At 29.4% G+C, this 72089-nt stretch overlaps 3 protein-coding genes across 3 annotated transcripts; 2 read left to right on the forward strand and 1 right to left on the reverse strand.

Annotated features, from left to right (window-relative positions):
* Positions 1–19801: 19801 nt before the first annotated feature.
* LOC124943665 (uncharacterized mitochondrial protein AtMg00810-like) lies at positions 19802–21374 on the reverse strand. The gene is made up of 4 exons (XM_047484142.1): positions 21301–21374; positions 20782–21157; positions 20599–20709; positions 19802–19867 (listed from the first exon to the last, which is right to left on the reverse strand). The coding sequence occupies exons 1-4, from the start codon at positions 21372–21374 to the stop codon at positions 19802–19804; spliced, it is 627 nt and encodes a 208-aa protein (XP_047340098.1).
* Positions 21375–41671: 20297 nt separating this feature from the next.
* LOC124943666 (transcription factor SRM1-like) lies at positions 41672–42283 on the forward strand. Its single transcript, XM_047484143.1, has 2 exons — positions 41672–41972; positions 42090–42283. The coding sequence occupies exons 1-2, from the start codon at positions 41672–41674 to the stop codon at positions 42281–42283; spliced, it is 495 nt and encodes a 164-aa protein (XP_047340099.1).
* Positions 42284–57819: 15536 nt separating this feature from the next.
* LOC124943667 (transcription factor SRM1-like) lies at positions 57820–58431 on the forward strand. Its single transcript, XM_047484144.1, has 2 exons — positions 57820–58120; positions 58238–58431. Exons 1-2 carry the CDS (start codon positions 57820–57822, stop codon positions 58429–58431), a joined length of 495 nt encoding a protein of 164 aa, XP_047340100.1.
* The last annotated feature ends 13658 nt before the right edge of the window (positions 58432–72089 follow it).

Genomic DNA, 72089 nt, shown 5'->3' on the forward strand with positions numbered 1-72089 from the left:
TGTAATTGCGGAAACGTACCTGGATCGTAAATGAAGGACGATTCATTAAGTCGTTCTACGTTGTTCTTCAGATCTTCTCTTAATCTTGAATCTTCTTGTTCTTGATCTAGACCTGGACCGGAAGGTGTGAGTTGGGTTTAAGTCTTCCTACCCTATATATATCAATATTCTTCTTTAATGTTCTTGAGAGAGAGATGAACATAAACATTTTTTTTGTTTAATGAGAGAAACAAATACACATGATATTTATATGGATTGAAAACTTAGCCCTAATATACTCATTTATTATTCGGTCCATCAACGTGATAATAAATAATATTTCTATTTATACACAAATAATCTCCATATTTATTATAGATGTCTAAATAAGCTCCATAGTCTTTATAATTTAATATATCACTTTAATTAATAACAACTAATATACAATTATAAATAATACATGTATCTAAATATTGGAAATAATTCACTTATAACTCCTCTCCATCCGCTTCATGTATTTTATTATATTATTAATTGTTTCTTGTTTTATGATTATTGAGTACTTATATATGTTAAGTGTTTTTACTCATAGGATAACCACATATCATTGTATATAGAGACGCATATACAGATAAGAAATCTTATATTGAAGTTAGATCCTCATTTTCTAATAGTACATTTCGAGCATTAGTTGGCGGAAGGAAGAACGAGATATTAGAGCTTGTCGGTAACAACTATATTAAATCTTTTTTTCAGTGATAAATTACAGCTCCGTTATCGGCTACCTACAATAGCTAAGCTTCTCGGCCCTCATGTAATTTGTTTTGTTAAACTAAAAAAACAAAGTTTGTATTTTTTTAAACTAAAAATAAATATGCCACATAAATAACATTTGTGAAGGAGCCAAATCAAATGTATATTGAGATATTTTAAACTTTTTCAGTTTCTAACCACCAATATACTTATAAAACCTAAAAACGAATATGTATGTATAACAAGTATTATGTTTATTTATTTATTTTAAAAAATAATTATAAAATATGAGAAAATTAATTTAACTCACTAAGATAGCTCATGGCAAGAATGGTTTCTAATTAGAGATAAATATGTTTGATTCTCATTTAAAACGTCTTAGATTGAAATGGATATTATGATTTTTGGGGTATGCTACCTCCTTTCTTTAAAAAAAAATTCACAGTTAATTTTAATCTTGTTTTATTATAAAAGAATAAATGGTAAACATTAAAATAATTTAAAGGCCAAATTTATTTTTATGTTAATATAGAAGTAGAAGTAGCAGTAGCGCTGTAAGAATTACTAACTTTTTCACTATACAATATCTAATTCTAAAATTCCTAATTATGCTTCTCTTAAGCCATTTGATATAGAATGAGAATTCATGATAATTAGAAGATATAGAAAAATAAATTGATAATGAATCTTTGATAACTTTGTCGGTTGCTTTAGCAAGTTCTTCGAGTGAAGAAAGTGTTCTACGCAACAAAACAATGATTGGAAAATAACGGTACGAAAACGATCTTTTTACTATTCGAAACTCAGATAATCTATGAGTATCATATGCACGACAATATTCAACGGAACAAAGTATATCGGTTGGAGTATGTGTAATCCTTTAGCCCCTAGAAGCAGAGTCAATATTAAAGTTCATAGATGGATCATGTATTGACCCAACCGAAGCGACTGAGTTTGATCTATGAAAAAGATGGTCTGCTTAGTTCGGTCATGGATCCTTGTGAGTTTCAATTAATATTAGGACAATGTGAGACAACAAATCCTTCATATGAATTTTGAGCCAATTTTTAATATAGTGTCTGATATGTTACTTAGTATTTAAAGACTATTAAATACTACACTATCATCAGCTTTAAAAAAATTAAGAATCAGGTCAATCATTCATCTCTCAAAACACTCTTAAGTATCTTTAAAAGACTTGAATTTTGTGTACCTGTAATTCAATTGTTCAATATTAAATGTTATTTATTGTAACTTTTAATTTACTATATTTTTTACTATAAATTCAATATAAACTCTTACATGATTTACATATATGAGTTTTGGATTCTATGTTGGATCGTGTTCATGTACAAATGAATAAAATGGTGTTATCGAATTTAAGATTCATCACCTAATAAAGATGTGTCTCATTCTTCTTTTTACATTTCTTCATTCCTTTATCTTATTGAGATGAATCTCATTCTTTTTTCTCATGTCTTCATTCTTGTATCTTTTAGAATTTCATATCTCATCAACATTTTTCTTTTAAATGTCTCAACCACAAAGGTTAGTGTTGCTTACATATTGTTACTTATCATTATTATATATATTGTCACATCAACTTTGTAACATTTGTTTTCCTTTTAAAATCATAAAATCTCTCTATCAATATTCTCTACACTTATATTTTCTCTCCTCCACCACCGTTATTACTGACTATAAAAGTTAATTCCAACTATACAAGTTGAGAAAATCATTACCTACTGTAGAAGTTGATGTCGATTTTAAAAAGTCGAGAAAATTATTACCGACGGTAAAAGTTGATGTCGACAGTAAATTAAAATCATGAGCCTAGGGTGAAAGTCGAGAAAATCATTACCGACTTGTAAAAATCAATGTTGACTGTTAAAGTTAATGTCGATTATAAAGTTGAGAATATCGTTACCGACTTGTAAAAGTCAACAAAATTATTACCGACTGTAAAAGTCAATGCCGCTCTAAAAATTGAGAAAAACATTATCAACTAAAAAGTCAATGTCGACCATTGGCTCTTGATGTCTCACACCATCACGCAATTTGTCTGGAATTTATCCACATCAAATACATATCAACTGATTATCAACTAGATGACATCATCACCAAATACTTGTCTCAAACCATATTGTATTATTACTTAAACAAACTGATCACTGTGACTTCAATATCATCGACCATAAAAAATCAAGAATTAAGGACAATCACTCCTCTCTCAAAATCATCTCCCAAAAGACTAAATATCTTCAAGAGACTCTTGAATTTCATGTACAGAGTTCAATATATTAAATGTTATTCATTATTTCCTATACTTGACTGATCAATTCACCTTAATTCAAATTCACCATTATCAAATAAAATCATAAAAAATAGATCACCAATCTTGGGCTAGAGCCCAAGGGTGACGGTCCAAGGATATCTAATAACAGTTTAAAATTGATTAAGAATAATTTTAACAGCTGTAACCAAGTCTCATGGTGTCCTGAAACATAAGAGAATTTTCACAAAATTAGATTTTTCGAAAAACAGCAATGGGATTTAATTGAATGGTGCGTTTAGGTTCATTTAGATGAGTTCTAAATGATACTAAGAACATTTAAGGTCATAATCCACTAATTCGATTTTCCGGCCTAATCTTGACTCTTCCAGCGTCGCTCCAATCATGGTTCTCCATGATGAATGATGACTTAGGATTAAGATGGGTAAGATCTAAATCATATGAGGAGTCCGCCCAATGATTAGTTTTCGAAATAGAGCCCTGTATCTAGATTTAGTTTTTGGCCACTTCTTGGTAAACGACTAATGGTGTGTGTTATGAAGTTATAAAATGGTTTCAAATATTTTTCTGGACATTCCTGCAAGTTATTTTAATTTTAGTACTCAATTGAAATCTTTTCTCGCCAAACTTCAGGAGGATAACTTAAGTTTTATAACTTAAAAAAAAGTATGAAAAAAATCTCAAATTCTCAAATAATATCTAATTATTATTTTTGGAATAAAGAAGAAATAGTATAACCCCACCGTCATCACCCCGCTTAAACTAAATAATATCTAATTATTATGTGCACTAATTTCAATATTTGACATAAATTTTACATTTTAGTTTTCTTTGACTTCTTGCAATCAAGTATATTAATAAACGAACTTCTAGCTCATTTTCCTATCATGTACCAAGAAATTTAGACATATGATTAGGAACATAATATGACATGATCCTTAAAATTAAGCTAGAATTAAGAATACATTCTAAAATAAACTTTCTTACACAAAAATGTGGTATATAGTCATGTTTTAGATCGGTAGCTTTGTAGTAAAGACCGTTCATTTGGACGGACATATTGCAAAATATAAAGTCAAAAAGACAAGATTCTTATCACTTAATGAAAATAAAATTATTTTCTAATTTCTTAAAAAGCAAATTAGGTGGCGGTTCGAAAGCAAAAATTAATCAGTTTAAGAGGAGAGACAAGATATGTACATGTTGGACCGATTCCTGTGTGTACAAGGTCATGTTTCTAATGTTGCACTAAATTAAAAAGAGTGTAGTTTTAAAACTTTTTAATGTTTTGAATTGATTCACATGGATGTTTAGGTCCTTGATTATTGATTGTCCTTATATTCTAACCATGCTGATTATAGTAGATTTACTTGGACATTTATTATTCAAACTAAAAATGATGTTACTCAAACTTTTATTTATTTAACCTGTCATGATTAAAACTCAATTCAAACTTATCATTAAAATTATTATAATATTAATAATGGAAATAAGTTTGTTAATCATGAGTGTCAACAAATTTTAAAACAAAATGGGATTGTACAACAAAAAACGTGTTTATACATTTCAACAAAATGGGTAGTTGAACGCAAACACGAACACCTTTTATAAGTGGCTCGGTCAATTCTTTTTTTTAGAATTAAATGAGAACTAGCATGACACCCCACGACCATGGCTCCCAACTTAAACTCAAAGCGTTTCCAGATGGAATCGAACCCGTGACAGTTTGGTCTCTTAAGTCGGTCTTCTCGGTTCTCAAGAAGATCAAATTTCAGTTTTTGCAAATTTGATGGAGGATTGTATTCTTTGAGCCAAGGGCATGAGTAAATTCATAAAGTTCCCATGAACATTTAGAACATCATCCTAATGTATCAATCGATCTAGGTGATGATCAATTCGTTCAATATAATTTATGGCCAAAAATCGGGTTTTTGGTTTTAAAGTTTTTTTAAAGTGTAAGGAGCTTGCCAATAACTTCTTTAAACTTATTAAACTTTATTGGTACTATAATTTGAACAATGACTATTCATTTGGAATAATTCAAAAACTCAAAAATTTCAATTATTATAAAAAAATTGATTTTGATCAAACATGATCAAGATAGATCAAACATGTTTAAAATAGTTTCCCAAAATCATTAGAAACATGTTGGGCAAATTTTTAAGCATCTGTTCTAGGTATGTATGGTAGCTTCTCATGTTAGTCATTATATGTGATGGTCATCTTTTTAATGATCCTAATCATGTTTTTATTTGCCGCTTCAACTGCACCATTGTTTTAGGGTCTATATGGCCATGATTTTGTGATGTTCGATATTGAACTTGTCGAGTAATTGCAATATTTTTCCTTGAAAGTGTTGACCGTTGTCTAAATTAGGGCATAAGAAACTCCATATCTAGCGATGATGCTAGTTCGGACGAACTTTTCCACTTGAGATGATTTAAAGACTTTGTAGGAGGTTGCGTCAACCCATTTGCTGATGTAGTATATGGAGAAAAGTATGAATTCATGTCCATTTGAAGCATGTGGATATATTTTCCCAATTACATCGATGTACCAAGTAGAAAAGGGCCAAGGGATGTCAAAATGTAAAGGAGCGAGGCTGATGCATGCTATATGTTTGCATATATTTGGAACTAATGACAACTCCTTGTATATCTCACACATTCTTTTTTGAGGTTTTGCCAATAATATCCTAGAAGGAATAATTTCTTTGCTAACCCATTCCATTCATGTACGGGCTACATGTCCCTACATGCACTACTTCCATGATCGTCTTTAATTTAGGATTATCGATACAAAGCATGTTTTGATCATCGAAAGATCGAAGGTAAAGTCTATTGAAAATCTAAGCATAGTTGATGAAATACTGCTCCCGTTTAAAAAAAGTGAAGTTACTTCTCCCGTTTCAAAAGAAGGTCGTTTCTTTTATTGTATTTTTAATGGTTTAACTTTAATTCTATCGGGGATTTGAGTCATGTCTGTGAAAGTAACCAGGGCGTCTGTGAAGAAATTTTATCTTTTTGGAGCGTGAATAAATGATACTTGATCAAATTTATTCATGAGTTTTGTCAGGTGGGCATGGTACGGTTTCAAGTTTTCTCCTTTTACTTGCCATGTTCCATTGACTTGAGATATAACCAAGTTAGAGTCACCGATTACTTTTATCTTAGTTGCCCCTTTTTTATATGCCAATTTTAGATCCGAGAGGTATGCCTCGTATTCGACCTCGTTATTGGTGACGGGATATTTCAGTTTTATCGATATTGGGTTATACGTACCTTTCGAGTCAACTAACAAAATCTCAATTCCGTATACTTTCTGAAAGCTCCATCAAGTAGATAGGTGACTCCCACGTTCTTAAGACCAAAATACATAATACGATAAGATCAGATTCCTACTTCTGTTATGAATGTAGTCTTTTATTTATCTTACGGAATCATCAAGATCTGGTTGTATCCTGAAAATCCGTCCATGAATGATAACAGTCATGACCGAAAACATGATCAACAAATGTGTGGTAGTTGGAAATGATCTTTAGGATTGGGATTATTCAGATCCCAATAATCTTCTCACACACATATCTTCCCGTCTTTCTTCAGAATGGGAACTATGTTAGCTATCCAGGTAGGACATTCCACTACCTCGAGAATCCAGCGTCAAGTTGCTTTTAGACTTCCTCTCGTATTTTGGTCACGACTTCCTCTTTCATCCCTTTGAGCTTTTGCTTCACTAGTTTAATGTTTGGATATAGAAGAATGTGATGTTGTGTGATCATTGGATTAATTCCTAGCATATTCTTATATGACTAGGATAAGACGTCTTTATTGTCTTTTAATATCTCAACTAACTCCATACGTTCTTGTGGGTTTAAACTTTGGCCAATCAACACGACCCGATGATCATCATTCGTGTTTAAATTGATTTCGATTATCTTTTCCATTGTGGAGACAATCTCGTCCTTAGTTTTTAAGAAGTTTTTGGTTTCGAAGTTTAAATTAGAGTAAAAGGAAAGATCATTTCTACTCGTACATTCGAAGTGAATATCTGATGATACATCGAGGGGTTTATTACATTTTAAAATACATGTTCTAACGAGATCATTATTCTTACAATTCTTACAATGTACAATATTTGACATCTCTGTACACATGAGAGGAGAAAGTGTTCTATTTTCGTCGATCAAAGTATCGACGAATGAAAGGAAATTGGTTTCTTGGAGAATGGAAGAGCTGGCTTCCTGAGCTGAATCAGGTGTCTTGAGAATCCGAGACAAGTCTTCCAAGGAATCGAGCCAATAGTCCGTTCTTTTCCTAATCACGAAAATAGAAGGGTTATGATTATGAGGATAATCTGAAATGATTTCGATACCTAAAAATCTCTCTATAAATCTAGGTTGGTAAAAGGTTTGGGGAAGTTAAAGCATAAAGTGCTTTGACCCTCACGGATAAATTTTCTATTCAAGGTTGGTGAAATAACTATTCATCATTTGGATATCATTTCCTTGTAGATTTCTTTGAATCCTATAGGGATGTTGTTAGGATCAGGATCGCCTATAGGGGATCGGGGTTCGGCTAAAGGAGACTGTTTTACAACAAAAAATACACACTGATTGGCGTTAATTCAGTTAAGAATTAATACCGGTCTTAACACCACACAAACTGTCACAAACTCTTGAACCTGGTTCAAGTGCGGAAGTAGTTTGTTTCAGCCTGAAGCAACTACACACGATTCGGTTAAGGGAAGGTAGAATGGAGAAATTAGTTGGGATGATGGGAAAACCGGTTCGGTAGGTTTAAGGGAAAACCGGCTCGGTTGGATGATGGGAAAACTAGTTCGGTTGGTTTAAGGAAAAACCGGTTCGGTTGGAATAGTGGAAAGACGGTTCGGTTAGTTTAGTGAACAAAAATAAATGAAGAACACAAGACATATTTTATGGATGTTCGGAGAAAACTCTCCTACGTCACCCTTCTTCTCAAACAATGAGAAGAATATTCACTAAGGAATATTCAACCACACAATACAACATACAATCGAGTCTTATTTGCTGCTCTTGTACACATTACAATCAGTACGACAACCAGTTGCAACCAATTGATTAAGGCCACGTAAGCAAATATTCTTCCCACTACTTGTTTTTACAGGAATATCCCAGAAGAATATTTGGCGTATTACCAGATTGGTACGACCACGATCCAGGTGCTCAGAGTCTGTTGTGTACTATGGAGGCGTTCCAATGGAAGCTCACCACGTGTCATTATGGAAGATTTGACCGTTGGTACTTGTTCCTTATTTAAAGATCTTCAAGGACAACGGAAGAACTTCTGGACACAATTGCTGAATATTGAGAAATATACATACGAGAGATCTACTGAATTTACAATCTAAAGAACTTATTTCTTGCTTTATTGTGTGTTTATCAAGAGAGAGTTAGAATAAAATCATTGTTTTAGCTGAGTGATATTCTTTATCATATTGTAAGTTGAACAGAGTCTGTTCTGTTCAACAGTGAGATAATCGTGCGACTGTATTTGATTCTAAGAAAGTTATAGTGAATCCATCCGGTAGTTGAAATAATGAGTGACATAGGAGAGTTTGCTCTGAACATCCATAAACAAACTGTTGTGTCTTCTTCATTCTGTCATCTTATCATTCTTAGTTATTACCTTCAAACCTAAGAAAACGTTTCCGCACTTGAATCGATCAAGAGTTTGCAAGGGTTTGTGCAGAATAGAAAGTGATTTAAATCCTTAACAGGATTTCTATCAAACCATTTTTCTTAAGCCGACATCAATAGTCAGACCCCCATCTCTATTGGTGTTGTCGATCCTATCATAACGTATGGACCTATTGACAAATAGGATTTAGTCACAAAGTTGTGTAAGAACGACGTCTCGACCTATTGACATATAAGATTTAGTCATGGAGTCGTGTACGAACGACGTCTTGACCTATTGACACATAGAATTTATTGGTGGAATTGTGTACAAATGATTGGCGCACCTATCGATAAATAAGATTTAGTCATGGATTCATGTATAAACAACGTTTAGACATGTTGACAAATAGGATTTACAAACAAAATAGTGTACGAACGATTAACGCACTTATCAACATATAGGACTTAGTTATGGAATCGTGTATGAGCGACGTCTCGACCTATTGAAAATAGAATTTAGTCACGGAGTCATGTACGAATAATGTCTCAACCTATTGAAACATATAATTTAGTCATGAAGTTGTGTACGAATGACATCTCAACCTATTGACACATATGATTTACAGACGAAATCGTGTACTTACAATTAACCCACCTATCAACATATAGAATTTCTTGAGGAATTATATACAAATGATGTTTCGACCTATCGACATATAAGGTTTGTAGAAGAAATCGTGTACAAACAATTAATGCACCTATCAATATATATGGTTTCTAGAAGAATCATATACAAATGATGTCTCGACCTATCGACAAATAGAGTTTACAACTGGATCATGTACATATGATCTTAGGTCCTTGTCGACAAACAAGATTGTTAACGGATTATCCTATAAATGATCTTTATGCTTGCCAATAAACAAGGCTTACAACGAAATCGTGTACGAACGATTTCTCGTACCTATTAACACACAGGGTTTAAATACCTAACTATAATTAGGGTTTTCTAAAACGGGTTTGTGTACGAATAATCTCACGTACCTATCAACATGAGGTTCTCAAATACCTAACTACAATTAGGGTTTTTAAACGGGGTTGTGTACAAACAATCTCACGTACCTATCAACAAATAGGGTTTCAAATACCTAATTATAATTAGGGTTTTTTGTAGAATCGTATTTAAACGATCTATTGCACCTATCAACAATTAAGATTTTTGATATCTAACAACAATTAGGGTTTTTAGTGGAATTGTATTTAAAAATGATTTGTAGCACATATCAATCGATAGAGTTTTGGATACCTAACTACAATAAGGGTTTATAGCGGAATCATATAAAATCGATTTATCTCACCTATTAATAGATAGGATTTTGGATACTTAACTATAATTAGGGTTTACACGGGATTGTGTACGAACAATCTCACGTACCTACCAACATATAGGGTTTTGAAAGACTCAATTTTTCTTATTTTTCTTTGGTAGTACCGGTCGCGTCTCGATGCCTTTTAAGGGAGTATTACAACATAATTCTTGTTTCCCATTTGTTTCAAAGTGTCCTTCACAGCTAGTTGAAATCCGTTAGTCGACGATTTTGAGCTTTACTTATGAACAAGTGACCTATGATTTTGGATAAATAAACATCTTTTTGTTTCCCCAATTCCTATCCTTTTCTTTTTCGAGATTGGAATGAACCTTAATCTGAATCATGATGTTTTTGGATTCGAAACGTATTTGGGGCTAGGTTTTGAACAACTTTTTCGTCCTTTGTGATTATTTTTCCTTTATCAAGGAATAAGATTTATTTTTTCCTAACTTTCGAGAAATCGACTATAAATTCGATCTCGTGTATAAACAATTATCTATGATGATAATCCTCAAGAAAGGCGGTCAATATCTTGACCTTTTGATAAAAGAGTGCAAGTTATTTTTGGTTGCTTGGCCCTGAACAACATTTCTTGAAAGTTCGACTCATCGCATAAACATTTCGGAGAGGCTTTAAACTTTATACTTTGGGTGTTCATTTTCCATTATTCTCTTTTTTCTTTTGTTGGCTCGCAAATATATTTGGTAGAATCGGTACATCCATGCCTTTGCTATAATATGTGATCAAGATTCAGATCTTGGGTAGGTAACAGATAGTGATTTCAATACCTAAAACACTTGAGCGGTTTTCATTTTTCGTTTTCGGAATGTATTTGATAGAATCGGTACATTCTAATTTTGTCATAGCAATAAAGGCTAGAGTTTAAGTGAGCACGGATGGTGATTTCAATACTCAACCAACACAAGAACAATTTTTTTTTGTTTTTTTTAGAGATTTTTGAAGTTTATTCTGCTTCTCTTTTTGGCATTTTCATTTTTTTGGTTTTTATCTTTTCAAAGCATGAGTTTCAAACCTCTCATCCTTTAACAAAAGTAACGATAACGTGTCCTTTCTCAATTTGGGGCTATAGGCCTCACTTTTTATGGAGTTTATTCGGGTTCTTTTTCTTCAAAACATTCGATGTAGGGTTACTCTCACGATAATCGTCTACAAACGAAAAAAGAGCTTATGACCGATATCTCTTGAATCAGGTTTAATATGAAATCATCGGTTTTGTTTCTTAGAATATCACTCGAAAGGAAGTGATACTTTTAGCTTTGCCCCTATTTGTTTCCTAAAATCCGAAATATTAACTTTAGGATGAGATCAAGATTTTCTTCCTTTCTCAAAAAAAATTCTTTCTCTTGAGGAAGGGACTAGGGGTTTTATTTATGTTAGTAAGACCAGGACCGCAAATATGCAGGTTTCCTACGTATCTTTTCTCCTTTATTTTTTTTGTACTAAAAGAATCAGGTCTTCTTAGTTCGTACATGAGTCCTTTATCCATGTTGCAAGTTATACAAAACATGAGATTAGATTTTGTTGAGATAATCATCTTTCAATGTTGAACTTTAAACCGTTCTAAGATAATTGATATTATACAAAATATATATTTAAGCGCATCGAGATTGCTTGGTGCAATGAACTCTTTGCCTTCTACTTTATATAGGCGGACTTCTCCTCCAAAGAGGATTTTCTTAAGTATGAAGGGTCCTTCCCATTGGGGTCAAAACTTTTCCCTAGGGTCTAGGAGCTCCCGAGTCCGTTTGAGGAGTACATCACCTTCTTTGATGTTTTAGGTTTGACCTTCCTATTGAAGGTATTTGACATGAGTTTTTAGTAGGCTTGGGTTTTACACAAAGTGTTTAACTCCCTATCCTCCATTAATATTAGTATGTCATATCGAGATTTGTGCTAGTCTTCATCTATCACATGACTCTCTATGAGTATTTTTAGAGTTGGAATCTCAATTTCAATGGGTTGTAAAATGTCCATACCGTAAACCAAAGAGTTGGGAGTCTCGTTTGCCAATGTTCGAGCGGTGGTACGATATCCCCAAAAGGCATATGTCAACTTTTTGTGCTAGTCCTTATATGTGCTAGTCGTCTTTTTGATGATCCTAATCATGTTTTTGTTTGTTGCTTTCACCGCACCATTGGTTTAAGGTTTATAGGATGATGATTTGTGATGCTCGATTTTGAACTCGTTAAGTAATTATAACACTTTCCCTTGGAAATGTCGACCATGGTATGAAATCAAGGCATGAGGAACTTCATATCTAGCGATGATGCTAGTTTGGATGAACTTTGTCACTTTAAATGATTTCAAGACATTTTAGGAGGCTATTTCAACCCATGGTGAAATAGTTTATAGCGATAAGTATGAACTCGTGTCTATTTGACGCGTGGGGATATATTTTACTAATTACGTGGATGCCCCATGTAGAAAAGGGTCATGAGAATGTCATGTTGTAGAGGAGCGAGGTCATTGAATGTTTTAGGTTATCATATATTTTCCATTGATGACAACTCTTTACATAACTCACAAATTCTTTTTCAAGGTTTTACCAATATTATCATAGATAGAGTTTTTATTTGGAAAATTCATTTCATTCATGTGTGGGCACATGTCCCTGCACGCACTTCTTCCATGATTCTCTTGGATTTAGGATCATCTATGTAGAACATGTTTTGACAATCAAAATATCGACGTTAAAGCCTATTGGAAATCCAAGCATAGTTGGTGGATTATTGGCGCAACGCCCGTCATTCCTTAACTTACAAATGGGAAGGGTGTTCTCCATACTCAATGTACTTCTGAAGAGTATCATATCAAGGTTTAGCAGCATTCTCACAAGAAGTGACTACTCTTCTTTCAAAAGAATGTCGTTGCTTTTTTCGAATTTTTAGAGGTTTGACTTTTATTCCGTCAGGAATTTGAGTCATGGTTTCCTAAGTAGCCAGAGTATCCACAAAGCAGTTTTTGCTTCTTGGAGCGTGAACAAATGATACTTGATCGAATTTGGTCATGAGTTTTGTCAAGTGGGTATGGCATGGGTTTCACGTTTTCCCCTTTAACTTGCCATGTGACATTGACTTATGATACAACCAAGTTAGAGTCGCCAATGACTTCTAGATTAGTTACCCCTATTTCATATACCAATTTGAGACCTGAGAGGCATGCCTCGTATTTGACCTTATTATTTGTGACAGGATATTTGAATTTTATGTATATTGGGTTGTACGTCCCTTTAAGGTTAACTAACAAAATCATAATTCTGTAACCCTACTTTCTAGAAGCTCCGTCAAAATATTAGTTTCCATGTGTCTAATGTTATACTCATAATTCCTTTGTCGGGTAATTCAAGTTCATCTTTTGACTCAACAATGATGGGTTGGTCATCAAGGAAGTCTGCAAAAATGCTTTCTTTGATGGATTTTTGTACCATATAGGCTATATAGTATTTGAAAAACAACATCATCCATTTGGCTAGCCTTGGTGATAGAAGAGTTAATTGGAACAAGAAATAGATCGGGTTTAGTCTTTATACATACTTGATGAGTTGGGCTTGCATGTAGTGTCCCAACATTTTAGTGACCCATGCGAAGGCCCAAAAGATTTTATCATCTAGAGTTTAATTAAGTTCACACCCAATCATCTTTTTATTGATATAGTACATAGTCGTTTCAAGTTTATTCTCGTTTCTTGAGCCAACAAGATTCTCATAACTGTGTTTTTTATAGTAAGGTGTATGATAAGAGGAATGTCAGCTCTGGGCGACGAGTATGGGAGATGATTTTAAATAATCCTTGATTCTGTCTAACGCTTATTGATAGTCTTCATCCAATACAAACTTTTGGTCTTTTTCAATAGCTTAAACAGCGGATCGCATGTCATGATAAGTTGGCTTATGAATCGACTAATGTATTGGTAATTACCCAAAAATCCTTAGAACTCTCTTTCGTTTTGAAGAACTGGCATAGCTGTGATTGCTACAATCTTAGAGATATCGACTTTGATGCCCCTTTGTGTGATTAAGAATCCTAGAATTTTACTAGTTTTGACTCCGAATGTGCATTGCTTTGGGTTGGGTCATAGTTAATATTTCCTGATTCGTTGCAGGAATTTTTCGAGATTTAGGACATGTCCTTCTCGATCCTTTGATTTGTCAATCATGTCGTCTACATATATACTTCTACTTTCATGTGGATTATATCATGAAGGATCATAGTAGCTACCCTTTGATATTATGCTCCCGCATTCTTAAGATTGAAATTCATGACCATATAACAATATGTTTCAACCTCTATTATAAACGTGGTCTTTTCCTAGTCTTGCGAGGCCATTTGGATTTGATTGTATCTTAAAAGTCCGTCCATGAATGATAACAATTCATTATGATAACAATATGTTTCAACTTGTAGCTTTCACTAATTTTCCCTCTTTTCCTTCCTTCTCGATGGCGAGGTTAATGCAAGGTTTTATTAATTTCATCAAAATTTGGAAAGTTTTGGCAGTGAGTCCAACAGAATATAGTTCGTTAACGTTTTCCAAAATCATATCAATTTCTCTTTTTTGAACTCCTTCGATATTCAACATTTTCGGCTATTTAAAGCCCAGAATGATCACCTTATAATGCTGATCATTTCTCCCTATCAAAATTAGGGATTATTCATCCCTATTTCACGACTTAAGCCAAGAACAACCAAAAGCCATTAATGACTTTTGGCCGATTCAAGCCACTGGAAGCCTCCACCGACTTAGGGAAGCTATAAATAGACGACCTTAATCGTTCCCAAAGGAGAGAGTCTAATCTATACTCTCAAATCACAATTTACCAAAAATCCACCATTAAAGCTCAAAGCTTTGGGATTTTACGAAAATTCGTTTGAATCCTTAAAGCTTGGATATGAGCATCTTAAAAGCTTCACTAAGGATCAAGGAGTTCTCTCCAATCATTGGTAAGGTTCCAATATACCTCTAATTCATATTATAGTTTGAATTTGAAATTTTTATATTTAAAATTACATAAGCTTGTATGTTTTTTTGTTTATATGGTGTTTTATGGATGGAAACTGATCATATGATCATTTAAAAACTATCTTCATAGGATTGAACTGATTGATCGATCTAAATAACAAAAACCCAAATTTGAATTTTAAAAAAAAAAACGGGTTTGTTGTTCTTGGGTTATTTATATTGAATCACAGTCCAAAAGTTTTCCCAATATTATTGTAATGATGTTGGACGACTATTTGGATCATGTTTGATCCATACCGATAATATTTGATCAAAATCAAAAATTTTAAAATAGATTTAAAATTTTGAGTTCTTAAATTGATCAAAACGAACAACCATTTTTCATTTTTTGCTAAAAATCAATTAAATATAGTAGTATAATAAAGCTATTGGATAACTCCTTACACTTCAAAACAACTTCAAAATAAAAAACCCGATTTTTAATCACAAACGGTTTTGAACCAATTGATTATCATCCATGTTGATTGATACCTTGAGATGATGATTAACATGTTCATATGAGGTTTGTGACGCTACCCAAGCTCTTAGATCAAAGAATCAGAGATACAAATTTAAAAACATGCACTTTTGTGTTCTTGGGGACCGAGGATTGTTAGCCTAGGACCGAGAATACTTGGGTCCATACTGAAACCAAGGACCGAGAAATTTGAACCTAGAACTGAGACCTAGGACCAATGTTCTTGAGTTAGGAACGAGAAATCCGACCGAGGATTTTCACCCATGATCGAGAGGTCTGACCTTAGGACTGAGAATCAAAAACACCAGGATCGAGAGGTTTGGCCTTGGGACCGAGAATCCCAAACCCTAGGACCGAGAGTTCCAACTTTGAGACCGAGAATCCCAAACCCCAGGACCGAGAGGTTCGACCTTGGGACCGAGAATCATAAATTCAAAATTATTTTTATAATTTTTGGACTCCAAATCATTTTTTTAAAATCCTGAAAAATAGAAAATACATTTAAAATATTTTTTTGATATTTCCACAAAATATTTCGACAAAGGCTTGTTTGATGTTTACTTCTAAACCGTAATGTCTTTAAAAATGACCGATATTCTTCAGACATTTCCTCCCTAGCTATCATCCGCAATATGTACCAGCATTTAAATATTGTTGTTTCAATATTTTAAATAACATTAAAACCTAAAAACATGACTAGGACCGGAATAATAATCAGTTAAAACTCAAACGTTATACAACCGATTTTCAAAAGACAACTTTATAAGTAGAGACCATTTTAAAATGGGTAAGGAGGATGAAGTGCAAAATCTCTTTCCCGAATATCACCAAACTACGAATTGAAAGAAAACTATAGTCAATATGTTTGTATACGCATGCCAACTTTTATTGATTTTCAAAAATCAATTGGCGACTTTGTTTCAAAATAAATAATATTTTAAACTAAAGGATTCTAAAAAATTTAATTGTGATTTTTTTATAGTAAATTCTAGATTATTTAAAATTGAACCCCGAAATTAATTATTTTTAATTAATTTCAAATAGCGGTCAATAATCAATGACATCTTTTAAAAGAAAATTTATAATACTCAAACTGATGTTAAAGTTTTCGATCCTCGAGCTTACTCTACAAACTAACGCAAAGAATTTTTTTGGGAGTTATAAGGGTGTTTGTTCCCTTTTTAAATGAGTCTCATGTAAATCAATTAGATAAGTATGGAACAATTTTTAAAAAGATTTTTAAATAGCCAAAAATTTGTTTTGAGCTAAACTTCAAATGTCCCCAACAGAGTCGCCAAAGAACTTGTAATACCATGAAATCGCTTCTCTCTATTTTTATTATTTTAAGAATTCTAAGACTTTTTAATTCCTAAATATATTTTAGAAAATATTTTAAATGAGTCGGGAATTAACTTTTGAATTATAGAGCGCTACATAATGTTTCCAAGATTCGGAAAATATTTTGCGTAAATAAATTCTTTTTAAATATTTTATTTCGTTACGGGGCTTAGTTACACTTAGGAAAGGGCTATCGCGCTTACTCATCAGTACAGTCTCTACATTAAATTTTTGACCAATTTTAAAATTGTATTGTTTTACACTTTTAATTTGTAGATGATTTAAATAATAATCATTGAAAATATTGAAATTTCAAAATTTAAATCATACTTGGAGATAGGATTTTGATTGATTCAGCAACGGGTCAGTTTTGTTCGCGGGATGGGTGTGGGTTAACATAGGTCAACTGCTATATGTTGTCTAGGCGATTAGGGAAGTTGTCGACCAGAAGCAAGTAGGGGCGCTAGTCATTTGGTCGTTCGTCAAACAACGTTTCTAGAGATAATCTTAACCGCGAAATACGATATGAACAAGAAAGATTTTTTAGAAACCAACAACCAACTCAACTAACCTATCTAAATATTTACTAACCAAAAGACATGTATTTAAATAAAAAATTTAACTAGTGACCAAAGAGACACTTTCCAGCCACTGCTTCACTTTTTTTTTAAAATAATAATATTTGAAATTTAAACAACGAGATTCAGTTAAAAAATTGCTAATATAAGACGATTTTAGCTTATATAAGACAACAAGGACATATCAAATGTTTTAAATTCTTTATTCAAATAAAAGAAGAAAGATTTCACAAATCTACTTTACAGTAAAATAAATAAATCCACCTAAATTTTATATTACCAAATTTAAATAAATAAAAATAAATTAATAATAATTATAGGCTATTTTTTTAGAATTATAAATATAAATAAATAAATAAGGCATAAGCCTTTTGACCTAAACCAAATAAGGGCCTAGGCCAAATTCTTTATCCAGCTAAGTTTGAATTACTAAATCCTATTTTTTGTTCCTCATCTCATGTTTGGACGAGACAACTCTCGAAAGACTAGTCTTCTATCTAATTTTACGGGTTTTGAAAGGAAAGTAGGCTAATGAATTTTTAGCAAATCAAATCAGCAAAATAATTTTTTCAAAATACTACGAACTAAAAGAGTTGAGTTTACCGTTTTGGTTCCTTGTCCCGTGCATTTCAAGCGATTCGAGAAGAAAGTAAAGTATGGAGTTGTTTATTTATTAAAAAAATGAACTAATGTAATTGATTTTGTAATTATAACTTCTTTTAGTAATATTTTTTATTATTGATTTTTAAGTTAATTTTATATTTAATTATATTATTTTGTAAAAGTAAACTTTCGTTTTAAGAATTTAAAAATGTACCATGCTTTAGGTAAACTCTCTATTTTGATTATCCCTTGTGATTTTAAATTCAATTTATAATTTGTTAATCTATATATAAACACTCAATTTTTACTCCCAAATTTATAACCTAATAACCAGAGCCAATATAAATTTTTCAAAAATTTGTATATGTGTTTATTGCGCGGGATTTAAAATAAATAATTTATTTAGAGGTATAACATCGTAGTCGAAATTAATTAAAATCCAAATATTTTATATAGAACCAAATGGCTTGAATAAATTACTAAATCATGCTCTCCGAATGACATTTTAAATACAACAAAAAATCGGTAGAAAATATCAAATCGCTCTCCAGAAAGAGCTACTTGCTTCGAAGTTAAAGGGGAGCATCATGGTATCTTTAGAAGACTGATTAACGACCAAACAAATCCGGAATTCAAAAGGAGGGAAAAGAAAATTTTAATTCAAAATTCAAATTTGAAGCTCCTAAACTATAAATTAGAACCTAGGATCTATTGGATCGGGGATAGCAGGGTTCAGAGAGGGATTGAGGAAAGAAATTAGAGTATATAACACCTTTGAAAATTTTCTTCCATTAAAGAAGGAGTTTCAAGCTTGGATTTTCTAGAATTTTCAGAGAAGGGTTTGAAGCTTGATTCTAGTTCAAAAGGAAGCTCCTCGATTGTAAGTTCTCATTTGTAGTTCTAATATAAATTCTCGATTCATTTTTATTTTTAAATATTCAAGCTCTACCTAATTGTTATTCGTTTTTATTTACGATGTAGTTGCATATGTAAGTTCTAATAGATTTAGGCAATATTTTAATAGTTAGAATTGGACAGATCAATCAAATATAATTTACCTGATTTTTAATTTTAATTCAAAATTTGGGGATCAACATTCTCAAGCTCTCACCCGAGAATAATGTTCCAAGAACGTTCTAACGATGGTTTGTGATCGATTTAAGTAGTTTCTCATTTATTGTAATCACCCTAAATATTGTTGAAAATTTAAAATAACTTCATTAATTAAATGGAAATGAGAATTTGGATAAATAAATTAAATGTAGTTTAATCCAAATAAATATGAATTCATACTAAATTCAAATGTGAATTTTGGAGAAATTTAATGACAATGGATAAGATTGAATGACAATGGATAAGATTGAATTCCAAGAGTCAAATGGCAGTCGTTGTATGAATTATCAGCAGTCATTGTATGAATTATCAGCCGTTGGATTGATAAATGAATTTATTGTGACGATTTACTTTCCAGTTATAAATATCCCCTTCATGTTGGAAGTCTGAAAATATCTGATATCTCTTTTTCACTCATTTCATAATCTCTCTAGAATTTGAAAGGTTTTTTTCTTTGTTTTCTTGAGTGTTCTTCGAGTTCTTCACTCATCCAAGTGTTCTTTCACTCAATCGAGTGTTCTTTGAGTTTTTAACTCGTCATATTTTCGTTGAAACACGATGAATGATTTAAGTACTTTATCAAGTTCGCTGTGTAGTTATTCCGGTGCTGCATCATTACTACATTTGTTGTACCCTGGGAGACAGCCATCTGCGATAATCTACAGCACAAGGGAGACGGTGAAACTGTTTTAAGGGAAATGTGTTAATCACATGCCTCGAAGCAATATTGTATTCTGGTGATATCGTTCTTTGTAATGTTGTATTTAATTAATTTATTTCTAGAATCATTTATATATATATATTGTAAGAATATAGAGAAAAATATAGTATTGAATGATTGATAATACATAGTTATAATATATATATTATATATATATATATATATATATATATATATATACAAAATTTATCTTAATGCCCAAGTTAGGGCAACTTGTAGATGGCTGAAACCTTTAGATGGGTTGGGCCACATAATATATTCTAACACCCCTCCTCAAGATCAAGGTGATAGAGTAAATATCAACTTGAATTTGCTCAATAACATGTAAAATCGACCCAATAAGAGAGACTTTGTGAAGACATCTGTAGTTAGGTGTTCGGTAGACACGTACCGTATTTGTATAGTACCAGAACTAACATGTTTCCGTACAAAGTGGCAACAGATCTCGATTTGTTTAATGCGCTCATGAAACACATCATTCTGAGAAATGTGAATAGCACTCTAACTATCACAATGAAGATCGGTGGCTGGCGGTAAGAAACGTCAAGATCTGAGAGAAGTCAACGAATCCGAAGAAGCTCAGAAGTAGAATCAGCAAGCGTACGATACTTTAACTCAACGCTGGAACAGGAAATAACCGTCTGATTCTTGCTTCACTAGGAAACAAGAGAATCACCGAAAAAAAAACAATAACCAGTGATATGGAGGATCGGTTAGTGGGATCGCCTGCCCAATCAGCATCTGAGTAACCAGTGAGTACCAATGATGAATTAGCAAAGAAGTGAAAACCATGTAAGAGAGTGCCCTTAATATAGAGGAGAATACATAACACAGCAGAGTGATGAGCTGTATGAGGACTAGTAATTAATTAACTAACTATGTGAACTGCATGAGCTATGTAAAGGTGAGTAACAGTTAGATATATCAAGGAGTCCACTAATTGACGATAGAGCGTGGGGAATTTAAGAAGGGTTCCATCGAGAGGAGTAAGACGACAATATGCCTCAATTGGAGTCGAGGCAGTTTTGCTATCAGTCAAACTAGCACGGGTGATAAGGTCAGAAGCATACTTCACCTGAGACAAGTAGATACCATTTATTGTGTCAGAAATCTTAAGACATAGAAAATAACGCAGCTTACCAAGACTCTTCATATCAAAATGTTGATGAAGATATGTCTGTAAATCAGATATATTAGAGGCATCATCGCTAGTGATCACCATATCATCAACATATAATAATAGAATAATAATCCTAGATGAAGAGCGAAGAATGAATAAAGCAGAGTCATAAGGAGAGGCAATAAATCCATACTAAATAAGTGTTGAGTTGAACTTAAAAAAATAAGCTCGTGGTGCTTGTTTCAGACCATAAAGAGCATGACGTAGCTTACCTACCTTCCCTGAAATGTCTGAACCAAGTGGTGGACTGATATAAACCTCCTCAAAAAGATCTCCATGAAGAAAACCATTTTTTACATCCAACTAGTGAAGAGACCATCAACGAGAAGCAGCAATAGCCAAAAGACAACGACAGAAGTCAAACGGGCAACAAGAGCAAAAGTCTCTTCATAGTCAATGCCATACTCCTATAAGAAACCCCTGGCCACAAGACGAGCTTTATAGCGATCAACAGATCCATCAGAATTTGTTTTCATCTTGTAAATCCATTTGCAAGAAATAGATTTCTTGCCAGGTGGTAGATCAACGATATCCCAACTCCCAGTCTTTTCAAGAACCTGTAGTTCCTTTGACATAGCCTCACACCACAATGGATTACAATTTGCCTCAAGAAAGGTCTTAGGCTCATGGTTAGCTAGAATGACAGAAAAGCAGTGGTAATCTTGGAGATTATGAGGAAGACAACATACCCGGGTAGAATGTCGACAAGTGGCAGCAGGGACTTGAGGTATTTGATCAGGTATTTGTTCAGGAGATGCAAGTGGGTCAGATACTTGTTCAGGAGATGCAGGTGGGTCAGTTGGGGGTGATGGGGGAGAAACGACAATATCAATAGAATTTTGTGTGATCTCAGGACTTGTAAAAGAAGGGGACGGATCTAAAACAAAAAATGGGGAATCAATTTAAAAATGAGTGGCAAACTTGGACTTATAAGAGAACATCTTATGTTCCCAAAAGGTGACATGACGAGAAACACGAATCTGATTTGACACAGGATCCTAACAACGATAGCCCTTATGCTCTACCCCATATCCCAAAAAACAACACAAATGATTTTGAGGCTCCAATTTGTTTCGTTCATGCGGGGGGAGGTGGACAAAACTGACACAACTAAATGATCGAAGAATAGAGTAATTTGGTGGCTGAACAAAGAGTTTTTAGTAAGGAGTGACATCCTGAAGTATAGAAGATGGCATTCGGTTGATTGTATAGAAAAAAGTAAGTGCAACTTCCCCCCAAAACCTATTTGGACATGAAGCAGAAAGTAGCATGGAACGAATAGTATATAGAATGTGTCTATGTTTACGTTCAACCCAACCAATTTGTTGTGAGGTGTAAGGACATGAGCGTTGAATAACAGTACCCTAGGTATAAAGAAAACTGAGAAAGGTAGAATCATTGTATTTTAGAGCATTAACGGTACAAAGTGTTTTAATAGGGCATGAGAATTGTGTTTGAATCATTTATGCAAAAATTGAATAAGTAGAGGCAAGTTCAGAATGATTTTTCAAAAAATAAATCCAAGTAGAATGTGAATAATCATCAACAAATATCACAAAATATCGATAACCATGAAATGTACCAATAGGAGAGGGCCCCCAAATATCTGAGTGAACTAGCGAAAAAGGTTTATCAACAATAGAATGATTATTTAAAAAATAAAGTGCTTGTTGTTTTCCAAGCTTACAATGCACACAATCAAATGACTCAAATATAATAGGACCCAAAAAACATTTAACAACAAGAGACCGAAGTTTATTTAATGAAGCATGTCCAAGTTTAAGATGCCACTGACAAATAAAGAAAGGAGAAACGACAACAGAAATTGAAGGAAAAGGTTGAAAGGAAGAAAGCTCAAACAGGCGACCCGTCTTGCATCCCGTCCAAGAATCTGACCTGTCTATGAATCTTGAACCTGTATACTAGAAGATGTAAAAGTAACAGTAAGTCCCTGCTCAACCAACTAACCAACAGAAATAAGGTTTAATGTTAAATGGAGAATGTAGTAGATATCTTGAAGAGATGGTGAAGTGGCATGACCAGTATGTGTGATGTGCATAGTTGCACCATTTGTTATGTGAATGAGAGGTGAGGTGGTGAGAGGTTTTATAGAATGCAACAGATTAATGTTAGATGTCATATGGTTACAACAAGAAGAGTCTATCAACCATGGCTGATTACCTGATGTGGTGGCTAATGAAGGATTGATAGATAAAACCTGAGTGAGTAGTTTATGAATATCCATAAGAGTGGGAGTAATGGACTGAGGCGACTGTAAAATCATTTGTGACGGAAGCTATGAAGGAGGAAGATCTAGCTGAAGAAGTTGAATGACCTAGTTTTGGGCATTTCTAAAATACATGACCATTTTGATGACAATAACGACATTCAATGTTGGGGCAATGAGTGTATACGTGATCAGTATTCGAACAACGAAGAAATCTAGCAGACTAATCTGATCGAGCATCTTTCTATGCATTTTTACGAGGAACCACGGGTAGAGAAGATGAAAAAACCATAACATAATTAGTAGTAGGAGATCGAAGTATGTCAAGACAAATAGCCTCAAAAGAGATCTCCTTCATAGTTATGTCTAATGAAGGTAATGGATGACAATGGAGAAATGATCCACAAACAGACTCGTACTCAGGGCCAAGCTTCATTAGTAGTTGAATGACCCTTAAATGTTTCTCATTAATGTCGGCCTCGTCAATGCGATCCCAGAGTGACTGGATAGTAGAGAAGATATCGTCTATGGATTATCTTAGCTCATGTTTCAGTGCATGTAACGAACTCAACAGTTGATAGTGGTGCATTCCTCTGGTAGCTTGGAATCGATCTTTCACATAATCCCAAGCCATCTTGGAGGTATCCATTCGTCGAAGCTGGATTTGGATATTCCTAGATGATGTAAGAATAGTATGATTCTTACTGTCCCTGTCATCAATAGCCACACAATAATTTTACAGTTTCATATGTAGGTAGAGTAAAGGAGAATCTGACAGGTTTTATTTATATAGTGAAATCTCCAAAGACATATCGCCACAACTTCTTACCAATCAAAAAACTCTTCAATATTCGGACCACAAATCATAATTGTCTCCTGACAATATAACAGTAATACCAGAGGCCTATATACGATCCATATTAAGAGACATAAAGGAAAAATCCAAAGCATGAAATATACCAATACCCAACAAAATATATCAAAATGTTCAATAAAGAACTCAGACTACTCAACGAATGAGAAAGCAGTTGATAATTCAGAAAACCAAATTAGATATGAAAATAAAAGAATATTCAAAATCAAAATCTGACGGCACTGTTGCGTCGATGATCAAAGCTAAACTGGATTGCGGCAGATGAAATCAAAATCTGACGGTAGCGGCTCTGATACCATGTAAGAATATAGAGAAAAAGATTGTATTCAATGATGGATAATACATAGTTATAATATATATATATATATATATATATATATATATATATATATATATATATATATATATATATATATATATATATATATATATATATATATATATATAAAAGATTTATCTTAGCGTCCAAGTTATGGCAACTTGTAGATGGGCTGAAACCTTTAGATAGGTTGGGCCATATAATATATTCTAACAAAAAGTTCTCGCAAATAAGAATGAAGACACAAATTTAAATTATAAAAACCAAGGTGTTTGAATGTGTTATAAATCGATCAAGAACGTTTTAGTTGAGTTCTTTAGGTATTTAAAAAACATCGAGCAGTTCTAGGATATGATTTGGTACTTGAAATCAAGAATTTGATTTTTACGGCGTGTTCTTGAATTTTTCGATGATGCTCCGGTCTTGGATTTAGAGATTGAGTGACGTGTTGAGAGTGTTACGGGTAAGTCCCTAATGGCGTTTATAGTTGAAATACACATTTGGTTTGTGTCTAAGATCATATGTCAAAATCAATGTTTTTCCTAGAAGACTTATTAGAAGATGAATGATTGTGTTTTGATTGCAAGCATTCGACCGTGGATTGATGTTTAGTAAAGAGGGTGATCGAGAAAAAGAGGGATCGTAAAATCTACAATAGGCACGTCATGGATGAAAGGAAATTAAATGGGTGTCTAGGGATTTGAACCCCATACCCCAATACATGTTAGACTTGTCCCACTTTGCTTCCCCAATTAGGCCTGCGCCTCCTTCATCTGCAGATGGCTCCTGAACCAGCCCTAGAACTCCCGAAGAGACGATCAATCCTTAAACCAAGGTCAAGCCTAATTCTTTAAAGCCTATTTACCTTCTATTTCCTTATTTTAATCCATTTTATATTAAAATTCCTTAAACGATTTTCTAAAACTAAAAAAAATAGAAAATAGATTAGAATATTTCTATCAACTTTTTGAGCTTATAACTTGAGTTTCCAAAACTCAAAAAATAGGAAAAATATTCTTGGATGATTCTTATATTTTTCCCGACTTTTGTGTGAATTAACTTCGAATTTGACACAATTTCTTATTTGACACTTTATTCTCTTTCATAAAACATGTATGTCGTGTTGGTTTTATTATTTTTTAGATACCTATGTTTAACATTGGTACCTTAGACACATGTTTAGGAACATAATGAGTATGACCTTTAGACATAGACTGGAATTAGGTTTAGTAACTTGCATATTTAAAATTTAATTTAAAATTGTATTGTAATTTGTCGTATTTTAAAAAAAGTCAACAATTTAGCTCTTTGGATGAGCGTGTGGGATATGACGCTGAGTTCCTTTTTCACACGTAACAAAGCACCGAACTTAATTGAGCTTTTTCCCTAGTTTCTTAATGAGTAAATAGGTAGCGACTCTTTTGAATCAAAATATTTTTAGGAATAAATTCGGACACATGAAGCATGTCATTTTGATTCCTCATCCCATTAGGGATTCAAGTAAAATGTAAGGCATTAAACTAAAATATGTCTTGAGTCGATAACTCTAGATGGACATTTTTGAAATACGTACATACTCGTGTATTGATTTGTATCTATTTACACTCATATTAGGATCTAAATTATTATGAGTGCAGACCTAGTGACTATCCATTAACAATATAACATAAATTATATGCTTTTAAATAAACTATTATGATTTTGAAAAAGAAGTTTGATACACTTCATTAATAACACTTTATTCTATATATGAACATGCTAAAATTCATTTTTAAGTACAAAACAAAATTAATCCCCTATCATATAACATTCGTATTGAAAATTGTGATATATAAAAATTCAAAATAAACTATTCTAATTTAAAAATAATCAAATTATTTTTGAGAAAAAGGGATTTGTAGTTGTTTTAATAAATTAACATCATTAATAGACTTATCAATAAAATTAGCCTTGTCAAAAATTGAGTTAGGACTCACTTCAATTGGTTTTCACTTCAATTGTACAAAAAAAACAATTTTCAAGTACAATTTTTGTTTCAAAATCAAATCGATCACATTTATGATCATAATATTTATAGTAGTTAAATTATTGATATTTTGATTATATAAAAAATACTGTACTGCAACCTACCAAAAATATCAATATTTTGATATACCAAAAAAATCGGTATTGTATGTTACTAATAAAGAAATTATTAGTATGAGTTTTCAAAATTTCTTACTATTGATCCCTGATCTCGAGGATATATAATGTGAACACTTTAAGTATTATCATTTTGTATTATTGAAATAAATTTATAATTTTACGTATTTTTATATATAAGTGTTTGACCCAATTTGTATATTGACCAACATATTATTAATACTCGTTTACATTTGTATGAGATACAAAATAAAATGGGTATTTAAGTTCCATCTCTAAAAATTCATTAATTATAATATATTGCTGTTAATGTGAACTAATAATTAATAAAACATAATTTGTGTGTTTAAAAAAACTATATCTAACATTAAAAAACAAATACTTAAAAAAAATTAATAAAAAGTATTAAAATTATATAAATGCGCCAGATCATAAAACTTTTGTTTGTATTTAATAAGTTACTAGTTCAAGACTTATATATATTAATTTTATTTTTAAATTTAATCATTTCAAATTTTATGGAAGGGACAACTCGCAAATTAACAACCAGTCCATTTACTATCACAAAACTAACTGTGTATTGTGGTACGATGATTCGATAATATCTAATTTAAAACAAACTTTTTTATGTGATTAATATTATTTGACACAATTGAACTGGATTTTAAATTATGTTTAGATTCTAAAAACACTAATATAATTGAGTTAAATTTTTAATAAAGAATTTGTTATAGAGTTGTTCAATTTTTTGATTTTTTTTGGGTATAATTGTAATGTTAAGTTTTAATTTTTTAAAATATATTATAAATCAATATGAATTTAGTAAATGTACTAAAATCTTAAAATTTGGAAATACTTTAGGCATGAATAATCTTTTGTATATATTTAATTTATTTACTAATAATTAATCTAAAATTATACTTTAAAATCATCTTTCAAATAAAAAATATTTATAATATATATATTTATAAACATATTATTTGTGCTTAATAATCTATATATAAATTATTTATTATACAATATTTATATAAAATACACATTATTTTTACTATTATATATAAAACTGTAATTAAAAGTACTTTTTATACGGGTACAAATTATATAGAATATAAGGTGTATAAAAGTATAAATTATAATTAAGTATAAATAATATATTGGAGCATAAGTTATATAGGTTAGTGATGATCGGCCCAGACTATTGAGATGCCTCAAATTTTTAATTTTTAGTATATATAATGTTATTAATTATATATTATATATTACTATCTATTTTACCGTATAATATCATATTTTTTTATATTTATTTTCTTATATAGGTTAACTTTTTCTCTATATATTATATATAATAATGTATATTTTTTCTCTATCCATATTATATAATAATATTTTATTTATTTCTCTCTTTATATTATATATAATATAATAATTTTTAAAATTTTTTCCTCTCCATATTATATCTAATATAATAATGTATTATTTTTTTCTCTCTCTAACTAATTTGTAAACGATTTTATTATTTTTTTATATAATTTTTTTATCCTTAGTATTAGAAGACCTATTTTCTATCTATTATTGTATTTATTATAGCTCTTTTATATCACTACCCTAACTATATTTTTTATATTGTAGTCGTTTTTCTATCTCTAATATTTTAATTTTTTTTATTATAAATCCTACAATAACCTAAAATTAATTTTTGAGATTACATTTTAATACTCTTAAATTTATTTATTTATTATTATTTTTATGTTTATCTTTATAATCTCTTTTCGTTTTAAAATATTTATCAAAAATTTTCATTATAGAAACATAATACATAATGTATCACAAATATTATTAAATGAGACTTCAAAATCACCAAAAACACATCAATACTTACTACCATAGATATTTTTTCCTATTTTGAAATCAATCATCTAGTTATATATTTTTGTATATTTAATATTTTTTTATAAAATGTACAACTATTATATTAATTTTAATTTTGAGGCCACAAAATTTGAATTATTATTATAATTCTATATTTATTTATATTATAAATAATATTATTTATTATTATAAATAATATTATTTATTATTATAAATTATGTACAGTTATTATTTAATAATTAATTTAATTTTAATTAAAATCTAAAATTTTAATTGTAATATAAATTGTAAATTATATTTATTGAATTGAAATATTATTTATAATTGTAATAAAATAAACTTAAAATAAAATTTATAAATAAAATAAAAAAAGGTTCTTTATAATATAAGTAAATATAGAAAATAATAATTAATAAAATTATCGTTATAAAATAAATAATAATTTTTTAATTAAAATATTACATTATTAAAAATATATATTAAAAATGATTATATATAATAATAATAGTAAAACTAAATAAAATATATTTTATATATTATATAATAATAAGTTATATAAAAAAGTATGTTGAATATAAATTTTAATTTATAATATACATGATTTTAGAATGTTAATAGGTTTTAAATTCTTAATTTTAACTATTTTATAATTTAATTGGAATATAAGTTGAAAATGTAATAGTGTATAAAAATTTATGTATTATAACTATTTACACAAAAATGAAAAAGAGATTATTTTCAATCAAAATATATTATTAATATTATATATATATATATATATATATATATATATATTAAGTGAATAAATTACTTACTATTATAATAATATAATTTTTAATAAAAATAAAATAAATTATTGGTATAATTGTTATTAATGTAACAAATCACCTAGATTTTAGGATATATGTTATATATAAATATTAACTTATAAATAAGACTTTTATTATTAATTAAATTTTTATTTTATAAATTAATTAGTGATGTATTAGTATTTTAATTATTATGAATTAAAAATTATTTTTGTATTTAATTATGATAAAAAATTATGATAAATTTTATTTTATATTATTGATAATTATATATCTAATAAATGAATATAAGATATTAATATAATAAAACTTATATATTAAGGTGTTAATTTATTTTCTTACTCTTTTTGGAAATAAATCCACTTTGGAAGTATAAAATATAAATAATTTTATAAAAGTAAGTTAAAAATAAATTTTATCCTCAATCAACTAACTAAGTAAATGTAGATTTTTGTATAAACTTATTTTATAAATTAATTAGTTATTTATTAAACCATTATTTTATTATTTACATATTTATTTAGTATGAAATTTTATTTAAAACAAAATTTAATTTTTTAGTATTATTTATAAAATTTTTCTATAAAAATATATCAAACTAACTTAACTTAATATTTGATACATTCATATAAAGAGTCTATCTAAATCTAATATTATAATATGTTCATACTTAATTATAATACATGATCATTCTTAAATTGGACAAATATTAATATTTTATATTTTATAAAAATAAGATTATGAATTTAATAATTTAAAGTTCACTAGAATTACAAAATTTTAAATTATAACTAGATAATGTATTTATAATTATTTTATCATGATTTATAAAAATAATTAAAAGTCCTAATGTATTGAAGTTAGAAATTTATTGTTAATTTGTAAATGTATATAAAATTTGTAACTATATATCAATTTTAATATTACATATTATTTTATAAAATTTATAGTTATACATGGATAAAATAAAATTATATCTCTAAATTTTAATATTAAATTAAAAAAATTAAATATAGTAAAATTTATTAATTTATTAAAATTAATAAAAAAAACTAATTATTATTATTATAAATATATTGATCTAATTTAATATATAAATACTAGAAAAAAAAAATATATATATATATAATTTTAACTTCATAATATACATGATTTTAATAATATAAATAATATACAAATAATGACTTTTTAATTTTCATGATATAAATTAAAACTTGCATACAAAATTATAAAGTTTAAACAAAATGATAATGACTTAGAAAAGTAATAAAGAATTTAAAAATTAATCATGAACATATATATAAATATGACCTAGTAAATATAATATTTTAATATGAACTAATTTTTTTAATTAATTAGTAATGAATTAGTGTATTCATTAATCGTTTAATATAAATTATTTTTTAAAATTAATTATTAAATGAATTAGTCTACTCATTAAAAGATATAACTAATTTATTTAAAGTTAAATAATATGTATAATAAAATAAAATAAAATATATTTGTATATATAATGAATATATGAGTTATATATAATGAATTGTGAGTTAAAGAAATAATATAATAAAAGAGTGAATGAATAATTATTAATAAATTTGACTAACACATCAAAAATATTTATATATAATATATATACATTATATAGATAATTATTAATAAATTTGTGACATAAAATTAAAATGATGAGATGTCTTTAAATGAAATATATATATATATATTTAAAATATATAGTTATACGTGATAAAATAAAATTATATCGACGGTTTTTTAATAATTTAGTCAAAAATATATATATATATAATTTTTTTATTAATTATTTTAAAACAAATCACGATATAAAATTTATAATTATTTATTTTTATTGTTAAAGCTGGATAAAAAGATTCATCTCTGCCACATTCTCCTTTACTTATTCATTTTATCTCTCTCACATTCCATTACATCTCCATCTTACCTTCCTAACTTCCTCATTCCATTACTTCTTCACTTAGATCCCTCTCACATCCTCTTACTACATTTGTTCTCAAATCTCTCTCATACTTGCATATTTTTAAAAGATTAAATTAAATGATTATATATACTCAATTTGAAATATGTGAGATGACAAAAATATTTTATATATATACTCAAGTTGAAATATGTGAGATGACAAAGATGTTGAATTAAATTGGCAAGGCTCGGGAACTCCAAATCAATAAGGTATGATTTATTTTATGATGTTTCTTTAATTTTTTTATTAATATAATAATTTGAGTAAAATAAATGAATGTTCTTTTTATCCTGAATCACATAAAATCACATAATGAGAAGATATATTGAGATTTTATGTATAAAATGATAGTTTATTTCAAGTTTAAAATGATGTTTATTTTATGAAATAATGTTTTTTAATATTTAGAAAGTGTATAAACTTAAAAATTTATGTTCATTATTAGAAATTTGATATTATTTGGTTTTGAAATTATAATAATTTGATATTATTTGGTTGTGAAATTATAATAATTTGATATAATTTGGTTGTAAAATTATTTATATCGATTATGTTTATGAAATTTATGTTTATATAGGGATTGAATGATTATTTTTTTTATAAAAATTATTTAAACTAGTTATAATTGTGAAATTATAATTCGTTATTAATTTATAAATTTTTATCTAATTGTTGTTTTACCGGTTTTAAAATTTTGAGAAGTATATTAAGAGTTTCCCAACCCAAAAACAAGAAGTAAGGAATGAAGAGAAATTGTTATAAAGTTTAAGAATGATAATTTATTTGATTATTTACATTAATAAACACCTTATATTATTTTATATTTAAATATAATTAAATTTTATTGTAATTATATTTTGATGTAATTATACTTTTACAATAATATAAATTATTTTGTGTTATTTATATAGTATAAATATTTTGTTGAATGATTTTATTTTATTTTTTAAAAATATAAGTTTTATTGTTTATTTTCTAAATTATTGCATTAACTACGGTCAAGTTAAATTAACCGCAATTAAAAGTTTTTAATATTAAAATCATTAATCAAAGACAATAAAAATATTGTAATTAATAGTTTATAACGGCGGTTTTATAAACCGCAATTAAAGCTATTTTGTAAAGGCGGTAAAGTTACCCCAATTAATAGTCTTTAACTACAATTTATAAAACTGTAATTAAAGACTATTTACCAAAGTCAAACGTAGTTAAAAGTTCTATCGTTAAAATCGTTAAAACTAGTGCGACTATTTACCGAAGTCAAACGTAGTTAAAAGTTTTGTCGTTAAAAAATGTTAATTCATAAGGGCTTCATAAGGGCTTTTACTAGTGCGACGTTCGTCGATTCTCTTTTGTCTTGTCCACCATTAGAGAAGAATGTCTCGAGCTAGCGAAAGGCGATGGAGAATTTAAACTGATGTGCAACGGGACAAGGAAGGAGCTCTTGAAATCAATCGATCTGAAGTTCATCCAAAGTTGAGTTCGTGTCTTCTATTTGTTGTCAAAATCGTCCTCGCTTCGAAGGAAAAAATTCCTTTGTATATGATTTCCTTATACAAAACTTTCACCGGTCGGAGCACATCGCGACGAAAAGAATTTCCTAATGTTGTCTCGAATAGAACCATGGTGAATGGAGCTCCCTATTCAAAGACACGCCATGGATGTTGTTGTAGGAGATTTGATGAAAGGGAATAAGCGAAGTGCACCGCGATAAGGAAGGAGCTCAAGAAATCATCCAAAGTTGAGTTTGTGTATGTTGTTCGTTGTCAAAATCGTCCTCGTTTCGAAGGAGAAAAATCATCTGTATTTGATTTCCAAATATAGAACTTTCACTGGTCGGAGAACATCACGACAATTAAAGACGATTTCTTGAGGTTGTCTCGAATATAACCATGGTAAATGGAGCTCCCTATTCCAGGCCATGGATGTTATTGTACGAGATTTGATGAAGAGGAAGAAGTCATTCTGTTCGAATGAGTGTAGGCAAAATCGATTTAAATTCACTTTCAAATTTATTACAAATTTATCATGGGCGACATCTTGAAATTTCAACTCCCGTCCATTCTGACCCTTCACTTCTGTGGACAGCAAATTTTGGCATCAATGTCCTAATTTCAGAATATTTTCAATATATATGAAATTATGGGCCCGAATTTTTAGCCTTATTTCAAAGAGACCCTCGAACTTCCTTTAAGTCCAATTTTGGCTTCAAAAGTTTCAATTTCAAACCTTTCAAAACTTCTTATTGCTGGGTTTTTAACCCTAAAGAACCTATTTTTATTTGTTAGAGCATCGAAATCATTTTAGAAAAATTCAAAAATATACATGATGATGGTCAAAACTATTATTTTTTAAAATAATAATAAAAATTCCATCATTTTTAGAACCAATTTGAAAAATAGTCTATCTTTGAGAGCTCATATGGTCCATAAAAATATCTTTTCACCTCTATAAATGTTTTCAAAAATTTTAAAACACGTTTGAAAAAATACTCTTTTTAATAGTGTCGTATCTGGAGTTCTATAACTTCAAAAACTCCAAAGTTGAGTGTATCGTCGTCCTCTTCAAAATTTTCTTGACATTCATACACAAAATTTTTAAAAAAAATTAAAAACTTTGTAAGTTATATTGTTGTAGACAATGAATTATATGCAATTTCTTCTCCCCAATATATCAATAGTGTTTAGCAATTTTCCTTCACAAAAGTAAGTCATCTAATGAGTTATTACTAATCACATTTTGACTTAAATTGTATGAGTTTTTCTATACAAAATAAAAATTAGGGCTTCAAATGGCCAATCACACCAAGAAACCTTAATTTATTATCAAGATCTCTATGTATTTGGATTCCTAATACAAATGAGGCCTCCCCAAGATCTTTCATCTCGAAATATCTCGACAAAAAAGTCTTAGTTTAGTGCAATAAACCTATATTATTTGAGGCAAATAAAATGTCTTCAACATATAAAATTAGATATATATGTTTACTCCACTGAATTTGTGATACACACAATCATCCATTTATTCGGTGATATTTTTCTTCATATATATTGTATTTAATTATTTTTTTGTAACATAATATGTATATATATATATACTTTCTATTATTTAAAGTCAAGATATATAACAATCTTAAAACAGTCTCATGTGATAAGTTATTTAGAAGCTTTTGTCATCGAAAATCTTTGTCTTTTATTTTTCAGAAATACGTGTTGCGATGTTGCAAAAAAGATGATAACTCAGTTTGACAAGTTGAAATTATTCATCTTAAAAAGGAAAAGATCTACTAATAAAGATAAATCTTTATTATATATATATATATTTTTTTTATTTTTTTTTATTATTAACATTTGTCAAAAACTTAATTTTATAAGTTAATTTATGTTGACCTATAAATTTTTTCAAAGAAAATTTGTTTATTCAATATACAAAACATTATTTTGAAATAAATTAGAAAACAATAATTTGTTTTCTTTTAAATTAAAAGGTTTGTTGGTTACAAAAATCTATATATATATAATGATGCTTACTTTTGAAAGTGTTCGAATTGCCGGGTCGAGAGTTGTGGTTAATTTGGATATATATGTGAGAGTAAATAAATACTTGGGTTAAATTTTGGGTTGACCCGCCCATAAACTTAAAATGGTTAAAAATAAAATTAAAAATGCTATAGGTATGTTTTGAAATCGCAACTTAACAAAACAAGTACAACTCTTTAACCAACTAAGCAAATAACACTTTATATTTTAAGTTTAACAACAAATTGGATGAACACTGGACATTTTTAACTTACTAATATATATATATACAATGATGCTAAATTTTGAAAGTGTCCGGATTGCGGGGTCGATAGTTGTGGTTAATTTAGATATATATGTGAGAGTAAATGGATACTTGGGTAGAATTTTGGATTGACCCGCTCATAAACATAAAACAGTTAAAAATAAAATTAAAAATGCTATAGGTATGTTTCGAACTCGCAACCTAACAAAACAAGTACAACTTTTTAACTAACTAGGCTAATAACACTTTATATTTTAAGTTCAACACCAAATTTGATGAACGCGAGACATTTTTAACTAACTAATATATATATATATAATGATGCTTAATTTTGAAAGTGTCCAGATGTCCGGGTCGAGAGCTGTAGTTAATTTGGATATATATGTGAGAGTAAATGGATATTTGGGTCTGATTCTGGGTTGACCTTTACATAAACTTAAAACGGTTAAAAATAAAATTAAAAATTTTATACATATGTTTCGAACTCGCAACCTAACAAAATAAATACAACTCTTTAACCAACTAGGCTAATAAGACTTTATGTAATTTTGAAAGTGTCCAAATTGCCTGGTCGAGAGGTGTGATTAATTTGTATATATATGTGAGAGTAAATGGATACTTGGGTTGACCCGCTCATAAACATAAAACGATTAAAAAAAATTAAAAATGTTATGTAGAATTCAACTGTTTAAATATTTTATCGGGTTAAACTTTCAATTTCAATTAATATGGAAGATTGTTGGAAATTTTAAACTAGTTCTATAAACTCCATTAAAGATTGAAAATTAGAATGTGGGTAATAAAATCAAATCAAATTCACATGAATTCAAACTTGAATTAAAGGGTGAAATTTGATCTAAATGTATAATTTGAATTAATTAATTTAAATTAATTGATCTAAAATGCCTTGATGACTAATATATATATATATATAATGATAAATAAAGTCAACAAGCACCACAATAATCCACGTCATCACGTATTTTCTCTCTCATCTCTCATACTCTCTCATTTTTAATTAAAATTTAGATTTTAAAGAGTATAAATATATTTTATCTTATATTTTTTTTCTTTCCTAATTATTTTCTCCCTCATTAATTATATATATATTCTCACTATTCATAATATATATTTTTTATTAATAATTTATATATATATATATTAAATGTAGTTATCTTATATATATATATATATATTATATTATTTTTCATGATTAATTTTATGGAGGTCGGGTGGTGTGTAGTTTGTCGAGTGTGAGGTCAAATTAGTGGTTGGTATGGAGAGCATTTGAAAGTGTGAGGTCACGAGATGAAGGTCAGGTGGTGGGTGGTTTGTCGAGTGTGAGGTCAGAATTAATTGTTGGTTTGACAATCATTCAAAATTGTGAGGTCACGAGATGGAGGTCGGGTGGTGGATGGTTTGTCGAGTGTGAGTTCAAAATTAGTGGTTGGTTTGGAGAGCATTTGAAAATATAAGGTCAGGAGATGGAGGTCAGGTCGAGTGTGAGATCGGATTTAAAATTGGTGGTTAAGTTTGACAAGAGACAATAGATATGTCATAAATTAAGGTCCACTATAATTGGTGGGTGATTCCCCGAGGGGGATAAAAAAGGCATATGAAAAAATGTGAGTCAAAAGATGGTGGTCAATTGATGGGTTTTATTTATTTTATTTTATTTTGAGAAAATATTTTAGTGCCATTTCATTAAAAAACCCAAAAGAGGAAAAAAAATACAAAAGTTTAAGATCAGATCTACACAATTTTTAGATTTGACAATGAAACAATAATTGAATTACATAAACAACAAAAATCAATTAGCTCCTATATCGTTTTTACTTTTATTCTACTTGTGATTCTCAAACTAAATATCTCATATCTGGTAGAGCTTTCTATTCTCTTCTAGCCTAGCGACAACAAGAGGTGGATACCAACCCTATGTTCTGGGTTCGAGCCCGTCAGGCGGCAAATTATGCACCTGGTTAAATGGTTAAGTGTGTTTGCGGGCTACATACTTAATCCGTTGTCCCATTTTGTCAATTGAAGGCTTAAGTTGGAGTGTCGAGGGGATAAAATATATGTTAACATTAAGTTAAGATTAAACTTCATTTTTCAAAACTAAAATCAATTTAAAATTAATTAGATTTGAATAATATTAATTTTATCTAAATATTTATATATAAATAATATTTTTAATATATTCTTATCCATGCAAATGCACATGATTCATGCTAGTTAATAAAATGTTGTTAATTTATAGTGTAACTTACATGAGTTTGTCATAATTATTAATTATTATAATAATTTAATATTATTAGTAACAAATTGGATCCAAATCATATAACGTTAGTATTTAATTGTAAATGTCTTAATTATTTTGACAAACAACTACTCTATAATGAAGGGAAAACATTAAGGTAATGAAGAGGCAAGCGATGTCAATTAATGATTTTTTTTAATGGTTTAAATTTTCAACAATATAATATATTTCATCTCTAATCTAAAACTTATTTCATCGTCTTATTTTTTCTCACTCTAAAATTCTCAAAGTCCTCTCCTTATTTTGTGAGTGATTTTTTAATTCTTCGCTCAACATTTTCCGCTGAAACCCGATGATAGTTCAGGTACATTGGTTAAGTTCGATGCGTGATGATTACAGTGCAGAATCACTATTAGATTCATTGTACCCTGGGACAGCCATATGCAATGCTCCAACACAAACGGGAGACGATGAAACTGCATTAAAGAAAATGTGCTAAACACATGTCTCGAATCAACTATTTATTCAGTGATATCGTTTTCATATATATTGTATTTCATTATTTTCTTTGTAATATAATATGTATATATATAATCTCTGTTATTTAAAGACAAGATATCTAACCATATTCATTTTTGTATTATTTCGGTCGCTCGAGTTTCCTGTTTTAAGTTCGTCATTAATATTTGTTTTTCAGTAATGTTAATATAATCTAATCAAGTACAATCTCTGCATATTATCAATGAATTGGTCTTACATCATACCCATATTTTGTTGTTTGAAGAAGGAGATGGAAGATGATTGGTTGATGAGGAGAATAAATGGGAATGTGGAAAATGAGAAAAAAGAGATTATGTTTTGTTTTTATATAAAATAAAAAATCTAAATTTAAGTAACATATCTGTCAATTTGATGTTAAATCATTTAAAATAAAGGAAAGTAATGTTATTTTATTTAAGAGAAATGATTTTGGGAGAAAATTTGGGAGAGTGAATTACATTCCGAAATCTGATTCGCTGAAAAAATAACGAATTTTTTCTCTCTCCTCACACTTTATCCATTTTCAAATCAATGATGTAGCGACACGTTATTTCTTCCCACATTTCCTCTCTCAAATTCTCTTACTCTATCACTCCTCTTTATTTAAAATAGATGTACTACAATTCGTTTGTAAAAAAGCCTCAAATGACAAATTTTTTTATAGTTTGAGACCTAAATATTACAACTCAAAGTTTGAGCTTTATTGGTAAAATTGTCCTAAATTCGAGCCCAAATAATAATTGGGTGGTTAAAATTTAATGTAGTAGAAAATGATGTGTAATAAATAGAAAAAGTAAATGATAAATTAAAAAAAGAAGAGCAGAAATATTTTAAGATAAAAAAGGAAAATTTTATATATAGTTTGACTAAAATATGTTTATGAGTAATAAAAAATATATTTTTTCGGTAAGAATTAATGTATGAATACTAATTCTCAACTATCACATTAAAGGATTTTTTTTTTAAAATAAATTGAACTTAAAGAAAAATATTAAACAATACACATTTCAAAAAGTTCAAAATATTACACTTTTAAAAGTTTTAAACCAAGCATGCAAAAGACTAAAAACCAAATAAATTAAAAATATTAAAAGCAATTTTTAATATTTAAAGAATTCCAAATATCAAAATAATTTGTAACGGTAATTCAATATTGACTTCGACTTTAGAAAGTAAGTAATGATAATCTTATAAATGATGAGTAAGAGAAATAAGAGGAAGTGTAAGAAATGAATAAGAAAGGTTTTTGTCGCTTCTTCTTTGAATAAGAGGAAACGACAAAAATGAATAAAATAGCAATGTTTTGGAGTTTTGTAATAGTCCCAACGATGTTGTCAAACCATACACTACTTTATTTCTTTATACCCAATTTAACCCATATAAAAATACACTATGCAAGATTGTGGTGTTTATAGGTTTCCAATTTCTTTTAATCACACTATAGTTTATTTTTTTCTATTTGATAATATCACATTTTAAGTTCATTGTCTCCGCATTTGGGTTTTGATCTTTTAACGTTTAAGATAATTTTGTATTTTATTTATATATAGTTTGATTTAAAACTTTACCAATAATTTAATTTCCATTTTAATTAATAATATATAAAGGATACAAAATAATTCCATTTATATATATTTTTAGTATGTCAATATTTATTTATTTAAAACTTATTATAATTTAAAAGATAATATTAAAATTTTATGTATAATTTAAATAATTATAATGATATGAACACTTGTACTAATATCAATTCAAAAAGGTTTTATTACATTATATAATAATGAGTACATATTTAATTACATAATATTACTAAGACTAAGATATCTATAATTATAAAATGCTATACATGTGGTACATGCTATTTTGACAAATATTTGTGTTCATTAGGGATGGCGGTGAAGTACTCATCCCCGAACCTGATATTCATTTCACTACCCGACCCCGACCCCGAACCCGACGGGTATCTCTACTTCTATACCTATCCCCGATTCGTCGGGTACCCGATCCCCGACGGGTACCCCTTTACCCGATTAAATTACTTATAAGATTATAAAGTTTGAAAAAAAAGAAACACAACTTTAATAAATAATTTTAACATTAGTAATATCAAAATATTTAAAATAAAAATAAACCATTACTTATCTACCTCATAATTTTGTAAATCTTGAAGAAGATAAACTAGAGTGGAAAAAAAGTAGAATGAACATTAAAAAAAAAACTAGAGATTGAATATGAAGAATTATGAGAGAGAGTAATATTTTGTTATTAAAATAAAAATTGAAGTTATGTAGAGAAATATTGTTTTGGAAATATAAAATAATTAAAGTTGGAGTGTAGTGTATTTATGATTATGGTTGGAGTGAAGTGTGGATAAGATCAAATTAAATGATTCATATTTATGATACATTTGCAATGATGAAGCATTTTTGAAAAGTCACACATTAAACTTTAATAAAAAAAATCAATAATATTAATATAACCGGGTATCGGGTATCGGGTTTGGGTTCGCACACTCCCTATCCCCGACCCCGTACCCGACCGGATACCTTCTCCCTCTCCCCATGCCCGACCCCGAACCCGATTTAAAATACCCGAACCCGACTATCGGGTACCCACGGGTATCGGGCATACGGGTACCCATTGCCATCTCTAGTGTTCTTTGTTTAAAATCAAGATTAAGAGATTGATTTTTTTTATCAAGTTTATTCCGGATGTGATTAGCTTATTCTATATTATTAAGATAGTTTTAAAGTTAAAATTAAATATTAAATATTTAATTTATAAAATAAAATTTATTGTCACTTAAACTATCCTGATATGATAAATTAGTATACTAATGAAAATTTTAATTGAGCACATTTATAATAATAATAATAATAAATTCAAACATAACTATATATAATATTATATTTGTATAAAAATCTAATTTTATATTTAATAAGATTAAATTTCTTATTAAAACACAAAAATAATACATTAATATCATTTGAACTCACAAATTTTTATATTATAATTGTATAAAAATCAAATCTCAATATTCAAATAAGATTAAATTTCTTATACAAACATTAAAAATAATACATTAATATAATTTGAACTCACATATTGGTTTTGTTACATTAGAAACTAATATTAATCCATAATAAATTACCTCCACTTTAATTTAAAACGTTTTGAATGATAATCGAACTCGTCATATTTGATTTCTATAAAATCAATCATGCTACTTAAACTACCTTATTATATTTTTTATTTTTACCAATATATTATTTATCATTCATCTTTAGTCTCTTAATATATTAAATATTTGTGTTAATGTTAAAATATTAGTATTCATATGTTATTTTTATAATAAAATATTATAATTTAAATTTTTATTTATTGATAATGATATAAATATTAGTTTTATTAGACTACTTTATATTGTAAATGATTTAACTTAACTAAATTTAATTTAAAAAATAGTATGTGAGTATTCATTGAAATTGATAATTATGTGAGGATTGAGATAATCTAAATAAAGTCAGTAAAATAAATTAGTACACCAACTCAGCCCATTTCTTGATTCCAATAATCTCAATTCAATCCGTATTTTATAAATATTCTTAAAATCTCACTTTTTGGTTGTTATTATGGAACTAGAGGCCTCCTAGAAAACACCGCCTTAAAAATAAACTAAGTTCTTCTCATTCTTTAAATATCATAACAATCACTGTCACCATCTCACATTGCTATCTTATAAATAAACTAAATTCTGAATACATAAGTGAGAAGAAGATGAGTGCTGAACATCATAACCATGGTCGTTTCACATCCTCTTGGAACAAAGAAGAGAACAAAGCTTTTGAGCAAGCACTTGCAAAATACTCTGAGGATCGTGGTGATAGTGCTGGTAGATGGGCGAATATTGCAGCCAAAATTCCAGGAAAGTCAATGATAGAGATTAAGCGTCATTACGATATCTTAATCGATGATGTTAGGCGCATAGAAGCTGGCTTCATCCCTCTACCAAACTATGAATTAAGCATCGATGAAGAAGAAGGCAATGAATCAAGTCCCAAACATGATCGTAGAAGGAGTACCCCTTGGACTGAGAATGAACATAAGTAAATTATTTTATTTTATAGCATAACTTGATTGATTTTTTTTTCGCAATTTGTTGGATTGATTTTTGTGTGTAGATTATTTCTGTTAGGTTTGCAAATGTATGGAAAAGGTGATTGGCGGAGCATAGCTCGTAAGTCTGTTGTGACGAGGACTGCAGCTCAAGTCGCAAGCCACGCGCAAAAGTACTTTGCTCGTCAAAATGAAATTCTTGCAGATTCGGTTGGCATGCACATCGAACTTCCTCCCTTCCCACCTCAAATATGGGATGCACCCTCTCAATGAAAATAATCAAATTAACAATAGAAACAATTTGGTTGGTGGAATTTGTATTAGAATAAAAAGATTGTTACATTGGTTTATTTGCATCCTCTTGTTAGCTTTGTATCAATAAATCAAATAATGATGATTTTCAACTTTGTATTAGAATAATGATTTGCATCCTCTTGGTTGGTGGAATGTTTTTGGTAATTTTTTTTTATAATTGAATAGTGCAAAACTAAAAACTTTAGAAAATAATTAATATTGATATCATTAATAATTTAATTTATTATTTTCTTAAGAAAAGAAAGATGAATATTTTATTGTATAAACAAATATCAATTGGAGCCCCCCATTATATGTTGGTGTGCCACCCATGAACTTTGAAAATCAACCCCTTCTATAATACATCATTTCTTGAAGATCTACTTAGAATTAACAAGTTTAACTCCTTATGCCCAAGACCAAGAATAAAATTATAATTGAAGATGGTGTAAAGAATGCAATCGATAAACATCAATAGAGGATTACAGTAAAATTACAATATAAAACATAAGAATTTTATTGATTTATTTTGTATGGTTCGAAGAATTCTCCTGCATCCACTTTGCAAGGACATGGTATCTTATAAATTCAAGAAATTGTACTCAATTCCTTAATAATTTAAATTTCAATATGAACTCAAAAAATATATATTATTCTTGATTAGATTCTAGTTTAGATCAAAGTATTACAAAAAAAAAATTATGCTTTATTTTGAAGTTTCATATATCATCAGAAAAATTTAGGGTAGAACAACCTGGATTATTAAACTAGTTAAATAAATATGTGGACAACAAAAAGGAGAGGTGGATTGTTCTATTACAATCAAAGAGGCCAGACTTCTTCTTTTCCTCTTAATATGATATCGTTCTTTCTAAATTTTTCATGTTAAAAATTATGTTTTTTGTGAAGTAAATTTTGAGAAGGATAAAATATTTTTAAATAAAAAATTTAGATAAATAGTGTTATGAGATTATCTTATAATAAATTAAAATCGAGGTACAAATAACACTGAAAATATTTTTTTCATATAAAAATTATAAACAAACAAGTCATAGATTAATATATCTTGCCATTTGTAAAGTTTATTATTTGAATTTTCATATTAAATAAAGTTAAAATCACTTTAATATTTTATTTTAACAATTTTAAAAGTAATTATAATTTTAATTCTAACAAAAAGAAAATATGATTAATTAAAAAAGTGAATAATTGTTCCTCTCTATCCTTATCTCCTTATCTGCAACCATTAATGTGAAAAATAATTCTCAACTATCACTTTAAAGAAAAAATATATCAATTCAAAAAATAATTTACCAGACTCACACTTTTAATTTTGTTCACAATCCATTTGTCAATTAAAAATAAATATTAGTAATGAAGTCATGGATACATAATTCTACTCACACTTCTTTTTTTCTTTGTGTTTGGATTGAAATTAAACTCAAATCAAATCATAATTAAATCTTATAGAAGTTTATTTAGGATGAATTTGAATAATTTTGATACACAAACCAAATATGTCATTTGTTTCTTCAAACAAATTAGACTTCAAAGAGCTTTAAACCATACACTTTCTAAGAAATTCCAAATGAGAAACGCTTCAACAGGTTTCCAACCAAACATATCTATGAGATTAAAAACTAAATTAATTTCAAAACAATTTAGACCATGAAAATTGTAAACCGACTTAAAATCTCCTGAATTGTTACATGATCCAAAATTTCACGAAATCTAATTAGTAATAAAAATAGTATTTTTAACGACAAATATTAACCACGACGAACATTCGCCATGGTTAATAATATTTATTAGCGTCGGCAATCAATTCGCCGTGGTTAATAATATTTAGACACTAATAAATATTAATTATTATTAATCACGACTTTTATTGTATTCGTCGTGGTTAATGTTTTGGCTATCCTGCCACACTCCCGCCAGTATTATTAGTCACGGTTTTAAGATGAACGTCATGGCTAAAAGTCATGTTTTCCCTCACTTTTCCTGCCTTATTTACAGAAAATTAATAACCACAACATTATCATAAGCCGTGGTTAATAAATAATTTATTAATCACGGGCTTTATGATAACACCGTCCTTAATAATCAATAATTTGAAATTTTCTAGTGGACGATTAATAAGGACGGCATTATCATAAAGTCGTGGTTAATAAATTTATTAACTAGGGTATGACAACGATTATTAAGGACGGAATCGTGTACGAACGATTTCTCGTACCTATCGACAAACATGATTTTGGGTACCTATCTACAATTATAGTTTTTTAGTGGAATCATATACAAACGATCTATCACACCTATCAACATATATGATTTGGATACCTCACTACAATTAGAGTTTAAAACGGAATTGTGTACGAACGATCTTATGTACCCAATGACATATAGGGTTTAAATACCTAACTACAATTATGGTTTTTATCGGAATCCTATACAAACGATCTATCACACCTATCAACAAATATGGTTTAGATACATAACTACAATTAGGGTTTAACATGAATCATGTACGAATAATGCCGTTTTCATTTATTTTTCCTGAGATATATCTGATAGAATAAGTATATTATGCTCTTGTAGTAGCAATCAATACTAGAGTCTAAACGAGCACAAATGGTGATTTCAATACTCAACCAACACATGAACATTTGTTTTTCTATTTTTTTTGAGATTCTTGGAGTTTATTCTGGTTCTCTTTTTGGCATTTTCATTTTTTTTATGTTTTTATCTATTCAAAGCATAAGTTTCAAACCTCTTCTCCTTTAACAAAAGTAATGATGACGTGTCCTTTCTCAATTTTGGACTATAGACCTCGTTTTTATGGAGTTTATTCATGTTCTTTTTCTTCAAAACCTTCTATGGAGGGTTACTCTCACGATAATCGCCTACAAACGAAAAAGAGCTTATGACTGATATCTCTTGAATCAAGTTTATTGTGAAATCATCGGTTTTGTTTCTAAGAATATCACTCTATAGGAAGTGATACTTTTATCTTTGCCCCTACTTGTTTCCTAAAATCTGAAACATCGGTTCTAGGATGAGATCAATGTTTTCTTCCTTTTTCAAAAGATTTTCTTTCTCTTGAGGAAGGGACTAGGGGTTTTATTAATGTAAGTGAGACCAGGACCGCAAACATGCACGTTTCCTACGTATCTTTTCCCCTTTATTTTTTTTATACTGAAAAGAATCAGGTCTTCGTAGTTCGGACATGAATCTTTTTTTCCATATTGCAAGTTATACAAAACATGAGATTTGATTATGTTCATATAAACTTTTTTCAATGTCGAACTTTAAACCGTTTTGAGATACTTGATAATATACAAAATATATTTTAATCATATTGAGATTGATTGGAGCAATGAATTCTTTGACTTCTACGTTATATAGGCGGACTTCTCCTCCCAAGAGGATTTTCTTAAGTAGGAAGGGTCATTCCCATTAGGATCGAAACTTGCCCTTGTGGTCTAGGAGTTCCTAGATCCTTTTGAGGAGTATATCACCTTCTTTGAGGTTTTAGGTTTGACCTTCCTATTGAAGGTATCTGACATGCGTTTGTAGTAATAGGTTTGGTTTTATACAAAGCGTTTAACCTCTTATCCTCCATTAACGTTATTTAGTCATATCGAGATTTGAGCTAGTCTTCATCTTTGACATGACTCTGTAAGAGTATTTTGAGAGTTTGAATCTCTATTTCGATGAGTTGTACAACGTCCATGCCATAAACCAAAGAGTAAGGAGTCTCATCCTCTAAAGTTTGAGCGGTGGTACGATATCCCATAAGGCATATGACAACTTCTTGTGTCAGTCCTTATACATGATAGTCATCTTTTTGATGATCCTAATCACATTTTTATTTGTCTCTTTCACCACACTATTTGTTTAGGGTTTATAAGATGATGATTTGTGATACTCGATTTTGAACTCGTTAAGAAGTTGCAATACTTCCCCTTGGAAGTGTCGACCATTGTCTGAAATCAGGGCGTGAGGAACTTCATATCTAGCGATGATGCTAGTTTGGATGAACTTTGCCACTTGAGATGATTTCAAGACTTATTAGGAGGCTGTTTCAACCCATGGTGAAGTAGTCTATAGCGACGAGTATAAACTCATGTCCATTTGACGCGTGGGGATATATTTTCCCGATTACGTTGATGCCCCATATAGAAAAGGGACATGGAGATGTCATGTTGTAGAGGAGCGAGACCGATGTATGTTTCAGTTTAGCATATATTTGGCATTGATGTCAACTCTTTACATAACTCACATATTCTTTTTTTAGTTTTTCCAATAATATCCTAGATTGAGTATTTTCTTGGCAAAATCCATTTCATTCATGTGTGGGCCACATGTACCTACATACACTTCTTCCATGATTCTCTTAGATTTAGGATTATTTATGTAGAGCATGTTAGCCTATTGGCAATCCAAGCATAGTTGGTGGAATATTGGCACAACGCCCGTCGTTCCTTAACTCATGAATGGGAAGGGTATTCTCCATACACAATGTACATCTAGAGAGTATCGTACTAGGGTTTAGTAGCATTCTCAAAAGAAGTTGATGCTCTTGATTCAAAAGAATGTCATTTCTTTTTTCGAATTTTTATAGGTTTGACTTTAATTTTGTTAGGAATTTGATTAATGGTTGCCAAAATATCCAGAGCATCCGCGAAGCGGTTTTGGCTTCTTGGAGCGTGAACAAATGATTCTTGATCGAATTTATTCATGACTTTGGTCAAGTGGGCGTGGTAGAGTTTCAGGTTTTTCCCTTTAACTTGCCACGTGACACTAGCTTAGCATACGACCAAGTTAGAGTCACCAACGACTTCTAGCTTAGTTACCCCTATTTCATATGCCAATTTGAGACCTAAGAGGCATGCCTTGTATTTCGCCTTGTTATTGGTGACGGGATATTCGATTTTTATGGATATTGGGTTGTTCGTCCTTTAAGGTCAACTAACAAAATCTCAATTCTATAACTCTACTTTCCGAAGCTCCTTCAAATATTAGTTTCTATGTGTCTATTCTTATACTCATAATTCCTTCGTCGGGAAATTCAAGTTCGTCTTTTGACTCAACAATGATGGGTTGGTAAGCAAGGAAGTCTGCAAAAATGCTGCATTTGATGAATTTTTGTATCGTGTAGACTATATCATATTCGGATAACATCATCATCCATTTGGCTAGCCTTGGTGATAAAAGAGTTTGTTGGAACAAGAAAAGGATCAGGTTTAGTCTTTATACATACTTTATAGGGTGGGCTTGAATTTAGTATCTCAACCTTTTGATGACCCATGCTAAGGCCTAAAAGATTTTATCTGCTAGAGTGTAATTAAGTTCACACCCAATCATATTTTTACTGATGTAGTACATAGTCGTTTCAAGTTTATACTCATTTTCTTGAGCCAATAGGCTTCCCATAGTTATGTTTGTTATAGGAAGGTGTATGATAAGATAAATGTCGGCTCTAGGAGGCATGAGTATGGGAGAGGATTTTAAATAATCAATGATTCTGTCAAATGTTTATTGACAATCTTCATTCCATACAAACTTTTGGTCTTCTTCAGTAGCTTAAACAACGGATGACATGTCATGGTAAGCTTAATGATGAATCGACAAATGTATTGGATTTTACCCAAAAATCTTTGGACCTCTCTTTCACGGTAAGCTTATTGTTGAATCTTAGAGGGGTACTTCGATGCCCCTTTGTGTGATTAAGAAGCCTAGCATTTTAACAGCTGTGACTCAGAAGGTGCATTTTTTTGGGTTCAGTCGTAGTTGATATTTCTTGATTCCTTACAGGAATTTTTTGAGATTTAGGACATGTCTTTCTCGAACATTTAATTTGAAAATCATGTCATCGACATAAACTTCCACTTTCTTGTGGATCATTTCATGAAGGATCATGGTAGTTACCCTGTGATACGTGGCTCCCGCGTTCTTAAGACCGAAAGGCACGAACCTATAACAAAATGTTCCAACCTTTATTATAAACGTGGACTTTTACTTGTCTTGCGGGGTTATCTGGATTTGATTGTATCTTAAAAGTCCGTCCATGACTGATAACAATTCATGATCGACGAGATTATCGACTAGTATGTCGATGTGTAATTGTGTCTTTTCCTTTCTCGGGAAACGACTTGAAGGTGGGGTAGCTTTGATTGATTTTCCCTTTTTTCCTTCCTTCTCGATGGCATTGTTGAGGTTAATGCCAATTTTTATTAATTTCTTCAAAGATTGGAATGTTTTGACGGAGAGTCCAATAGAATATCGTTCGTTAACGTTTTCTAAAATCATATCGATTTATCTTTTTTGAACTCCTTTGATAGTCACCATTTTCGGCTGATTTAAAGCCCAAAATGTTAACCTTACGATGTTAATCATTTCTCCTTATAAAATAGGGATGATTCATCCCTATTCTTTCCACTAAAAGCCTCCACCAACTGAGGGCAGCTATAAATAGACACCCTTAGTCGTTCCCAAAGGAGAGAATCTATTCTCCACTCTCAAATCGCGATTTGCAGAAAATTTGCCATTAAAGCTCAAAGCTTCTAGATTTTTAAAAAATCTGTTTGAATCCTTAAAGCTTGGATATGAGCATCTTAAAAGCTTACCTAAGGATCAAGTAGTGCTCTCCAATCCTTGGTAAGGTTACAATATCCCTCTAATTTTATTTACAGTTTGAATTTAAAATTTTTATATTTCAAATTACATAAGCTTGTATATTTTCTGTTTATGGTGTTTTATGGCTGGAAATTGATCCTATGATCATTTAAAAACTATTTGGATAGGATAGAACCGATCTATCAATCCTCAAATTTGAATTTTCAAAATAAAAAATGGGTTTGTTGTTCTTGAGTTATTTATGTTGAATCAAAACCCAAAAAACTTCCCAACATGATTGTAATGACATTGGGCAACTGTTTGGATCATGTTTGACCCATCTCGATCATTTTTGATCAAAATCAAAAATTTCAAATTGGATTGAATTTTTGAGTTTTGAATTGGTCAAAACAAACAGCTAGTATTCTTGTTTTATTACCAATCAATTATATATGGTAATATAAGGAAATTATTGGATAACTCCTTATATTTCAAAACAACTTAAAAAAAACCCGATTTTTTATCTCAAACGGTTTTGAACCAATTGATTATCATCTAGGTCGATTGATACCTTGAGATGATGATCGACATGTTCCTGTGAGGTTTGTGAACCTACCCAAGATCTTAGATCAAATAATTAGAGATAAAAATTTAAAAACTTGCACTTTTGTGTTTTTGGGGACCGAGGATTGTTAGCCCAGGACCGAGAGGTCCGACCAAGGATACTTGGTCCATACTGAAACCAAGGACCGAGAAATTCGAACTTAGGACCGAGACCTAGGACCTATATTCTTGAGTTAGGACCGAGAAATCAACTTGAGGATTTTCATCTATGACCGAGAGGTCCGACCGTATGACCGAGAATCTCAAACCCTAGGACCGAGAGGTCCGACCATAGGATAGAGAATCCCAAACCCTAAGACCAAGAGGTTTACATTGGGACCGAGAATCCAAAACCCAATGACTGAGAGGTCCAACTTTGAGACCGAGAATCCCAAACCCTAGGACCGAGAGGTCAACCCTTGGGACCGAGAATCCTAAACTCTAGGACCGATAGGTCCAACCTTTAGACCGAGAATCCCAAACCCTAAGAATGAGAGGTCTGACCTTGAGACCGAGAATCCTAAACCCAGGACTGAGAGGTATAACCTTATGACCGAGAATCTCATGCTTAAGAATGATAGCTCCCGCACCTAGGACCGAAAGACATAGCCTAGACCTAGCCTTAGACCGAGAGGTTTGTACACATCGACTAAGAAATTTAGCCTCGGGTTAACCCAGGACCGATAGGTTTATACATAAACCAGTAAGATTAGCCAAGGACCGATAGGTTTATATAGAAATCAGTAAGATTAGCCAAGGACCGAGAGAGAATTGCACCCTGACCGAGGGACTTCAGTACTTAGACCGAAAATTCTGAGCCTCGACTAAGAGACTCCTTTACCCGAACCAAGAGTCTGTTGACCTCGATCGATAAAAATGAACCATAGGCTTAGGATTCCGTTCATAAGACCTATTTTGTTCCACTTTTCAAAATTCAAAATTATTTTTATAATTTTTGGACTTCAAATTATTTTCTAAAAATCCCAAAAAACTAAAAAATACATTTAAAATATTTTTGTGATATTTCCACAAAAATATATCGACAAAGGCTTGTTTGGTGTTTACTTGTAAACCGTAATGCCTGTAAAAATGATTGATATTCTTCAGGTATTTCCTCTCTAGCTATCATCTGCAACAGGTACCATCATTTAAATATTATTGTTTCAATATTTTAAATAACGCTAAAACCTAGAAACATGACTAACACCGGAAGAATAATCGGTTAAAACTCAAACGTTATACAACCGATTTTCAAAAGACAACTTTATAAGTATAGACCGTTTTAAAAAGAGGTAAGGAGGATGAAGTGCGAAAACACTTTCCCGAGTATCACCAAACTACGATTTGAAACAAAACTCTAGTCAATACGTTTGTATACGTATGCAAACTTTTATTGATTTTTCAAATATCAATTGGTGAGTCTATTTCAAAATAAATAATATTTTAAATTAATTATGTTTAAGTATTTTAAACTAAAGGATTCTAAAACTCAAATTGTGATTTGATTATCATAAATTCTAGATTATTTAAATTGAACCTCAAAATTAATTATTTTTAATTAATTTCAAATAGCGGTTAAGAATCAATGATATCTTTAAAAAATAATGTTTTATTTTAAAAGAGAATTTCTAATACGCAAACTGATGTTGAAGTTCTCGAACCTCGAGCTTTCTCCAGAAACGAATGCAAGGGATTTTTTCGGGAGTTACAAGGGTGTTTGTTCCCTTTTCAAATAAGTCTCATGTAAATCAATTAGATAAGTGTAAAACAATTTTTAAAAAGCCAAAAATTTGTTTTGAGCTAAACTTCAAATGTCCCAACGGAGTCACCAAATAAGTTGTAACACCATGAAATCATTCGTCTCTTTATTTTTATTATTTTAAGAATTCTAAGTCTTTTTAATTCCTAAATATATTTTAGAAAATATTTTAAATGAGTCGGGAATTGACTTTTGAATTATAGAGTCACTATATAATGTTTTTCAAAACACTACTAACTAAATGAGTCGAGTATACCATTTTGGTTCCTTGTCCCGTATATTTCAAGCGATTCGAAAAAAAAAATTAAAACATGGAGTTATTTACTTATTCAAATAAATGAACTAATATAATTGATTTTGTAATTATAACTTATTTTAGTGTTATTTTTAAGTTAATTTTATATTTAATTATATATATATATATTAATATATAATTACTGTTTTGTTAAAGTAAACTTTCGATTTACGAATTTAAAAATGTATTTCGGTAAAATCTCTATTTTGATTGTCTGAATTCAATTTATAATTTGTGAATCTATATATTTATATATATTCAATTTTTACACCTAAATTTATAACCCAAATATCAATTTTTGGTTTTTCCTGGAAGATTTATTAGAAGATGAATGTTTGTGTTTTGATTGCAAGCATCCCAACGAGGTTTGATGTTTAGTAAAGAGGGTGATCGAGAAAAAAAGGGATGTTGGCCAGTCTCCAAACGAGAAATCTACGATAGGCGCGCAGGGATAAAAGGGAATTAAATGGGTGTCAACTGTCAAGGGATTTGAACCCCAGACCCCAATACATGTTAGACTTGTCCCACTTTGCTTCCCGAATTAGGCCTGACCGTCGTTCATCTGCAGATGGCTCCTGAACCAGCTCTAGAACTCCCGAAGTGACTATCAATCCTTAAACTAGCTAGGCCCAACCCTAATTCTTTAAATCCTATTTGCCTTATAATTATTTATTTTAAACCATTTTATATTAAAATGCCTTAAACGATTTTCTAAAACTCTAAAAAAAATAGAAAATAGATTATAATATCATCAACATTTTGAGCTTAAAACTTTTCACCGCTCCAAAAAATAGAAAAATATTCTTGGATGATTCTTATATTTTTCCTGACTTTTGTGTGAATTAACTTCGAATTTGGGATACTGTTTGATTTGACACTTTATTCTATTTCATAAAACTCGTATGGATTGTGGGTTTTATTATTTTTTAGATACATATGTTTAACATGGGTACAATAGACACATGTTTAGGGACATAATGAGCATGACCCTTAGACCTAGACTGAAATTAGGTTCAGTAAATTGCATATTTAGAATTTAATTTAAAATTGAATTATAATTTGTCGTGTTTTAAAAAAATCAATAAATTTGGAGTAGAGAACGCTGGATGAGCGTGTGGGCCATAGGGCCGAGTTCCTTTTTCACACTTAATTAACGAACCTAATGAAGTTTTTTTCTAGTTTCTTAAAGAGTAAATAGGTAGCGAATATTTTTAGTCAAAACATTTTTAGGAATAAATTCGAACCCATGAAGCATGTCATTTCGGTTTCTCGTCTCATTCGAGATTCAAGAGAAATGTAAGGCATTAAACTTAAATACGTCTTGAGTCGATAACTCTAGATGGACATTTTTGAAATACGTACATACTCGTGTATTGATTTCTATCTATTTTACACTCACATTAAGATCTAAATTATTATGAGTGCAGACCTAGTGACTATCCATTAACACTATAACATAAATTATATGCTTTTAAATAAACTATTAAGATTTTGAAAAGAAGTTTGATACACTTCATTAATAACACTTTATTCTATATATGAACATGCTAAAATTCATTTTTTTAAGAACAAAACAAAAGTTAATCCCATATCGTATAACAGTCGTATTGAAAAATGTGATATATAAAAATTCAAAATAAACTATTCTAATTCAAATATAATCATTATTTTTGAGAAAAAGGGAGTTGTAGATGTTTTAATACATTAACAATAGAATTATCAATAAAATTAGCCTTGTCAAAAATTGAGTTAGGATTCACCTCTATTGTTTTTTCAAGTAGCGATGTATGAATTAACATACGATGAATAAATGATAAATAGCTCTTGAATTAGTTCAACATAATTCATAATCCTGTTATTCTTCATTTGTGCATTTAAAATTTATTGTTTTTAAGTTTGCGTGGCAAATTGAAATGCTTACTTCCTTTCAAAATTATTTTGTAAGGTTCCCTTTAGGTTTTAATCATTTATAATATTTTGTAAGAACAAAAAAAAACATTTTAAAGTATAATTTTGTTTCAAAATCAAATTAATCACATTTATCATCATCATACTTATAGTAGTTAAATTATCGATATTTTGAATTTATCAAAAATACTGGATTGCAACATACCAAAAATATCAATTTTGATATATTAAAAAAATCGGTACGGTATAGTACTAATAAGGAAATTATTAGTATGAGCTTTCAATATTTCTTTATATACCAAAATAATATTTATAAGTAATTACTATTGAAATTATAGTATGGTAGAATATACAATGTGAGCACTTTAAGTATTATCATTTTGTATTATTGAATTAAATTTATAATTTTACATATTTTTATATATAACTTTTTGACCCATTTCGTATATTAACCAACATACTATTAATACTCGTTTACAATTGTTTGTGATACAAAACAAAATTAGTATTTAGGTTCCATCTCTAATAATGCATTAATTATAATATAATTTTGTTAACGTGAACTAATAATTAATAAAACATAACTTTTGTGTCTAAAAAAACTACATCCTTTAACATTAAAAAAACAAATACTTACAAAAATAAATTAATAAAAAAGTGTTAAAATTATATAAACGCGACGTCGCAACATCACGAAACTTTTGTTTTTATTTAATAAGTTACAAGTTCAAGACTTATATATATATATTAATTTTATTTTTAAATTTAATCGTTTCAAATTTTATGGAAGGGTTCAACCCGCAAATTAACAACCCGGTCGTTTACTATTACAAAATGAACTATGCATTGTGATGCGAAGATTCGATAATATTTAATTTAAAACAAACTTTTTTAATGTGATTAATATTATTTGACACAATTGAACTGAATTTTAAATCATGTTTAGATTCTAAAATCACTTCTCATAAAAAAAATGTTCTTGGATTATTTTTATTAGACATAATTTCTTTATTTTTATTTTAAAAGTTTAACATGACTCGCTATTTTAAATTTTCATGGTGAGATCACTCAACTTATGACATTTTAAATATATATATATATATATTCTAATATGTGTTTTTTTGTATAGAAATATAATTCAAAAACAGAGTCTTTTTGACATATTTAAGTTGTCATTATTTCTTAATTGAATTTGAACTAATTTCTTGTTTTAGTAGTTTATTAAAAATATTTCTTTTATTAGGAAGAAAAACAAATAACATTATTAACCTTGAAATTAGAAGGAGAGTTCATAAATCTAAATAAAATTAGTAACTCAAATTATTCAAGTTTTGTTTATTTTAGGAATATTATATTACCCCCAAAATAATAACTTTCACTTTAATTTATAGTGTTTGAAGTAAAATTGGAATATGTGACCTTTGGTTTTTAAGACATCAGCCACTCACGTTAAAGGAATTTTTTCTTTAAATAAATTGAACTTAAAAAAACATTAAACAATACACATTTCAAAAAGTTCAAAATATTACACTTTTAAAAGGTTTTAAACCAAGCATGCAAAAGACTAAAAACCAAATAAATTAAAAATATTAAAAGCAATTTTTAATATTTAAAGAATTCCAAATATCAAAAGAATTTGTAACGGTAATTCAATATTGACTTCAACTTTAGAAAGTAAGTAATGATAATCTTATAAATGATGAGTAAGAGAAATAAGAGGAAGTGTAAGAAATTAATAAGAAAGGTTTTTTGTCGCTTCTTCTTTGAATAAGAGGAAACGACAAAAATGAATAAAATAACAATGTTTTGAAGTTTTGTAATAGTCCCAACGATGTTGTCAAACAATACACTACTTTATTTCTTTATACCTAATTTAACCCATATAAAAATACACTATGCAAGATTGTGGTGTTTATAGGTTTGCCAATTTCTTTTAATCACACTATAGATTATTTTTTTCTATTTGATAATATCACATTTTAAGTTTATTGTCTCCGCATTTGGGTTTTGATCTTTTAACGTTTAAGATAATTTTGTATTTTATTTATATATAGTTTGATTTAAAACTTTACCAATAATTTAATTTCCATTTCAATTAATAATATATAAAGGATACAAAATAATTCCATTTATATATATTTTTAGTATGTCAATATCTTATTTATTTAAAACTTATTATAATTTAAAAGATAATATTAAAATTTTATGTATAATTTAAATAATTATAATGATATGAACACTTGTACTAATATCAATTCAAAAAGGTTTTATTACATTATATAATAATGAGTACATATTTAATTACATAATATTACTAATACTAAGATATCTATAATTATAAAATGCTATACATGTGGTACATGCTATTTTGACAAATATTTGTGTTCATTAGGGATGGCAACGGGTACCCTACCCGACGGGTAGTGAAGTACTCATCCCCGAACCTGATTTTCATTTCACTACCCGACCCCGACCCCGAACCCGACGGGTATCTCTACTTCTATACCCATCCCCGATTCGTCGGGTACCCGATCCCCGACGGGTACCCCTTTACCCGATTAAATTACTTATAAGATTATAAAGTTTGAAAAAAAAGAAACACAACTTTAATAAATAATTTTAACATTAGTAATATCAAAATATTAAAAATAAAAATAAACCATTACTTATCTACCTCATAATTTTGTAAATCTTGAAGAAGATAAACTAGAGTGGAAAAAAAGTAGAATGAACATTGAAAAAAAACTAGAGATTGAATATGAAGAATTATGAGAGAGAGTAATATTTTGTTATTAAAATAAAAATTGAAGTTATGTAGAGAAATATTGTTTTGGAAATATAAAATAATTAAAGTTGGAGTGTAGTGTATTTATGATTATGGTTGGAGTGAAGTGTGGATAAGATCAAATTAAATGATTCATATTTATGATACATTTGCAATGATGAAGCATTTTTGAAAAGTCACACATTAAACTTTAATAAAAAAAAATCAATAATATTAATATAACCGGGTATCGGGTATCGGGTTTGGGTTCGCACACTCCCCATCCCCGACCCCGTACCCGACCGGGTACCTTCTCCCTCTCCCCATGCCCGACCCCGACCCCGAACCCGATTTAAAATACCCGAACCCGACTATCGGGTACCCACGGGTATCGAGCATACGGTACCCATTGCCATCTCTAGTGTTCATTGTTTAAAATCAAGATTAAGAGATTGATTTTTTTTTATCAAGTTTATTCCGGATGTGATTAGCTTATTCTATATTATTAAGATAGTTTTAAAGTTAAAATTAAATATTAAATATTTAATTTATAAAATAAAATTTATTGTCACTTAAACTATCCTGATATGATAAATTAGTATACTAATGAAAATTTTAATTGAGCACATTTATAATAATAATAATAATAATAATAATAATAATAATAAATTCAAACATAACTATATATAATATTATATTTGTATAAAAATCTAATTTTATATTTAATAAGATTAAATTTCTTATTAAAACACAAAAATAATACATTAATATCATTTGAACTCACAAATTTTTATATTATAATTGTATAAAAATCAAATCTCAATATTCAAATAAGATTAAATTTCTCATACAAACATTAAAAATAATACATTAATATAATTTGAACTCACATATTGGTTTTGTTACATTAGAAACTAATATTAATCCATAATAAATTACCTCCACTTTAATTTAAAACGTTTTGAATGATAATCGAACTCGTCATATTTGATTTCTATAAAATCAATCATGCTACTTAAACTACCTTATTATATTTTTTATTTTTACCAATATATTATTTATCATTCATCTTTAGTCTCTTAATATATTAAATATTTGTGTTAATGTTAAAATATTAGTATTCATATGTTATTTTTATAATAAAATATTATAATTTAAATTTTTATTTATTGATAATGATATACATATTAGTTTTATTAGACTACTTTATATTGTAAATGATTTAACTTAACTAAATTTAATTTAAAAAATAGTATGTGAGTATTCATTGAAATTGATAATTATGTGAGGATTGAGATAATCTAAATAAAGTCAGTAAAAGAAATTAGTACACCAACTCAGCCCATTTCTTGATTCCAATAATCTCAATTCAATCCGTATTTTATAAATATTCTTAAAATCTCACTTTTTGGTGGTTGTTATTATGGAACTAGAGGCCTCCTAGAAAACACCGCCTTAAAAATAAACTAAGTTCTTCTCATTCTTTAAATATCATAACAATCACTATCACCATCTCACATTGCTATCTTATAAATAAACTAAATTCTGAATACATAAGTGAGAAGAAGATGAGTGCTGAACATCATAACCATGGTCGTTTCACATCCTCTTGGAACAAAGAAGAGAACAAAGCTTTTGAGCAAGCACTTGCAAAATACTCTGAGGATCGTGGTGATAGTGCTGGTAGATGGGCGAATATTGCAGCCAAAATTCCAGGAAAGTCAATGATAGAGATTAAGCGTCATTACGATATCTTAATCGATGATGTTAGGCGCATAGAAGCTGGCTTCATCCCTCTACCAAACTATGAATTAAGCATCGATGAAGAAGAAGGCAATGAATCAAGTCCCAAACATGATCGTAGAAGGAGTACCCCTTGGACTGAGAATGAACATAAGTAAATTATTTTATTTTATAGCATAACTTGATTGATTTTTTTTTCGCAATTTGTTGGATTGATTTTTGTGTGTAGATTATTTCTGTTAGGTTTGCAAATGTATGGAAAAGGTGATTGGCGGAGCATAGCTCGTAAGTCTGTTGTGACGAGGACTGCAACTCAAGTCGCAAGCCACGCGCAAAAGTACTTTGCTCGTCAAAATGAAATTCTTGCAGATTCGGTTGGCATGCACATCGAACTTCCTCCCTTCCCACCTCAAATATGGGATGCACCCTCTCAATGAAAATAATCAAATTAACAATAGAAACAATTTGGTTGGTGGAATTTGTATTAGAATAAAAAGATTGTTACATTGGTTTATTTGCATCCTCTTGTTAGCTTTGTATCAATATATCAAATAATGATGATTTTCAACTTTGTATTAGAATAATGATTTGCATCCTCTTGGTTGGTGGAATGTTTTTGGTAATTTTTTTTTTTATAATTGAATAGTGCAAAACTAAAAACTTTAGAAAATAATTAATATTGATATCATTAATAATTTAATTTATTATTTTCTTAAGAAAAGAAAGATGAATATTTTATTGTATAAACAAATATCAATTGGAGTTGAAAATCAACCCCTTCTATAATACATCATTTCTTGAAGATCTACTTAGAATTAACAAGTTTAACTCCTTATGCCCAAGACCAAGAATAAAATTATAATTGAAGATGGTGTAAAGAATGCAATCGATAAACATCAATAGAGGATTACAGTAAAATTACAATATAAAACATAAGAATTTTATTGATTTATTTTGTATGGTTCGAAGAATTCTCCTACATCCACTTTGCAAGGACATGGTATCTTATAAATTCAAGAAATTGTACTCAATTCCTTAATAATTTAAATTTCAATATGAACTCAAAAAATATATATTATTTTTGATTAGATTCTAGTTTAGATCAAAGTATTACAAAAAAAAAATTATGCTTTATTTTGAAGTTTCATATATCATCAGAAAAATTTAGGGTAGAACAACCTGGATTATTAAACTAGTTAAATAAATATGTGGACAACAAAAAGGAGAGGTGAATTGTTCTATTACAATCAAAGAGGCCAGACTTCTTCTTTTCCTCTTAATATGATATCGTTCTTTCTAAATTTTTCATGTTAAAAATTATGTTTTTTGTGAAGTAAATTTTGAGAAGGATAAAATATTTTTAAATAAAAAATTTAGATAAATAGTGTTATGAGATTATCTTATAATAAATTAAAATCGAGGTACAAATAACACTAATAATATTTTTTTCATATAAAAATTATAAACAAACAAGTCATAGATTAATATATCTTGCCATTTGTAAAGTTTATTATTTGAATTTTCATATTAAATAAAGTTAAAATCACTTTAATATTTTATTTTAACAATTTTAAAAGTAATTATAATTTTAATTCTAACAAAAAGAAAATATGATTAATTAAAAAAGTGAATAATTGTTCCTCTCTATCCTTATCTCCTTATCTGCAACCATTAATGTGAAAAATAATTCTCAACTATCACTTTAAAGAAAAAATATATCAATTCAAAAAATAATTTACCAGACTCACACTTTTAATTTTGTTCACAATCCATTTGTCAATTAAAAATAAATATTAGTAATGAAGTCATGGATACATAATTCTACTCACACTTCTTTTTTTCTTTGTGTTTGGATTGAAATTAAACTCAAATCAAATCATAATTAAATCTTATAGAAGTTTATTTAGGATGAATTTGAATAATTTTGATACACAAACCAAATATGTCATTTGTTTCTTCAAACAAATTAGACTTCAAAGAGCTTTAAACCATACACTTTCTAAGAAATTCCAAATGAGAAACGCTTCAACAGGTTTCCAACCAAACATATCTATGAGATTAAAAACTAAATTAATTTCAAAACATTTTAGACCATGAAAATTGTAAACCGACTTAAAATCTCCTGAATTGTTACATGATCCAAAATTTCACGAAATCTAATCAGTAATAAAAATAGTATTTTTAACGACAAATATTAACCACGACAAACATTCGCCATGGTTAATAATATTTATTAGCGTCGGCAATCAATTCGCCGTGGTTAATAATATTTAGACACTAATAAATATTAATTATTATTAATCACGACTTTTATTGTATTCGTCGTGGTTAATGTTTTCGCTATCCCGCCACACTCCCGCCTGTATTATTAGTCACGGTTTTAAGATGAACTTCATGGCTAAAAGTCATGTTTTCCCTCACTTTTCCTGCCTTATTTACAGAAAATTAATAACCACAACATTATCATAAGCCGTGGTTAATAAATAATTTATTAATCACGGGCTTTATGATAACACCGTCCTTAATAATCAATAATTTTAAATTTTCTAGTGGACGATTAATAAGGACGGCATTTTTATAAAGTCGTGGTTAATAAATTTATTAACTAGGGTATGACAACGATTATTAAGGACGGAATCGTGTACGAACGATTTCTCGTACCTATCGACAAACATGATTTTGGGTACCTATCTACAATTATAGTTTTTTAGTGGAATCATATACAAACAATCTATCACACCTATCAACATATATGATTTGGATACCTAACTACAATTAGAGTTTAAAACGGAATTGTGTACGAACGATCTTATGTACCCAATGACATATAGGGTTTAAATACCTAACTACAATTATGGTTTTTATCGGAATCCTATACAAACGATCTATCACACCTATCAACAAATATGGTTTAGATACATAACTACAATTAGGGTTTAACATGAATCATGTACGAATAATGCCGTTTTCATTATTTTTCCTGAGATATATCTGATAGAATAAGTATATTATGCTCTTGTAGTAGCAATCAATACTAGAGTCTAAACGAGCACAAATGGTGATTTCAATACTCAACCAACACATGAACATTTGTTTTTCTATTTTTTTTTGAGATTCTTGGAGTTTATTCTGGTTCTCTTTTTGGCATTTTCATTTTTTTGTGTTTTTATCTTTCCAAAGCATAAGTTTCAAACCTCTTCTCCTTTAACAAAAGTAATGATGACGTGTCCTTTCTCAATTTTGGACTATAGACCTCGTTTTTATGGAGTTTATTCATGTTCTTTTTCTTCAAAACCTTCTATGGAGGGTTACTCTCACGATAATCGCCTACAAACGAAAAAGAGCTTATGACTGATATCTCTTGAATCAAGTTTATTGTGAAATCATCGGTTTTGTTTCTAAGAATATCACTCTATAGGAAGTGATACTTTTATCTTTGCCCCTACTTGTTTCCTAAAATCTGAAACATCAGTTCTAGGATGAGATCAATGTTTTCTTCCTTTTTCAAAAGATTTTCTTTCTCTTGAGGAAGGGATTAGGGGTTTTATTAATGTAAGTGAGACCAGGTCCGCAAACATGCACGTTTCCTACGTATCTTTTCCCCTTTATTTTTTTTATACTGAAAAGAATCAAGTCTTCGTAGTTCGGACATGAATCTTTTTTTCCATATTGCAAGTTATACAAAACATGAGATTTGATTATGTTCATATAAACTTTTTTCAATGTCGAACTTTAAACCGTTTTGAGATACTTGATAATATACAAAATATATTTTAATCACATTGAGATTGATTGGAGCAATGAATTCTTTGACTTCTACGTTATATAGGCGGACTTCTCCTCCAAAGAGGATTTTCTTAAGTAGGAAGGGTCATTCCCATTAGGATCGAAACTTGCCCTTGTGGTCTAGGAGTTCCTAGATCCTTTTGAGGAGTAGGTTTTAAGTTTGACCTTCCTATTGAAGGTATCTGACATGCGTTTGTAGTAATAGGTTTGGTTTTATACAAAGCGTTTAACCTCTTATCCTCCATTAACGTTATTTAGTCATATCGAGATTTGAGCTAGTCTTCATCTTTGACATGACTCTGCAAGAGTATTTTGAGAGTTTGAATCTCTATTTCGATAAGTTGTACAACGTCCATGCCATAAACCAAAGAGTAAGGAGTCTCATCCTCTAAAGTTTGAGCGGTGGTACGATATCCCATAAGGCATATGACAACTTCTCGTGTCAGTCCTTATACATGATAGTCATCTTTTTCATGATCCTAATCACATTTTTATTTGTCTCTTTCACCACACCATTTGTTTGGGGTTTATAAGATGATGATTTGTGATACTCGATTTTGAACTCGTTAAGAAGTTGCAATACTTCCCCTTGGAAGTGTCGACCATTGTCTGAAATCAGGGCGTGAGGAACTTCATATCTAGCGATGATGCTAGTTTGGATGAACTTTGCCACTTGAGATGATTTCAAGACTTATTAGGAGGCTGTTTCAACCCATGGTGAAGTAGTCTATAGCGACGAGTATAAACTCATCTCCATTTGACGCGTGGGGATATATTTTCCCGATTACGTTGATGCCCCATATAGAAAAGGGACATGGAGATATCATGTTGTAGAGGAGCGAGACCGATGTATGTTTCAGTTTAGCATATATTTGGCATTGATGTCAACTCTTTACATAACTCACATATTCTTTTTTTAGTTTTTCCAATAATATCCTAGATTGAGTATTTTCTTGGCAAAATCCATTTCATTCATGTGTGGGCCACATGTACCTGCATACACTTCTTCAATGATTCTCTTAGATTTAGGATTATTTATGTAGAGCATGTTAGCCTATTGGCAATCCAAGCATAGTTGGTGGAATATTGGCACAACGCCCGTCGTTCCTTAACTCATGAATGGGAAGGGTATTCTCCATACACAATGTACATCTAGAGAGTATCGTACTAGGGTTTAATAGCATTCTCAAAAGAAGTTGATGCTCTTGATTCAAAAGAAGGTCATTTCTTTTTTCGAATTTTTATAGGTTTGACTTTAATTTTGTTAGGAATTTGATTAATGGTTGCCAAAATATCCAGAGCATCCGCGAAGCGGTTTTGGCTTCTTGGAGCGTGAACAAATGATTCTTGATCGAATTTATTCATGAGTTTGGTCAAGTGGGCGTGGTAGAGTTTCAGGTTTTTCCCTTTAACTTGCCACGTGACACTAGCTTAGCATACGACCAAGTTAGAGTCACCAACGACTTCTAGCTTAGTTACCCCTATTTCATATGCCAATTTGAGACCTAAGAGGCATGCCTTGTATTTGGCCTTGTTATTGGTGACGGGATATTCGATTTTTATGGATATTGGGTTCTTCGTCCTTTAAGGTCAACTAACAAAATCTCAATTCTATAACTCTACTTTCCGGAAGCTCCTTCAAATATTAGTTTCTATGTGTCTATTCTTATACTCATAATTCCTTCGTCGGGAAATTCAAGTTCGTCTTTTGACTCAACAATGATGGGTTGGTAAGCAAGGAAGTCTGCAAAAATGCTGCATTTGATGAATTTTTGTATCGTGTAGACTATATAATATTCGGATAACATCATCATCCATTTGGCTAGCCTTGGTGATAAAAGAGTTTGTTGGAACAAGAAAAGGATCAGGTTTAGTCTTTATACATACTTTATAGGGTGGGCTTGAATTTAGTATCTCAACCTTTTGATGACCCATGCTAAGGCCTAAAAGATTTTATCTGCTAGAGTGTAGTTAAGTTCACACCCAATCATATTTTTACTGATGTAGTACATAGTCGTTTCAAGTTTATACTCATTTTCTTGAGCCAATAGGCTTCCCATAGTTATGTTTGTTATAGGAAGGTGTATGATAAGATAAATGTCGGCTCTAGGAGGCATGAGTATGGGAGAGGATTTTAAATAATCATTGATTCTGTCAAATGTTTATTGACAATCTTCATTCCATACAAACTTTTGGTCTTCTTCAGTAGCTTAAACAACGGATGACATGTCATGGTAAGCTTAATGATGAATCGACAAATGTATTGGATTTTACCCAAAAATCTTTGGACCTCTCTTTCACGGTAAGCTTATTGTTGAATCTTAGAGGGGTACTTCGATGCCCCTTTGTGTGATTAAGAAGCCTAGCATTTTAACAGCTATGACTCAGAAGGTGCATTTTTTTGGGTTCAGTCGTAGTTGATATTTCTTGATTCCTTACAAGAATTTTTTGAGATTTAGGACATGTCTTTCTCGAACATTTAATTTGAAAATCATGTCATCGACATAAACTTCCACTTTCTTGTGGATCATTTCATGAAGGATCATGGTAGTTACCCTTTGATACGTGGCTCCCGCGTTCTTAAGACCGAAAGGCACGAACCTATAACAAAATGTTCCAACCTTTATTATAAACGTGGACTTTTACTTGTCTTGCGGGGCTATCTGGATTTGATTGTATCTTAAAAGTCCGTCCATGACTGATAACAATTCATGATCGACGAGATTATCGACTAGTATGTCGATGTGTAATTGTGTCTTTTCCTTTCTCGGGAAACGACTTGAAGGTGGGGTAGCTTTGATTGATTTTCCCTTTTTTCCTTCCTTCTCGATGGCATTGTTGAGGTTAATGCCAATTTTTATTAATTTCTTCAAAGATTGGAATGTTTTGACGGAGAGTCCAATAGAATATCGTTCGTTAACGTTTTCTAAAATCATATCGATTTATCTTTTTTGAACTCCTTTGATAGTCACCATTTTCGGCTGATTTAAAGCCCAAAATGTTCACCTTACGATGTTAATCATTTCTCTTTATAAAATAGGGATGATTCATCCCTATTCTTTCCACTAAAAGCCTCCACCAACTGAGGGCAGCTATAAATAGACCCCCTTAGTCGTTCCCAAAGGAGAGAATCTATTCTCCACTCTCAAATCGCGATTTGCAGAAAATTTGCCATTAAAGCTCAAAGCTTCTAGATTTTTAAAAAATCGGTTTGAATCCTTAAAGCTTGGATATGAACATCTTAAAAGCTTACTTAAGGATCAAGTAGTGCTCTCCAATCCTTGGTAAGGTTACAATATCCCTCTAATTTTATTTACAGTTTGAATTTAAAATTTTTATATTTCAAATTACATAAGGTTGTATGTTTTCTGTTTATGGTGTTTTATGGCTGGAAATTGATCCTATGATCATTTAAAAACTATTTGGATAGGATAGAACCGATCTATCAATCCTCAAATTTGAATTTTCAAAATAAAAAATGGGTTTGTTGTTCTTGGGTTATTTATGTTGAATCAGAACCCAAAAAACTTCCCAACATGATTGTAATGACATTGGGCAACTGTTTGGATCATGTTTGACCCATCTCGATCATTTTTGATCAAAATCAAAAATTTCAAATTGGATTGAATTTTTGAGTTTTGAATTGGTCAAAACAAACAGCAAGTATTCTTGTTTTAATACCAATCAATTATATATGGTAATATAAGGAAATTATTGGATAACGACTTATATTTCAAAACAACTTAAAAAAAACCCGATTTTTTTTATCTCAAACGGTTTTGAACCAATTGATTATCATCTAGGTCGATTGATACCTTGAGATGATGATCGACATGTTCCTGTGAGGTTTGTGAACCTACCCAAGATCTTAGATCAAATAATTAGAGATAAAAATTTAAAAACTTGCACTTTTGTGTTTTTGGGGACCGAGGATTGTTAGCCTAGGACCGAGAGGTCCGACCAAGGATACTTGGTCCAAACTGAAACCAAGGACCGAGAAATTCGAACTTAGGACCGAGACCTAGGACCTATATTCTTGATTTTCATCTATGACCGAGAGGTCCGACCGTATGACCGAGAATCTCAAACCCTAGGACCGAGAGGTCCGACCATAGGATAGAGAATCCCAAACCCTAAGACCAAGAGGTTTACATTGGGACCGAGAATCCAAAACCCAATGACTGAGAGGTCCAACTTTGAGACCGAGAATCCCAAATCCTAGTACCGAGAGGTCAACCCTTGGGACCGAGAATCCTAAACTCTAGGACCGATAGGTCCAACCTTTAGACCGAGAATCCCAAACCCTAAGAATGAGAGGTCTGACCTTGAGACCGAGAATCCTAAACCCAGGACTGAGAGGTATAACCTTATGACCGAGAATCTCATGCTTAAGAATGATAGCTCCCGCACCTAGGACCGAAAGACATAGCCTAGACCTAGCCTTAGACCGAGAGGTTTGTACACATCGACTAAGAAATTTAGCCCCGGGTTAACCCAGGACCGATAGGTTTATACATAAACCAGTAAGATTAGCCAAGGACCGATAGGTTTATACAGAAATCAGTAAGATTAGCCAAGGACCGAGAGAGAATTGCACCCTGACCGAGGGACTTCAGTACTTAGACCAAAAATTCTGAGCCTCGACTAAGAGACTCCTTTACCCGAACCAAGAGTCTGTTGACCTCGATCGATAAAAATGAACCATAGGCTTAGGATTCCATTCATAAGACCTATTTTGTTCCACTTTTCAAAATTCAAAATTATTTTTATAATTTTTGGACTTCAAATTATTTTCTAAAAATCCCAAAAAACTAAAAAATACATTTAAAATATTTTTGTGATATTTCCACAAAAATATATCGACAAAGGCTTGTTTGGTGTTTACTTGTAAACCGTAATGCCTGTAAAAATGATTGATATTCTTCAGGTATTTCCTCTCTAGCTATCATCTGCAACAGGTACCATCATTTAAATATTATTGTTTCAATATTTTAAATAACGCCTAAACCTAGAAACATGACTAGCACCAGAAGAATAATCGGTTAAAACTCAAACGTTATACAACCGATTTTCAAAAGACAACTTTATAAGTATAGACCGTTTTAAAAAGAGGTAAGGAGGATGAAGTGCGAAAACACTTTCCCGAGTATCACCAAACTACGATTTGAAACAAAACTCTAGTCAATACGTTTGTATACGTATGCAAACTTTTATTGATTTTTCAAATATCAATTGGTGAGTCTATTTCAAAATAAATAATATTTTAAATTAATTATGTTTAATTATTTTAAACTAAAGGATTCTAAAACTCAAATTGTGATTTGATTATCATAAATTCTAGATTATTTAAAATTGAACCTCAAAATTAATTATTTTTAATTAATTTCAAATAGCGGTTAAGAATCAATGATATCTTTAAAAAATAATGTTTTATTTTAAAAGAGAATTTCTAATACGCAAACTGATGTTGAAGTTCTCGAACCTCGAGCTTTCTCCAGAAACGAATGCAAGGGATTTTTTCGGGAGTTACAAGGGTGTTTGTTCCCTTTTCAAATAAGTCTCATGTAAATCAATTAGATAAGTGTAAAACAATTTTTAAAATGCCAAAAATTTGTTTTGAGCTAAACTTCAAATGTCCCAACGGAGTCACCAAATAAGTTGTAACACCATGAAATCATTCGTCTCTTTATTTTTATTATTTTAAGAATTCTAAGTCTTTTTAATTCCTAAATATATTTTAGAAAATATTTTAAATGAGTCGGGAATTGACTTTTGAATTATAGAGTCACTATATAATGTTTTTCAAAACACTACTAACTAAATGAGTCGAGTATACCATTTTATATTAAAATGCCTTAAACGATTTTCTAAAACTCTAAAAAAAATAGAAAATAGATTATAATATCATCAACATTTTGAGCTTAAAACTTTTCACCGCTCCAAAAAATAGAAAAATATTCTTGGATGATTCTTATATTTTTCCTGACTTTTGTGTGAATTAACTTCGAATTTGAGATACTGTTTGATTTGACACTTTATTCTATTTCATAAAACTCGTATGGATTGTGGGTTTTATTATTTTTTAGATATATATGTTTAACATGGGTACAATAGACACATGTTTAGGGACATAATGAGCATGACCCTTAGACCTAGACTGAAATTAGGTTTAGTAAATTGCATATTTAGAATTTAATTTAAAATTGAATTATAATTTGTCGTGTTTTAAAAAAAATCAATAAATTTGGAGTAGAGAACGCTGGATGAGCGTGTGGGCCATAGGGCCGAGTTCCTTTTTCACACTTAATTAACGAACCTAATGAAGTTTTTTTTCTAGTTTCTTAAAGAGTAAATAGGTAGCGAATATTTTTAGTCAAAACATTTTTAGGAATAAATTCGAACCCATGAAGCATGTCATTTCGGTTTCTCGTCTCATTCGAGATTCAAGAGAAATGTAAGGCATTAAACTTAAATACGTCTTGAGTCGATAACTCTAGATGGACATTTTTGAAATACGTACATACTCGTGTATTGATTTCTATCTATTTTACACTCACATTAAGATCTAAATTATTATGAGTGCAGACCTAGTGACTATCCATTAACACTATAACATAAATTATATGCTTTTAAATAAACTATTAAGATTTTGAAAAGAAGTTTGATACACTTCATTAATAACACTTTATTCTATATATGAACATGCTAAAATTCATTTTTTTAAGTACAAAACAAAAGTTAATCCCATATCGTATAACAGTCGTATTGAAAAATGTGATATATAAAAATTCAAAATAAACTATTCTAATTCAAATATAATCATTATTTTTGAGAAAAAGGGAGTTGTAGATGTTTTAATACATTAACAATAGAATTATCAATAAAATTAGCCTTGTCAAAAATTGAGTTAGGATTCACCTCTATTGTTTTTTCAAGTAGCGATGTATGAATTAACATACGATGAATAAATGATAAATAGCTCTTGAATTAGTTCAACATAATTCATAATCCTGTTATTCTTCATTTGTGCATTTAAAATTTATTGTTTTTAAGTTTGCGTGACAAATTGAAATGCTTACTTCCTTTCAAAATTATTTTGTAAGGTTCCCTTTAGGTTTTAATCATTTATAATATTTTGTAAGAACAAAAAAAAATATTTTAAAGTATAATTTTGTTTCAAAATCAAATTAATCACATTTATCATCATCATACTTATAGTAGTTAAATTATCGATATTTTGAATTTATCAAAAATACTGGATTGCAACATACCAAAAATATCAATTTTGATATATTAAAAAAATCGGTACGGTATAGTACTAATAAGGAAATTATTAGTATGAGTTTTCAATATTTCTTTATATACCAAAATAATATTTATAAGTAATTACTATTGAAATTATAGTATGGTAGAATATACAATGTGAACACTTTAAGTATTATCATTTTGTATTATTGAATTAAATTTATAATTTTACATATTTTTATATATAACTTTTTGACCCATTTCGTATATTAACCAACATACTATTAATACTCGTTTACAATTGTATGTGATACAAAACAAAATTAGTATTTAGGTTCCATCTCTAATAATGCATTAATTATAATATAATGTTGTTAACGTGAACTAATAATTAATAAAACATAACTTTTGTGTCTAAAAAAACTACATCCTTTAACATTAAAAAAACAAATACTTACAAAAATAAATTAATAAAAAAGTGTTAAAATTATATAAACGCGACGTCGCAACATCACGAAACTTTTGTTTTTATTTAATAAGTTACAAGTTCAAGACTTATATATATATATTAATTTTATTTTTAAATTTAATCGTTTCAAATTTTATGGAAGGGTTCAACCCGCAAATTAACAACCCGGTCGTTTACTATTACAAAATGAACTATGCATTGTGATACGAAGATTCGATAATATTTAATTTAAAACAAACTTTTTTAATGTGATTAATATTATTTGACACAATTGAACTGAATTTTAAATCATGTTTAGATTCTAAAATCACTTCTCTTAAAAAAAAATGTTCTTGGATTATTTTTATTAGACATAATTTCTTTATTTTTATTTTAAAAGTTTAACATGACTCGCTATTTTAAATTTTCATGGTGAGATCACTCAACTTATGACATTTTAAATATATATATATATATATATATATATATATATATATATATTCTAATATGTGTTTTTTTGTATAGAAATATAATTCAAAAACAGAGTCTTTTTGACATATTTAAGTTGTCATTATTTCTTAATTGAATTTGAACTAATTTCTTGTTTTAGTAGTTTATTAAAAATATTTATTTTATTAGGAAGAAAAACAAATAACATTATTAACCTTAAAATTAGAAGGAGAGTTCATAAATCTAAATAAAATTAGTAACTCAAATTATTCAAGTTTTGTTTATTTTAGGAATATTATATTACCCCCAAAATAATAACTTTCACTTTAATTTATAGTGTTTGAAGTAAAATTGGAATATGTGACCTTTGGTTTTTAAGACATCAGCCACTCACGTTAAAGGAATTTTTTCTTTAAATAAATTGAACTTAAAAAAACATTAAACAATACACATTTCAAAAAGTTCAAAATATTACACTTTTAAAAGGTTTTAAACCAAGCATGCAAAAGACTAAAAACCAAATAAATTAAAAATATTAAAAGCAATTTTTAATATTTAAAGAATTCCAAATATCAAAAGAATTTGTAACGGTAATTCAATATTGACTTCGACTTTAGAAAGTAAGTAATGATAATCTTATAAATGATGAGTAAGAGAAATAAGAGGAAGTGTAAGAAATTAATAAGAAAGGTTTTTGTCGCTTCTTCTTTGAATAAGAGGAAACGACAAAAATGAATAAAATAACAATGTTTTGAAGTTTTGTAATAGTCCCAACGATGTTGTCAAACAATACACAACTTTATTTCTTTATACCTAATTTAACCCATATAAAAATACACTATGCAAGATTGTGGTGTTTATAGGTTTGCCAATTTCTTTTAATCACACTATAGATTATTTTTTTCTATTTGATAATATCACATTTTAAGTTTATTGTCTCCGCATTTGGGTTTTGATCTTTTAACGTTTAAGATAATTTTGTATTTTATTTATATATAGTTTGATTTAAAACTTTACCAATAATTTAATTTCCATTTCAATTAATAATATATAAAGGATACAAAATAATTCCATTTATATATATTTTTAGTATGTCAATATCTTATTTATTTAAAACTTATTATAATTTAAAAGATAATATTAAAATTTTTTGTATAATTTAAATAATTATAATGATATGAACACTTGTACTAATATCAATTCAAAAAGGTTTTATTACATTATATAATAATGAGTACATATTTAATTACATAATATTACTAAGACAAGGAAATCTATAATTATAAAATGCTATACATGTGGTAAATGCTATTTTGACAAATATCTGTGTTCATTGTTTAAAATCAAGATTAAGAGATTGATTTTTTTTTACCAAGTTTATTTAGGATGTGATTAGCTTATTCTTTATTATTAAGAGAGTTTTAAAGTTAAAATTAAATATTAAATATTTAATTTATAAAATAAAATTTATTGTCACTTAAACTATCATGATATGATGTGATAAATTAGTATACTAATGAAAATTTTAATTGAGCACATTTATAATAATAATAATAATAATAATAATAAAAAATTCAAACATAACTATATAATATTATATTTGTATAAAAATCTAATTTTAAATTTAATAAGATTAAATTTCTTATTAGAACTCAAAAATAATACATTAATATCATTTGAACTCACAAATTTTTTATATTATAATTGTATAAAAATCAAATCTCAAAATTCAATTAAGATTAAATTTCTTATACAAACATTAAAAATAATACATTAATATAATTTGAACTCACATATTGGTTTAGTTACATTTAGAAACTAATATTAATCCATAATAAATTACCTCCACTTTAATTTAAAACGTTTTGAATGATAATCGAACTCGTCATATTTGATTTCTATAAAATCAATCATGCTACTTAAACTACCTTATTATATTTTTTATTTTTACCAATATATTATTTATCATTCATCTTTAGTCTCTTAATATATTAAATATTTGTGTTAATGTTAAAATATTAGTATTCATATGTTATTTTTATAATAAAATATTATAATTTAAATTTTTATTTATTGATAATGTTATAAATATTAGTTTTATTAGACTACTTTATATTGTAAATTATTTAACTTAACTAAATTTAATATAAAAAATAGTATGTGAGT

This window comes from Impatiens glandulifera, chromosome 6 (assembly GCF_907164915.1).
Source record: "Impatiens glandulifera chromosome 6, dImpGla2.1, whole genome shotgun sequence".
In the NCBI taxonomy this organism is placed as follows: Eukaryota; Viridiplantae; Streptophyta; class Magnoliopsida; order Ericales; family Balsaminaceae; genus Impatiens; species Impatiens glandulifera.

Excerpts from the sequence above, each read along its gene's own strand:
- LOC124943665 (XM_047484142.1), bottom strand. The coding sequence starts at position 21,374 with ATGGTTTTCTTCATGGAGATCTTTTTGAGGAGGTTTATATCAGTCCAC. Across the intron at positions 20,710-20,781 it reads TAGCTCATGCAGTTCACATA|GGCACTCTCTTACATGGTTT; the intron begins GTTAGTTAATTA and ends CTCTATATTAAG. Across the intron at positions 19,868-20,598 it reads ACCGATCCTCCATATCACTG|TTTCACCGTCTCCCTTGTGC; the intron begins GTTATTGTTTTT and ends CCCTTAAAACAG.
- LOC124943666 (XM_047484143.1), top strand. The coding sequence starts at position 41,672 with ATGAGTGCTGAACATCATAACCATGGTCGTTTCACATCCTCTTGGAAC. Across the intron at positions 41,973-42,089 it reads CAAACATGATCGTAGAAGGA|GTTTGCAAATGTATGGAAAA; the intron begins GTACCCCTTGGA and ends TATTTCTGTTAG.
- LOC124943667 (XM_047484144.1), top strand. The coding sequence starts at position 57,820 with ATGAGTGCTGAACATCATAACCATGGTCGTTTCACATCCTCTTGGAAC. Across the intron at positions 58,121-58,237 it reads CAAACATGATCGTAGAAGGA|GTTTGCAAATGTATGGAAAA; the intron begins GTACCCCTTGGA and ends TATTTCTGTTAG.